The 72,089-nt window shown below is 39.8% G+C and overlaps 2 protein-coding genes across 2 annotated transcripts; one reads left to right on the top strand and one right to left on the bottom strand.

The window, feature by feature from the left end:
* Positions 1-11,206: 11,206 nt before the first annotated feature.
* LOC106929060 (protein kinase (cAMP-dependent, catalytic) inhibitor beta) lies at positions 11,207-42,417 on the bottom strand. The gene is made up of 3 exons (XM_015005727.2): positions 42,193-42,417; positions 14,385-14,536; positions 11,207-13,335 (listed from the first exon to the last, which is right to left on the bottom strand). The coding sequence occupies exons 2-3, from the start codon at positions 14,524-14,526 to the stop codon at positions 13,253-13,255; spliced, it is 225 nt and encodes a 74-aa protein (XP_014861213.1). The 5' UTR covers positions 14,527-14,536; positions 42,193-42,417; the 3' UTR covers positions 11,207-13,252.
* Positions 42,418-44,416: 1,999 nt separating this feature from the next.
* Positions 44,417-51,878, top strand: LOC106929062 (serine incorporator 1-like). Its single transcript, XM_015005729.2, has 10 exons — positions 44,417-44,555; positions 46,019-46,180; positions 46,296-46,468; positions 47,553-47,632; positions 47,714-47,851; positions 47,936-48,105; positions 49,558-49,648; positions 49,737-49,896; positions 50,201-50,419; positions 50,491-51,878. Exons 1-10 carry the CDS (start codon positions 44,517-44,519, stop codon positions 50,627-50,629), a joined length of 1,371 nt encoding a protein of 456 aa, XP_014861215.2. The 5' UTR covers positions 44,417-44,516; the 3' UTR covers positions 50,630-51,878.
* Positions 51,879-72,089: the final 20,211 nt, after the last annotated feature.

Here is a 72,089-nt window from a genome sequence, read left to right on the forward strand (position 1 = left end):
TATCAAATTTGGGATTTGATCAAGAATCTCTTCTTTCAAATTTAACAAGTTTTATTTAATGAGAATCATTTTTCTGGCTTTAGGGACACTGAGATTTCAAGTATTGTGAAAGATGTGTAAACGTTTCTGTACGATGGGGACACATGGCGGGAATGTGATCAACAGGTGCTGTGCTTCACCTATGATGTTTCTAATGCAGCAGGAGCTGATCCACTGGAACACACAGCACAGGAGCAGCATTCTGCTCTCAGAGGCGCTGTAGCATGTTGGTCGCTGACCCATTTTTCAGCACACACAAACAGAGAGCGGACCACTGCTCCCCCCGCCCCTTCTGCCTCTCCCATCAGCAAAGCTGGTAGGATGGAGCAGAGAGCTGATAGAGAGGGAGCATGATCTGATTGTCATGACGATAAGAAGCATGACGGGGATCCTCAGGAGTTAGCATGTGGAGTGCTAGGCTAATCTCCAGCTAGCCTAGTTGCAGCAGATACACAGATCCCACTTGCAGCACATTATTAGGATGCTAGCTGTAGCAGGGTGCCGAACCTTCCAGCTAATCCGCCCAGTAATGCATTGGAAAAGGACGTCGTCTGTCTCATGTTAACCAGATGCTGCTCTTGTGTTTTAGTTGTGATAACTTTATGTAACGGTGGGTTACATCATCACCAGCTCAGCTGCTTCTCTCTCTCTCTTTCTGGGAGGCTGCAGGCCGTCTGGAAGAGATTCCAGCATCCCTGCCCCCACCTTCCCTGGATGTGTGTAGAGTCTGCATACGTGTCTGAGAAATGGCTGCAACACGTGCAAAATTGACCGCAGCACTCACTGGAAAATAAGGGTGCAGTTAATGTTTCCAATTCTTTGTATTTTTTTTAATATGGCACTGATATAGATAATTAGAAGTTGCTAATATTAGTCAGAAAAAAATATATAAACAAAAAAAAAGAAAATAAACCAAAATAAAGAAAAGCTTAATCGAATTTCTGTTTTGTTTTGTTTGTTTTTTTTATTTTTGAGGTAGAGTACAATACAAAAAAATACAATAAAAATAGTATTTCAAGATGGAATCTGAAACCTTAAAATCGACTTTACCACGGTAGTATCGTTCTGATGCTGATATCAACCTGGTACTGACATTATCAATATTTTTCGACTGATCAGTCCACTTCCACTGTCTCCAAAAAGAGTCAGTGAGTAAAGGTGTGTGAAAATCTGTATTTTGGTATTGATCTGATACCAAGTAAATAGAGTGCCAGTATTGCCGCTCCTGATACTTTTCATTATATAGATTTGATACGTCATCACACTTCTGACCAAGATGTCAGTTTGTGATTTTTCCTTTGAATTAATAAAAATAAATGTGAATGTGAAAAATGTGTGGAGTCTCTTCCTAAATAAAGTGCAAAAAAACAAATTTGAGAGCAAATCGAAACAAAACATAAACAAACATAAAAACAATAAAATTTCAAGAGAATCTGAACTAAAGCACACTAGTATTCAATATTGATACTGACTTGGTATCGTTATCGATAATTTGGATTGATCCGTCCACCTCTACTATTCACTGGAGGGTCAAATTTGTACCATTCCTAAACTGCAGTTGGGAGCCACATAAAGTTATTCTGCAACTGTTCACACTTTGCACACCCCTGCTGTAGATGTCAGCTTCTGCAGTGGTGCAATGATGGTTACCACTGGAACTTCTCACCTGGAAACTATTCGTGTGAAATTATGTATATTTCTATACCACTACACATTTTGAGGTATACGTGATGCTTGAAGTACTTAAATAGACAATAAATAGAGGGAGGTCTCAAATATTTGTGGATTTTAGCCATTTTAGCCAGTTGTTGTCCCTAACCCCTGCAAATACCAGAGTCTGCTGTATTTGAGTGTTTGAAGGCATTCACACTTATGATAAATATTTCATTTTAGTGTTGCATTGATGTTTCCACTAATACACCGCAGGCCTCCTCACACAAAGTCTACAGTGTTTTCTGAAGGGTTTAAAGATTATGTTTCCAGCCACAGAGCGACGTTTTGGCCTCAAGGTTTGGGGTTAGAGTGGCTCTCAATCATCTTTCTGTTTGCTTTGGCTGTGTCACTTATTTGTTGATGATCAAAGAGTTTAGGGGCCCAATTATTTTGAGCATCAATTTTTGTTTGCTTGTTTAAAGGGGTCAAATCACTCAGTTTGTTTTCTGGCATAAAATTCATTATTTTTGGTGTCTGAAAAATGAGCCATTCCAGTATCTGTCGATTGTGTAATGTCACAAATCAGCAGGCACTGCCCTGTTACCTAGCAACCTCAGCAAAGGCCAACCCATCACCTAGCAACCCATGCTCAACCCGAAAGAGAAGTGTTTTGTTGTTGACTTACCATCCAGAAACCGCTTATCACATTCTGGTTGGCTGTCCAGTAGGTTCCACTTCTGCTTTTCTAAGATGTACGGCTGCATAACTGTGCATCTGTTTACAGCCATTTCAAGTACAAGTGTAAATGTTGAATGGGCGGCATGGCCAGCAGCAGCTTGTTTAGATTTAAAGTGACAGCTCATTCTGAAAGGAGCTCAAAATAGCCAGAATCGAGCAGACTAGAATCTCAGCACCTATTAATTATTTTTGCACAAAAACAATGTAATGAGCATGTTTTGTAACCCATAGACCTATCCTAACCTCTTCAAGGAAGCAGAATAAGTCACCTTTAAAAAAGTACAGAGATAAATAACACAGACTTTGCAAACTTGGAGGTGGGAAAGGTGCAAAAAATAATCAGATCTCTTTAGGTCAAGAGATCTGATTATGGTGGATCAGAAACATAAGCCGACATTCCTGCCTTTAAGAAATGCTTCCTCCATTGTTTGGGCATGTGTGGTCTCAACCATGTTAGAAGGAAGGTAAAGATGGATAGGATACCGAGATGCCACTGCCTACAAAATGATAGAGATAAACCAGCAATGGAGCTGGTTGTTGTTGAATCAGGGCTTGTTACCATCACTGGAGTCCTGAGGGAGTCTGATGTCAGTCCCAAGGCAGACAGAAGAAGTGCAACAAACAAAGGGATGAGAGGGAGTGGCTGGTGATAATGGAAATCTAAATAAAGGGAATAGAACAAAGATTTGCAGATTACCTCCAGATGGCCTCTGAAAAATGAACGCATCTCATTAGGCTGAGAAGTAGATGTGTGTAAAACCACTGCTATGGACGTTTGTTGGTGTGTAATATTCATAATCCTAAACTAGGAGATTAGTGTTGGAATCATTTTATCATATCAACATCCAGTCAAACAAGCCAGATGTCTGCCTGCAAAGCTCAGTGCAGTTTATTTATCGGTGTAATCTCATGCTGGCCAGCTCTGATGATATTTATTTAGTCTGTGATATTTATTTCTGAAATACTGTTCGCTTCTTTTTTTATCTGACTGAGAAGTGAAATTTGAGATTCGTGTGAGAGACTCAAGAAATAAGATGGTTTCATAATTTAATTAAACAAGGCCTCACATTAACAAAGTGAATTTACAGAAGATGTATCTCATGTTTTCCCTTATTTACAAATATGAGGTGAACTTGCATTACTTGCCTTTAGATTGAAACTCATTTTCTTTCTGAAACTCCACCTTCAGGAAATCATCATAAAATAGCTGCTCCTCTATTAACTCTTTATCGGTGCTTTTACCAGCATTGCTCTGAGAAGTAGCTCCTATAATGAGCTCAGCGGATGAGAGGTTCCATCAGGTGTTTGCTAATTGCTGCTGGCGAGTCTGAGGGAGTTGAGGTGAGAGGGGTGCTCTGTGGCATCTCTTAGGAACAGCAGCTTAGAGGAGGAGCTGTGCCTGGAAGGCGGAGCTAGGTCCACCCAGGTGTTTTGGACAGCTGAATGGAGATTAAAGGATTTCTCAAACATGCAAACATGAAAGAATCAAAGCAACACCACAGGTATGTTTTTGATGAGGGAATAACATAATAACATGATGTAAAACTTTAAAAAGTCAATTTTACATAATATTGCCCCTTTAAAATATATAATTATATTTTTATCTTGGGTTATCTTTGTCTGATGTCACTTTTTAATGGTCTGAAACATTTAAGTGCCAAATGAAAATAAAATCATCAAAGGAGACTGCCACTCAGCAGGAGTTGGGACTGTTCCTTTTTCAAATCTTGCCTTCAAACATGTTTTTACATCATAGTCTCATAGTCTCTCAGCTGTATTTTTTTTACTCTTGCTTGAGTATTTTCTTACACAGTTACTTTTAGCTTGAAGTAATGTAGAAATTGTAGGGGTACACATAAAGGACCATGGCTGACAATGAACTCACTGACCTTTAAGCAGTAAAAGATTTATGAGATGCAGCAGGGCCTGGTGCTATGCTACAATGCTACAGTGCAGTTTGATGTTGACAAAAACCAATTAAGAAGGTCTCAGTCTATTCTGGTGAAATGACTGGAGAGGAGAAGGCACTGGGGCTTTACTAAAGAGTAAACATGGCAGACAGTATAGATGGTAGAGATTAGTGAAGTCATAGAGTGTATGACCCTAAGTGAGAGGGGTCAGGTCCACGGAGTGATGCCAAGCAGAGTCGTCTGACAGAGAGCTTAGAGGGTGAGGAGTCCTACCGTTCTGGTGGGTATTTGTGTGGCCTTGTATTTGATACACTGTAAGGATCATTTTCTGAATAACTGCTACATTGTGAGGACCCTTTGCTCCTTATGGGACCAAATAGGGTTAGGGTCAGGGTTAGGCTGTAGAAATAATGAAAAATGAATGGAAGTCAATGCAAAGTTCTTGTGAAGATAGAAAGACACACTGTGTGTGTGCGTGTGTGTATGTATGTGCATGTACTTGTATATGTTACACATAGAGGACCGTTTCACAACATCTACCAACAAACAGAGTCCATTTGTAGTTAGTGGGGACCTTCTCCTGGTCCTCACCTTATTTGCAGTTCTACTGGTCAACTAGTTAGATTTAGAGTTATGGTGTGAATAAAGTTTTAGTTAAGGTTAGGAATAGACTAATAATGGTTAGGGTTAGGGGAAATGTCTGGGTTAGGCATAAATGCAGTTACTATAATTAATGGAAGTCTATTCAAAGTCCTCAGTTGGATGAAAGTGCAAGAATATGTGTGTATGTGTGGTCTTCATTTTTGATAAAGTGCACGGTTCACTTTCCTAACCAACTACTCCTTAATGGTCCCAAAGCCCGGGCCCTATAAGAAGTGTAATTTTTTGGGTTAGGGGTTCAATTTTGGACTAAGGTGTGAATAGAGTTTAGGTTAGATTTAGAGTTAGTGTGGAGTGGTAATGGGTTAAGGTCTAAGGTAAAAGGCAGGGTTAGGCTGTAAAAATGATGAAAAATGATGAAAAATGAATGAAGGCAATGCAATTCTTTTGAAGATTGAACAACACACTGTGTGTATGCCCGTGCGTTTGGGATACAAGGCTTACTCTGCCAGTCTCCACCCCATTGAGGCTCGGATGATGTCATATGTTTGGTTGTGGGAGCATGTGTGCATTGGCAGCCTTGTGATCCAGGCCCGGACAAAGAATGAAATCAGGAGAAAGGAAGGGAATGCACTAAAGAGAGAGAAACGAGGAGGAAAAACCTGACAACATTAGTTCCAGTCCACTTACTGCTTATAGTCTCAGTCTCCTTCCTCCTCTGAAGACAGGAGATTAGAATGATGCTTTGGTTCCACTTACTTAACTCTACTCAAGAGGGGTCACTGATCACCAGTCTGCTCATAGATTACCACACAGCCAGCAGTAATCTGCACTGGGTTGTTTCCATAGCCTTGCCACAGTCTGCATATTTTCTATACCTAAGAGGTTTTGGGTCCTCCAGCATCAGCTTTAGCCTGACTTTCATCATTCCCATATAAACCATTAAGCTATCAGCTATAATAATCAGGTTATTGTCTGCATGAGAGTATGGAGTTAAAAAGGTTTTTTGAGCTGAAATTGGACCCATCCAATCCTTGTGGTCCTGTAGTTCTGATCATGATGAAACAGTCAGAACAAGGATAGCTGAGAGTATCTTATGACAGTCATTGGTAAATAGATAGCATGGAATGATCAATTAAGTTATAGGGCAGGATTTAATTGGTTGCATCAACCAATTAAATCAAAATTAATTGATTTAACTTTGATTTAAAGTTAATTGATTTTGATATCATGGTGTCATTATAAATACCAAGGTATCCTGTTCACTTAAATTTTTGCCAAATTTTACATCCATATATATTATTTCACAAAATAAAAAAATCACTTTTTTCAGTTTCTAAATTAAAGTAAAATATAAGTAAATCAATCAAACTTCTCACTTATGTCAGAATTCAATTTATTACATAAGTGAGAAGTTTAAATTTTTAAAAAATGTAAACACTTCTTGTTTCGTTCTTTCGCAAGTTAGACATTCTCCTATCTATTCTCAATGACGCATTTTAGAGGTTGGCGCATCGATCTAAGATATCGATATTATCGGTACCAAGTCTGTATCAGTATTGGATCGATACTAGCGTGGGAAGATTGAAACTTTTTGAGATCTTTCAGACTACTTCCTGCAGTCAGGAAGTAGACTATGTAAGTGATCAGACCTGGATGTGGCCACTGGTGGTTCATTAGTTAATTCGCAATCTAACTAGGGGAGCAATTATATTTTGGATATTACCTTCTTCATGTTTTTAACTGAGACGATGATGTATTGGTACCCTTGATTGGGAATGCAACCCCTAGCCAGGGGGATATTATTATCTACACCTTGTTTACACTTGGTTCTCCTCTTGCTGTGACTTTAAGGGATGATGTAGAGAAAATACAGAAAAACAATTCCATTTGTCTAATTGGCTGCTTGCTGCCATGTGGCCAAACACTTCCCAGACTCCATCTGTGACTGGAGGATGAAGATGTTTCTGTAAAGCCGCTAGCAGCTGAACCCAACTTAAAAGCAGCCATGTCTATGTTGTATCAAACCACTCACACTGTTCCTGACATACCCTGTTTGTGTTCAGATCCGCTCTGTTCAAGAACATGAATGCAGGATTATAAAGGAGGCCACCATTCTGTCCTATCTTGGTGCATTTTTCCAATCCTAACCCAATTTACAGGATGCAGAGCGATGCTCGCAATCTGCTTCATACTGAACCAAGAAGTTCTGCCAACTGGAAGCAGGCCTTATGAGTCAGGTGTGAAGCTGTTTTTGTGTTCTCTCTGCTTTGTTTTTAAATACAGTTTTTGTTGGGATCTCCAGTTTTTCCTTCCCAGGATCTGCTAAGTATTGCTCTTGTTGTTTGGGTTCAGTTAGATTCACCGTGATTCAAAGTGAAGAATCATCCAACAAGCTGGGCCAGATTAGCCAGATGCTTCCTCCCTTCCATAGAACTCCCATTAGGTGGGTTCCAACAGCTGTTGTGCAGAGATTCTCCTCTCAGCAGAGATGGCAGTGAGGACAGCTGGCTAACTTTTAGCATTCCTTCTCTAAAACTTGCCTGGCCATTGGCTTCCTACATAATTCTGCTCAAAGCTCATCTCCCTTAGATGCTCCGTCAAAGATTTCTCCATTTGACCTGGATCTTCTCTGGTAGTTAGAATATCTATCAGGCCAATGAGTGAACAGAAGAATGATGACGTTGATTTTCTGTGCCATTTTAAAATTATACTCTGCCTGTATTTTAACAATGACAGCGGAGGAAGTGAATGAAGCCGTATTGTCCATGTTGGCCATGCTTCCTAATATTGAATTAGCATTATCAGACACATTCAGCTCAGCACTTCCTTCTTCGCAGTGGTACTGTTATATCCAATCGTTAGTGTTAGTTAGTAAAGTTTAAAACTTCACCAGACTATGTTTCCAGGAAGCAATCATTTCTCAATAAATGCGAGTCCAGACACTCTCTACAAAGCAAAGCCTATAACAAGGGGGTGGTTTTTACCAGTCTAGGTTAAAGCCTTCTATTTCAATATTTGGGTTTTTGGTAAATTGGAAAAGTTGGAAATGAATTTTTAATCCAGTGATATTCCGAACATTTATTCCCAGCCATGAATATTTTTTATTTTTCCTTTGTTTAGAGTGGAGCTTATAGTGATTTGTTGAATGTGACATCAAACACGTTTCAATACAAATCTTTTTGTCCTCCTTCTCGCCAGCCACTTGGTCCAGCTCCTCTGGGTAACCCCAAGCCATTCCCAGGCCAGCAGAAAGACATAGTCCCTCCGTAGTACCTCCTCCCAAAGGGATGTGTCTGGAACACCTCACCAGATTCCCAAGCCACCTCAACTGGCTCCTTTCAGCATGGAAAAGCAGTGGCTCTACTCCGAGTCTGAGCTTCTCACCTTATCTCTAAGGGAGAGCTCAGATACCCTGGTGATGAAACTCGTTTTGGCTGCTAGTATCTGAGATCTCATTCTTTTGGTCGTGACTCAAAGCTCATGACCATAGTTGAGGCTAGGAAAGTAAATCAACGGGTAAATCAAGAGCTTTGTCTTTTAACTCAGCTCTCTTTTCACTTTCAGACACATCATTGCTCATCACTGCAGACGCAGCACCAACCCGACTATTGATCTGTCGCTCCATTTTTCCCATTTTGATGAATGACAAAGAAACAGAATGTTGCCTCGATAAGAAGTGTCGTCATACCATGCTCCACCCTCCCTCCTATTTTCTCCCTCTCATGTCTGGCATCTATTTTTTTCTGCTGCTTGGTTTTCTCATGTTAGATTCGGCACGTTGGCTTCCACGTGAAATCCTCCGTTGGCTGGGCCGCCTGCCTGTGTCCTGTGTCTGCATGGCCTCAGTGCCTGTCTCATCTTCGTCTTTCTTTCTGTCTTTGCAACTCTTTGTCTCCTCCACAGAACCATCATCGGTCTTCAGCTCACTTGAACGGAGACAGAGATATGTGAGAAGCTCTAAGGCTGTTCCTGCTCTTCATTCATTTAGCTTCGATTGATGAGGCAGGGTTTGGCTCTAATCTGCTAGTGAGAGGAGCCACAGGCAATTAGAGATTTCCTTGAGGAAAGCCAACAGCTGACCACTGATGTTGTGTTCTTCAATTATGTAGCAAGAGACGGCTGTCTGCTCTGCTGCATTATTGAGAACTTTCTGCAAAGTCATGTATGAATAGCAAAAGCCTAAATGTTTACAGCTATTTTTAGGTTCTGGTTGGAAGATCAAGCCTGACATGTTGTCATCTCCTTATCATCTCTCATGGTGAAAAGCTGCAGGGTGGAAGCTCTGCGAACTACGAGCTAGCATGAAATGCAAATAAAGCACTCTTTTTTTTTTTTTTGGAGGCAAAAGTCCTTAAACCGATTCCTTGTGACAGTGTGATTACATGTAATGAAACAAGGTCCGAGCTTCTCACAAGGCCAGGTTGCCCTGGCAACAAGTTACGTCGTAGCAGGAGGGTGTAGGGAGCCACCTCAGAGCTACAGGGAGGAGGATGTCTGAGACTGCAGACAAAGGAAGATATTTAAGCAAGAACAAAAACTGGAAGCCAGAGTTATTAAAATCATGCTGCCATGTGCAGGAGGAACATTTGTTACATATTTAATGAGCAGTAGAGCATCAGCGTCTAAAACATCTGAGTCCTGTGTCTCTGACTGCAAAGAAGCACAAGGGTTCTGGATGCACCGAAACACACACAAACACACGCAAACACACAAACACAGACCTCCTCCACAGGTTGAGGCTGACCTATGAAAAATAACCAGTCTGGGTGTGTCCGACTCAGCCTCCTCACTGGCTAGAAGGACGTAAAGGACTTGAGCATAATTGTCAACCTGACACCTTCAAACTGCTGTCTGAAGATGAGCTTTTACAGCAAATCCATTCAAAACTGCTTTTAAAAAAAATATATATATATATATATTATTTATTCATTTTTTGCCCAAATTAGAGCCGAAATAGAATTTCCGTCATTTTGTTTGCTCCACAGATAGAAGAAATCCTCCCATCTTTGTGGAGGCATCAGGCTGAAGGATGATGCGGGTGATGCCGCCATCTGCTGCACGGCAGCAGGAACTGCAGCATTATGTAAAGGACAGGTGAAGAGCGGTGCAGTCGTCAAGCCATCCTGGAAATGCTATCCTGTTTTTATGACACCTAACATAAGAAAGTCTGGATTACTTTCCACCTCCTCATCCTAATCTACAGTAAAACTCTCTGCCCGGTGGATCTTTTCAGGTGTGGGCAGCCTGCAGTCATGTTCCACAGCAGCAGGAGGCGCTGCTGCCGCTGTGGAACATTTCAAAACTGTCAACATCCTCTGAAACCGGATAAGCAAATTAAGAAAATGAGTGACCCCAAGCACCTACGTTTACAACATTCTACAAACAAAATGTAGCAAATTAACATTGTTTGATAACTAAAGGCACAATTCTTGTCATTACGGATTGTTCCAAAATAAACTTTGAAAGTGCAGCAATCTGAATTCCATTTTCCTATTGGTAGTTAAAGTATCTACAAGTCTACTTACAAAACCTAGAAGTCTGAGAGAGATCTGGAGGACTTTCCCTGATCTATATAAAATTTCCCTAACTGGAGCATTAGATTGAAGCAGTTGTAATTATGTTCAAACTTGACATTAACATCCTGAGGCCTTATTTAGTTTTATCTTTGACAAGTTTCTCTGTATCCTATATCCATTTAATGTATTGTTTTTATTTTGGATATTTTAAATATCTTCCAGTTCAGTGTTATCTCTTTACAAAATTAAAGTTTGTCTTTGAGAGGAAAAACTTGCATTATAATTCCATTAATCAATGAAATTATTATTTAAAACACGTTGTTGAAATGGGCCATGCAAATACATTTAACTCAATTATTAATATTGTAAATGGCCTCAAAACAACAATATTCTCATTTATCAATTACTGGGAGAATTCAGTGTCGAGTAAACTTTATCATGACAGATCTATATTCAAGACATATTACTGTAAAACACGGCCCTTGCTGCCCACATGAGCCTTTACAATGTCATGACTGTCATGAGACAACAAGAGTCAGAGGCTTATTCAAATTCGTTGAAAGACTGACTGCTACTGGAGTTCCTACCTGCCCACATCACCATCCACAACGACTCTCTGAAGACACTTGGATGACAGGAGTTAATTCCCCTTTGGGATAAATATAGAATTTTGAAATCTGGATCAGTAAAAGCAAAGAAAGAAAAAAAAAATCCCACCAGAGAAATGATATTACACACACAAAGGAATACATAAATCCTGTGGGTTTATTATGGCAATTTTCACCACCAGATAGAATCAACATTATGGATTCAGTCCAGCTAAGTCAGACATATGCACCACTAAACAACATACACGTCTGGTTCCTTGAGACGGTTCCAGTGAAAACCATCTCAGTGAAACTCAGCATCTGAATGGGAGCGCAGGGCTTACCTTGTTGCATTAGTGAGATAACGTCCACTCAGACACACACACCCCAATAGACACAATTACACAATAGAGTTTCTTTGTGGGTATGGTCTGGTAAGCACACACGCAGTGACGTATGACGTTTTTACACTACAGTACGGTTTATATACAGTAGCCTAGCTGCTAGCTGACGAGGCGGGACTCCGTGTCTGTTTGTGGCGCTCAGTCCCGCGGCCAATTCACAGCTCGCGCTCATTGTGTTGATAACGAACAGACTTTCCTCTGGTTGGAGAGGCAGACGGCCAGCGCTCTCCCTGCGGGGAAAACACATTGTTTGCAGCGGGCATATGCCGGAGTTGGGATGAAGAAACAGCTAACACAGAATAGGTCCACACGTCCCACAGTAGTAAACATGGACCGCCAATTAAATCTGAGGAAATATCAGTAGCCCAAAGTCATTAGATAACAGTACTTTACAGCGAAGTTGCCACTAGGCACAAACTTTTATACATTTGTAAAATTCAGCAGCCTTCGTCAGAATTCTGAAGAAATTTGAAATAACTATTATATTAGCAGTGCTATAAAAGAGTTTGGGGCATCAGTGGCAGTAGAACACCATTCTCTAGAGGAATGTCTCAAGATGTGGAACCACGGTGGATTTTCCCCCCCAAAGCACTCACACCTCATTGCATGGTCAGCTTGTTTCTGACTTGAAACAGTCTAACAGGTAGAAACTGTACAATTGCAGCCCAGCTTCAGGTCTGAATACATACAGCAGATTATCCCTATTTAGGGTGCATTCACACCAGAAATGTTCAGTCCTCTTTAATCCAACTCCAGTTCGGTTGGGGATGAGTGAATGTGTAACCAAACTAAAAAGTGAACTCTGGTCTGCCTATAAAACCCTTGGTCTGGGTTCGGTTGAAGCGAATTCTGGTGCAAGCACCAAGCGGATCAGAGACTGGAAGTGGACTACAGCGCAGGGAATTTTGGGTAAATACAACTAAAAGAAACGCATGAGTGTAGCTCTAACAGGAGAAACGGTTTGTGGTCTTTTACAAAGACAGAAGAGAAATTCCACAACTGCTAGAATCTGATGCCATTCCATTTATGTTTACATTTCCTGAAGAAGGAAGCTGCACTCAGAGGGTTTTGTGTCATTTCCTTCAGTTGCTCTTGGTGCAGCGCCCCCGCAGGCGAGGAAAGGAACAAGTGTTTCAAAGTATTTGGTTGGCTTTACACAGTGCTGTGTGAAAGAGAAGTACAACAGCTACAAATGAAACAAATGTTGCAGTCGAACTGAGTCTACAGGACTATTAGGTGTGAAAATACCCTAAACGTTACAGCATATCTGTGTGAAACAACCAAAACAGTTCCTTATTTCACTCTGGTTAGTTACCATCAGGTTGTACTCAAATGGGTGAAAAAGGTTCAAATCTGTCAAACTCCAAATCCTGTGAAAACTGGAAAAACACACAGCATGACAAAAACCAAAATCAGTAAATCAGGAGAAATTACAGCAACGAGTTCCTTAGTTTTAAATAAATCATACAAAAATAGTCCTGTACAGTGTGCAATCTTTTACTGTCCCTTTGATTCTCCAGGTTGTGTTCTCAGCGGTTTGTACGAGTCACCTTTGAACAGATAAACACCAGCCGAGTGTCATCTGAACCTTTTCAGATAGTGCGAAGTGTTAACCAGCACAAAGCTCCAGGTGTCGGTCCTCTCGGGAGTCCCTCTGTCTCCCTCCCCCCCTGTGGTTCTGCTGCTGCGCAACACAGGCAAACTCTCCGCGGATCGTTGCTCGTTCTTCCACAGGTCGCTCCTTGCTTCACTCCGCTCAGCTGACCTCTGCATCGTCCTCAGGGAAGTTAATGAACAAGCGTCTACGATCCGTTTTTCTCCTCCGAGCCCTCCGGTGGCGCGGGGGTCTCCTCTGCCGTGGGTGACTGAGCTCCTCCCGGGCCATCTGCGAACACAGTGAAAACTGGACTTTACCACCAAAAACACAGATACCTTACCAAAGTTTATGGTAGCTAGACAGCTGGTAGCTCTCAGGAAATCAATTTAACGGACATAATTCTCTGACTTTATTGAACTGATCAGGGTCACTAGGAACTTCTAATTAGATAGTTTCTGTTTTCCTGGGGTATAAATATGACACGAACCATTTCCCACTATGTTTAGTAACTCGCCCCTGTCCTGGAGAAGCGTCCAGGTTTATTTTGTCACCACACACAGAGAGAAGGGAGACTCAAAAACAACAGCAAAGATTGGTGTCTTGGGGTCTTTAAATCTCCATAGCAACCACCAGACACTTTCTACACACCATGCTGGAGTGCTGCCTGCTTTAGCCAGATGAGAATTAGAGATTTTCTCTAATAAGCACTCCTGGTGGCTTAAAACAGAAGATGAGTAGAAAAGGACCTCACGGACACTGTCAGGTATGGTGGTGCAGTTGTGATGCTGTGGGCCTGCTTCTCTTCCAAAGGTCTAAAGAGGCTTTTTAAGAGTACATGACATCATAGGCATTTTTATGTGGTCGTCTATTTTAATATATCAGTCGTATCACCAATAAGAAGGTATAGGTATATAAAGGTATACAGGACCTGTGCCAGTCATTAGGGTCTGCTAAGCTCAAATGCCTTGTGGTGCCGTTCCTAATAAACAATAGTTCAATGTGTTTCTCTTAATTTTGGGAAATTAAGGCTCACAAAGACAACAGATTTTAAGTGGGATGAAAATGAGGAGATAAAGTACAATGAGTGACACTCAGTGTTAGGGAGTGTGACTCTGAACTCTTTAAAATGCTGTTATAATCAGACTATTTTCCCCCAAAAGACGAGAAAAATATCTGACTTTGTGGAGGGAACTGACTCATATAATCATAGGTTTTGTTTTCCTGATTAGGATTCATTAGGAGGAGATTATTAAAACCAAACATTTTCAAAATCTGCAGAACATTTTAGAGTTTAATTGAAGAAAATAAACCAGGAAAGCAAAAGAAAGTTTTTAAACCTTCGAGAGAGAGTTCGGCCAGTTTCAGAGGCAGGTCGCCGGGGTTCACTCCTGCTGGAGATCCGAGGATGTCCGGAAGAGCATTTCTCCTCCCAGAGCGCCCTGAGGAGGCAAAGTCCAGTACAGGCTCCACCTCCGTCATCACAGGCTCACTGTATGAGAAAAAGAAACACACACTGCAATGTTACACCACAGAGCAGATTCTCATTTGGAAAGCAAGCAGCACTGATATGTTACAAAGTAAAAGCTAAATTACTAATAAATTACACTTTCTAAATGTAAAGACCAAGAACAGCCTTCAGATGAAACGATTATGAACTGTCTGCACATAAGAAATAATTAAAGTTTTTATTCTCGTTTTGCATTTCTGTTGCTCTTATTCTAAGCTTTCCACCTTCTGTAGAAACAAAAGGTGTAGACTAATAAAGTATGTTACAAACTGTGGCTACTACAGTGGCAATTATGTAATATCAAATTAATTGCCTAATACAAAGGTGAACTTTGTTTAGTCTTCTCTTGCATCTTAACAGAACAGACAGAAACCAAACTGTTTATAAATTTATGTCTAGGTAGAAGAACGTGTATTTCACATATCAAAACATCCACAATTTTCTCAGTTTTAAATTAAGATATATTTTATAGAAATGGGATAAAAAATTAACAGTGTTACAACCATTTTTGCAACAGAATGCATAGTAATAGCACCTGCAAGTGCACCTCACTACAGCATCTGATAGGCATTGCCCAGTCCCATAATATGTATCGATGTAAATTAAACAACAGTATCCACACATCTGGCAGATTTATGTTTCAAAAAATCTTTCCACTGAAACATAAAGTTTACTGAAACGAGTTTTTCTGACTCGTTCGTATTATTTTGAAGTAGGCCAGACACAGTCCCAATGTGAATGTGGTGAATTTGTGGAGGGAGTTAGAGATCAGGGTGATGGCAAGCTGGTGTTCCAGTCTCAAAGATAAATCCTCATATAATGGAAACACACATAAGGTGGTTCTGTCAATATAATATCAAAAAAGAATTTCCAGTTGATTGTTGAGAATGTTATAAATAATTTTGGACAAAACATTTTGAATAAAATGTAAATAAATTCAGATCGAAAAAAAGAACTTGTGTTGCATATTTTATCATATTTTGATACACATCTATCAAAGACAAATGTCTTGTGTCAACAAAAATCCAAAATCTGTCAGAGGTCTGAAGAATTTTGGGTTCAACTCTTTTATAGCACAAATGGCATTGTTAGCTTTGCTTAACCAATGAGTATCAGCAGCCAGAACAGTACTTCTCTATTAACAGCATAAGAACCAGCTGTGTTTAATAATTATAACATTCACTTCAGCCTGAGCTATAACAGGCTGACAGGGAGGGAAAGATTAAATAAGTCTGTCCATCACGTTCCTATAGCTATGCAATGTAAAAACAAAAAAACCTAAGGATTAATATGACTGTAAAAAGTTTATTTAAAGTACATTTTACATGATCTAGCTAGCAGAGCTCATTTCTTTCATGTCAGAGACTCTGACATGGCCCATATTCATGAGATTCAAACAGACGTATTCATGTAGAAATTTGCCCGAAAATAAATAAAATCCTAGTCTATGAGAGGTTTTAGGAATCTAGTGAAAAAGGGTTTCTCATTGAAGAGGCGGAGGATGTGTCTGTCTGGTCTCTTGGCAACCAGCAGTTGAGGAGTCGGCTCTGGGCTGCTCTGGTGACAGGCAGAATTACATCCCCTGTCTCAAACAGGCTCACACTGGAGCCCAGAGGAGCACACACAAACACAAGAATCTGCTGTTGCTAAGGCAACAATTCGGAAAAAAGGACCATTGGCAGGTAAACACATGACTCAAATCCGTTTTCTGCTATCACACTTTTCACTTCTCCCATCACTGTCTTTTGTTGCGTCGTTTGTGTTTAAATAACTACATCATTCTGTGGGAAAAACAAATTTTACTTTTAAAATAAATGAACACTATGTGAGTTTATGTATATTGACAGCCTTGAGCTCACACATTGTCACACAAGCAATCTTGAAGTCCACGAAAAACAAAAATGGTCACAGGCTGCTAGCCTAAAGCAGAGCCGAACGACTTCCTCCAGAATTTCTGTTTGCTTACGTTAAAAACTCACAAAGAACTTCCACTATAAATAAACTAATGTAAAACAATATTTAAGTGGTGAAATGTATAATAACCCGGCTGTGTTAAATTTTTGGGTGTTTGAGTTTTCTCTTACAGCCCAAAAACATGCAAACTGCCTTGTGAAAATTGTTTTTAAAGTTTTTCACAATTTGTCACGTTACCTCCACAACTGTGGCTGTCTTTGTCCAATGTTAATAGAAAACATGTCTTGTAAAATTTTGATAATTTCACTGGAGTCCAGAAGCACATGGCATTCTGGGAGGTGTAGGCAGAGGAAAGCCTCAACCCCTTATGACCAGCTAAGTTAGTTAAATTAGTTGGTGGCCTCAACTAATTCACTCGCTCTTTGGTTAGCTAGCATGTATAACGTAGAGCAACAGCTTGTTGTGTAACTTGCTCAGCAGCAGTTTCATGTTCCACAACCAGTCACATCTCTGTGCAGAGCTGACAGGTGTGCAGTTGCTGCCCTAGTGGAGAAGAAACAGTGCCAGGGTCCCAACTAGCTCAATAAACTGGCTAGCATCAATTAGGATTGTGGGAAATGAAGGAATTTGTCACAAGAAATGAAGGCATTGGTATGTCCACTGACTATTCAAAGCCAATAGAATACACACAGCAGTGTTGTGGTACTCGAAGTTGGTCTTGGTCTTAAGACCGGTCTTAAGACCATTTTTTGATGGTCTCGGTCTCGTCTCGGACTCGACCGCATTTGGTCTCGGTCTTGTCTCGGTCTCGGGGTCTGAGGACTCGGCATTTTATTTCAAGACCAGTCAAGACCGCAACTGTGAAAATATCACTAAACGTACAGCATACTGTCCAGTTTATTTGTTAACATCTTTGTTTTCAGTGGATGCAAAACGCACCGATTAAAATCCAAGCAACTAAGTGTTTCTGTTACTCCCCCTCTTCCTCCCCTCCCCACCTTTCACTCGCTCGCGGCGCTCCAGGACACGCGCAGTGGTTTCCTCTCAGCGGCAGAAAATGTTTGTCTAATCGTCAGTAATATAATAGCGCTGCATAAATAGTAAGAAATCCGATGGCCACATCTAACTCAGCAGCGCTTCGCTTTCACAGACGGTGGGGACAACGTCTAACTTTTTTCGTCACTTAGAAAAGTAGCTCAAAGAAGGTAAGCTCCGTTAACGTGATGTTATCAAAGCTAGCTGTACAGAGACACATAAGCATTGTGATGAAACATGTTATCACTCACTGCCTGAATGTGGTGGAGGTGTTGACTGACTTGTCGCGTATATGGGACAACGCTATGTCCAATATAGTGAGGTGACATTCAGAAACAGTCAATTCTTCTCCACGGCTCTTTACTTATAGATAGGACTGGAGTGTCACTCACTGAGAGCCGTTCTATCAGATAGCCATACGCTGTCATGATAGCGTACATGCATTAAGAATTAAGAAGTCCGACCGTCAGAGGAGTTGTCAGTTCACCATACGCAGCAAGTTATGATGAACATAAGTCATTAAATTGTTTTCAATGATAACTATATAGATATACATTTGTTGTCATGGTTTCAAAGTGTATTTAAAGCAGGGTCTGGCTGCAGCTGGAGTCAGCTACAACATACGCCCGTGTAAAACTCACTTAACCGCTAAGTCAGGATGCCATACAACTGTTAATAACAAAGTGTATGACGATCTACGTCATGATTCTATGTTGTTGATTAAATTAAATCTTATGGTAATGACGTGTCTGACAGATGTAGCCGGTGTTCTATCACATAGCCATACGCTGTCAGAATAGCATACATGCAGTGAGTACCATGCCAGCGCATGCGCATTAAGTCCGACCGTCAGTGTAGTTGTCAGTATACGCAACAAGTTATGACGAAAATAAGTAATTAAATTGTTTATAATATGACATAATGTGATAACTAGATGGATATACATGCGTTGTCGTAGTTTCAAAGTGTGTTTAAAGCAGGTCTGGCTGCAGCTGGATGCCATACAACTGTTAATAACCAAGTGTATGATGATCTACGTCATGATTCTATGTTGCTGATTAAATAAAATCATATGGTAATGACAGCGTATGCATATCTGAGCTAAGTGTACGACTATCTGACAACGTATGCTGATCTGACAGAACACCGTGATCTGACCTGACAGAACACCCCTTCTTTGTTCTTGTAATGCTCTGTGTACACTGCATCATTATTTTATTGTATTATGTACGTTAAAATTTAAATTAACAAATAACTAAAACACAAGAACGAAAGAGCACGCAGAGCATGCACAATGCTCTTTGATTGTTTTTGTTCAAAGTGGCAGCTGTAATGTCTGCCATGGTGTCAGACTACCTGGCTTCATGTACTGGGATAGAGAGTGAAAACAGTCACAATGAGCGCCTTCTGTTTGGTTACTTCTTGCTTGTTGCTCCTTGGTCAGTGTTCATGGTTGAGCGTTATTTACCGTCAGGGCATTGCCTCAATTGCTATGTTTAATGGTGCAGACAGTGGTGGTTTCTTATATGAGCAATATGGGCAAATGCCCAGGGCGTTATGTTTTTAGGGATGGCACGAGACCATCACACTTTTTAGCACATAAATGGAATATTTAATATTGGTAAAATGTATTAAGTATTTAATATCTAGGTGTTTTATGGTAATATGGATCTTTCAGATTATTTTGAGAAGCAATTTCGATCATATTTTACATTTTATTGTGTCATGTAGCGCGGGCCGCTGGTCTTGGTCTTGACTCGGTCTCGACTCCCCTCGGTCTTGGTCTTGACTCGGTCTCGGACCCCAAAAGTCTTGGTCTTGTCTCGGTCTCGATACACTCTGGTCTTGGTCTTGTCTTGGTCTTGGGTTAGGTGGTCTTGAACACAACACTGACACACAGTATGCCCGAGTTTATTTGTAATCTTAACTTTTAGCTCCAAAATAAATGCACGTTTGTCTCTTTCCTCATTTACTGAAATGCTGATTTATAAATTAGCTCCATTTCAATGGAAACCCAATTAATATGTGGGCCATGACAATCTCGATTACTCAACAACATGAGTTAACAGAAACATACAGAGGCCATGCCTCCTCCTTGATTACCACTCCATTCAGGTCTGGAATGAAGTGCTCTCCAGTCTCTGACTACTCATCTATTTTAGGTCCATCAGTAGTAGAGTGCTGTGGGTGTCCAGGGAATTAATGTTATTTCAAATTTCCCTATCAACTCAAGTGCTGAATCTGCTCTTTCTGCTGCATAAAAGGGTGTGAAATTGAGTTGGGTCCGTTTCTCCAGCTTTGGTGAGGCTGGCTCATCAAACTGATTACCTACTGGTGAAAAACACCAGTAGGACTCTTAAAGGTGATGTTGGCTGGTATCAAGCATTATTAAGCATCAAGTCCATGCAAAAAAAAAGCTGATACAGTGGACCCCACGTATCAGTGATTTAGATTTTGCAGATTTTTCTGTAGAGCTCAACTCCAAATTATTTGCAGATATTTTATTGAAATATTCTTCAGAAAATGCAGATTGGGAATGGTATTTGACATTCTATTGGCTATTGTTTGTAAAACAGTCATTCCAGGAGCACCATTCATTTTCCTTGGTGTTGATTGGCTGTACTCCCTAAGATTGAAGGTAAGGACGACTGCACCCGGTAGCTTCTGTGACAGTTTCCACTGTCTTTATTAATGCATAAGAAGGCATATTTGGTGTTTGAATTACTAAGGCTGTTAAAAGTGACTTAGAAGGAGTCCAAAACATTTATGAACTATAGCTGTTCACTGGCAGCTCTCGTTCCTCCCCCTTGCAATTCCTTGGGTCTGCTGTGCTGCCCAATATCTGCAATATGACAGACTTTCTTGGTACAGTTCAACTTTAAGACTGTAAAAATGCAGCTATGGCAGACGGGTCAATTGTTTATCCTGCTGTAAACTGTTGCCATAGAAACTGAACAACAGTACCATCTTAGCAGCCTCAGGCCTGTTATATTTAGCAGCATACGCCTTGGGAAAACCACTGCCGGTCTTGCTCTAATGAGAACATCTGGTAACTTTCATTAAGCTGGAGGATTAAGCATTAAACAGGCACTGACCTATCATGTGAACAGGTTTATTTTAGATTGTAATCCAACAACAGGTTAGAGGGGATTATCTTGTCAAATAAATTGACCCATATACTACAAAGTCCTTCCTATCCCAGTGACACGACCAGACTGCAGGTATGTTACGCAACAATATAGTGCACTGAAAGCTTCCTATTGCTGGAGTTTAAGTGTTTCTTACAAAAGATAAACTGTTTTAATGTGAACAGATATTCTGTAACATTTGCATTACTTAATTGTATAGAAATAGACAAAAGTAGCAATAGTCATGATTACAATCAAGATTTAGACCCGACCACCATCCCCGGGGGCTTCACTTTATTGGAAATGTGGTAATCTGGCAATGAAAGCCACAATACTGAGAGGCCTTTGGTTGTGTTAGTGGCCGCTACTCAAGATTCCTATAGTAGCGGCCATTTTAAAATAGCCACTACAGTTTACATTTCAAAATTACATTGTAGAAACTTAATCTTCTATATCATTCAACCATTTTCATAATATGCTGGATAGATTAGTACCAGACTTTTACCTGGTTGGGTTTTATTACCTGTATGTTACATAAATCATAAAAAAAACACAATGCTGAATGAAGTTGGATAAGCTATGGTGGCAAAAGGCCTTTTCTCTTTAATGGCAGTTGGATAAACTTTTAAATTTAAAAATCTACCAATGAAAATTTTGAACCAGATCATCAACTTTGTTCAAACTCCTTAAGCTTTAACTTCATGCTTAGATAAAAATTTCCTTAGTTGGTGATCAACCCTAACCCAAAACAAAGACAAAAAAAATCACATGAATAGAACTTTACCCTGAAAAAGGGGGGAAAACTCTAAAAAAGTTTATGTTTTCAAACTTTTTTATCCATACTTTGAATATTATATTATCACCTTCCATACACATCCAGACTTTATAAGGACTGTGCAGGAACCCTGAATGTGACTCAGGTTTAGATGGAGAATTTTTATCCAAACAAAAGGTTTGAGGTTGAAGGTTCCAGCAGTGTAACTGGGATTGAGGCCAACCACAATGATTAGTAAAACAGAGCAAATCTTTTGCATACTCTCCCAAACCCATTCAATGTTAGAAGTACTGCTTCAAAAACCAGCGATACCGAATGAGCCTAGTGCTCTCAACTTGCAGCAGACGCTTTGCTGTATCTCTCAAGACCCAGATCAGGCAAACTTTTCTCTGTTTACACTTTTACTGACAGAGAATCAAAGATTTTAACTTCACCCACAGGACACCGAAAAGAAAACAGCAACTTCAAAAAGAAAGATGCTTAGAGCTGTATATCTTCTGCATTCAGCACCCAACCCTAACATCTTGTCACGTTTGCTGTCTGGAGATCTGAGGAACAGCAAACTTCATCCAGATTTCCAGCATGAGCACATCTCCCCTAACAAAGAGGACGGAACGGGACTGATAAAACAGAATACAATACAATAAAGACATCTTACTTCACTGATGTTGTCTTAGATGAAGGAGGTTTAGGATATTTTTTGTCCTCTTATTCACAAATACTATATTAGTTAACCTGAAAAGATGTAAGAAGGAAATAAAAGGTCTAATCTTTATGCCTGTTGTTGGGGTGCAGTCTAAGAATTTGTCTGCACTCCCAGTTGGATGAATATCAGTAACTGTGAGGCCAGTTCAATCAAAATCACATACAATTGTACATAGAATGAAACAATTATAAGCTGTGTGAACATTTTTCTATTAATCTATTGAGTCTGAGTTTTCCATGAGAAAATGACAGTGTTTGTGTGAAAGGCTGACCACTAACAATATATATTTTTCCATCAATCTAGCATTTTATATAATTTTTTTTCTGCAAACAGCCACAAAGACTCAAAACGCATTAAAGTACAAAATGGTCTATGTTTAGACCCAATTTCAGACGTTAATATTTTTAATTATGAAAACAACTCTATCATGTCCTTAAAATTGTTGAAAAATACAATCGCACCAGCTGAATTATTTTCAAGTAATATACATTTCAATATATAATGTCAGGGCTGTGAGACTCTTGCATGACCGGTGTCAGAAGTTGGTCCACATTGTAAGTCGGGCTTGTTTAAAGTGAGAGTTAGACTCCACTCCAATGTTGCCCTTAGTCACCGATTGTGTCCATAACCTTTATGGACATAAATTCTAGGCACAGCCAAAGTGTTGAGGGGATCCATTTTGGTGGCCTCAGGATTGTGTCTCTACTCTTTGCTGATAATGTGGTTCTGTTGGCTTCATCAGATTGTGATCTACAACTTTCACTGGAGCGGTTCACAGCTCAGTGTGAACTGATGAGGATCAGTGTCTTCAAATCCAAGGACATCATCTTGAGCTGGAAAAGGGTAGAGCACCTTCTCCAGGTCAGGGAAGACGATCTACCTCAAGTGCAGGAATTTAAGTATCTCGAGTTCTTGTTCATGAATGAAGGCAACATGGAGCGGTAGATCAATAGGTAGATTGGAGCAGTGTCTGCAGTGAAGCAAGAGCTGTACTGTTCTGTCGCGGTGGAGAGAGAGTAGAGTCAAAACACGAAGCTCTTGATTTAACAGTGGATCTACGTTTCTACCCTCAGCTGTGGTCATTAGCTTTGAGTAATCCATGAAGAACAAGATCATGGATGAGTTTACTCTAGAGCCCTACATATTATATAATACTGATGACATGTTATTATATCACACTCCAAGTTACTGCTCTCAATGATGAGACTGTATATGTGTCTAATCCCAAGTTACTGTGGTCAGTATTTGATTGGGGCATTACTAGTTATCACTGGTTGATAAAGAAAAAAAACAGATTTGTATCTGGGTTGATCAATCATCTGTGATCAGTACCAAAACCAAAAGCAGAAGCTAACACATGTGGGTGCTTCTTAACGGGCTTTGGTGGATTTAACTAGCTGTGAATCAGATGCATGCAGCAGGACCCTGGAAAATGTCATCTCCATTATACAATCAGTCATCATGTCAGAATAAATTACATGTTTTCTTCAGTTTCATCTCCTCGAGTGATTGCAGAAGAAACAGTGCTGTGTTTAAGAATAAACCAAGACAAAGGGCTGCAAAATCCATGTTCCAAATCAGTTAGCATAGCAGTAATTTGTTTTTTTACAGCCACTAAATTAATTATGACTATATTGGAATTTATTCAGGATTTTGAAAATATTACCATTGTACATGAGTTTAACAGACTCGTAAATTATGCTAATGAACATCCTATATTACAATAGTTATTCACATCCAGCTTTCTTAGGGCTAAAAACCCCCATCATCTAACATGTTGTATTGTTATCATCTTCAGCTTACAGTCTGACTCTTTTGAACGGCTCTTTACCCTGAACAATAGGACTGGACTCTCAGTTAGTGAGTCGTTTGTTTTTATGACTTTGCTTGCTTATGATGCTCTGCACACACGTCAACAGCTATTGTTTCTTTGATTCAATTTAACATTAAATCTATATAATCAGCGAATAAATACATTACATAAAAGGGTTTATATTTTATGACAGTCAAACCAGCTCCTCTGGGGTTTTCCTCTTTTATGCACAATTTCCTCTTGAGCTTTTGTACTCATTTTTTCCTTTCATGCCTCCAAGATCGTTTTTATTTTTAAGCATTTATAAGAATGTGCCCATCCCCTTTTTTTACTTCTGATACCAATACCTGGAGATTAGTATTGTCCAATACCGATCCAATACAGAAAAGCAGCTGAAATGATTTAAAACAGATCTTTTTTTTAAAACAGACATAAATGTACAGAATCACAAATTTACCTGATAACTCTGCAGCAGCACATTTAAATACACCAGTAGCTTCACAAGCTTGGTCAAACATGTAAAAACAACACAACGTTAATTTGTTCAGTCAGTGCAATCAGGAGTAAAACAGTCAATATAAAACAAATAAAAAAGCATGACGTTACTCAGAGCACAAAGCGTAGAATTAGTTTGAGTAGATCTGCCCTTATGGCTCGAGAACATTGTCACCCATATGCAGACTAGAATTCAATCTCAGGACCAATATAGATATTAATATTGGATTGGTACATGTCTAGTTATGGGGCACGGTTGCAAATCATGAAAGTGTTCCCAAATACTCAGACAGATTGCCTCTATTCTGTGGACTGCAAACTGTCTGAGGATGGCTGAGATTGTGGAGCGTACTGATTGCCAATATTTCTCTTGACAAAGTCCTTCATTTCCCACAATCCAAATGGATATTAGCTAGTTTGAGGAGCTCGTTAGGCACCCAGCCCTGTTTCTTCTAAACCAGGGCAGCCACTGCTCACCTGTTAGTTTTGGACAGAGCAGCGTGTTCTTGTGACTAATTGTGCTGATTCGGTGTTGCATGCAAAACAGTTCGCATCGATTGCTGTTTCCTGCACCACGTAAAGATTTACCTTTCTTTGGACTTGTCTGGTGGATGTCCATTTTGGGTGTGCATTGAGCCCCCTTCGAGAACCTGCAGACGTCCGTGGAGTGAAGGACACCCCAATATGTTGGGGGCTGCATGGAACTGCTATTCTTGTTCCACAACAACTTGTTGCTAGGTAACCAAAGAGTGAGTGAGTCAGTTGATGCCACCAACATTTTTTAGCTGGGCTGAGAGAGGCTGATATTGATCAGCGATAGATATCGCGATAGATATCATTGTTGTTTTATAACCCAGCCATAGTTACTACATTAATTTTCACAGCTGTGCCAAATATGTGGTGCATACTACATCTCTCAATGGCAAAAGCTATGGAACACAGAATTCCATGTTTTAAAGCTCTGCTGCAAAAAGGTAGGGGTACAACTCCTTTCAGGGATCTTTATATCCCCAAAAAACACAAGGCAGATAATATTGTGACAGGATAATAAGAATGTTTGTTGACAAGTCTAAACAGTAAACATATTAATAAAAATAATTTAAAAACTTTTAAATGATAGTATAAGTGATGTACAGTGTGGTGAGTAATGTTAATTTTCAGCATGAACATAACAGGAAGTGCTTTTATTGTGATAGGCTGAAAGTGAATTTGTACTGAAACAGCTATCTTAGCAGTGGGAGGATGTCAGAAGTATAGCTTACACTGAAATGACCTGGTATAATACAGTTGAAAAGACATCTGCATGATCACGATCATCAGCATTATAATATTGTTATAAATCATTACCAATAATTGTTCTAATTTACTGGTCTAGTAATTCAAGCTTTCACAGGAAAATATGCAGCTATCAGACTGCAGTCTGCGCCTCTCAGACCAGCTTGCTTTCACTCCACATTACAGGAGATGAAGTTTTTATTTAAGACTCAAGTCAAGTCTCCAGTCTTAAGAGCAGAATTATTTTATTTTTTTAATCTGTTACTTAACTCATTCTAGAAACTAAACATGGGTACATAATGGTGTGATGTAATAATAAGGCATATTGTTTGAACTTTTATTTTTTAAATTCAAGATGATATCTTGTACATCAATATCAATCTCAAACTATCACAACAAGAAACAGTTTCTGCGTTTCTGTTTGTGAGGTGAAGCTTTGAATGTGGAGCTCAAAGCAATGTCCAGCCATGAAATGGTTCAGATCCCAGCATACAAATATGGTTATAAATGAATAACAGACTAAAATTATCATCATTATTAGTGTAGCTGTCATTATTTCTATTACTCCATAGCGTTTGATTATTATTGCATGAGATATAAATGGTGAATATGTGAATGGTGTAAAAGAGCAACATGAATCATAACTTGCATGGGAAGCAGAATAAAGTAATTATATGATTAGTTAGGGGCAGAACATCGTTAGTTATACTTCAGCTCACCCCTTGAATATGTGTAAAAACTTAAAATGTATTTGTGTATGTATGTGTTTTTTTATTTTCCATATTTCTGTACAATACTGTTCAAATTTTTACATATTCAAAAAGAACTAACTAACTAACTAAATAAATAAATAAGTTATCTGATTGGTTACATGTTGTGTTTTGCAACGCTTCAATCTAAAATACTTTATTTTTCAGGGAAAGTGAAATGTTGCTGTAACTCATCAATTCAAGATTCTTCAAAGAGTTACAGTAGATGATGATGGCTGTGGGCAGGAAAGATCTCCTGTAGCAGTCTGTATTGCTGCAGCTTTGAAAGAGACTCTGACTGCAGATGATAGTCTATTTTTTATTTTCAAATTAATGTTCATTTACTAAGCTGAAGGAGGGTAAGAAAAATTGATTTTATAATGTATAACCACTTTGATATTTTGACGTGCCTCAGTCTCTTCTTGAATTTGAAATCCTAACTGGTCTTTGGTTCTGCTAATTAACTGCTGCTGTGAGAAACCAGGAGCAATGTTAGCTATCAGTTCCAGGAATCAAACAGCCCAGCTCAGCCTGCCGCCCGAGGCTGACCTCTCTTCTGCTGCTCATCAATCTAACACCCACGGAGTGATAGTTCCAGACCACTGAGGCTACAGTTCCCTGCAACGCTCAAATTAGACTAGCTCAGTTTTTTGCTGCATTTAAGGAGTCGCTTAACACTACAGCACACATATTCTCCTACGAATCAAAAACTTTGTCTGGTAACAGTTACTCATTTCTGACCAAAACAGTGACTGCTGGCGATGCCTTGTCTCCGTGTTGCTGAAGACAACCATGAGGGCGGCTAACGGCCCTCCTGTAGTCGGGGCGTTAGCCGCTAAGACAGAGGGGCTGGAAGACTGGCAGCTCACTCGACAGGGAACTGCACAAGAAATGTTTACACAGGCGTGAGAAGTTTCGGATGAATAAATAATGCCCTGGATTAGGTGCTTCACTATTTTTAGTCCCTCTTAGCCAGTGATCACTCCCCATCCTTCTCCCCACTTTTTTCACTGTTATCCTAAAGCTCAACATGCTCTTGCTGCCATGGAAACGGCACCGTTGGTACAAAGACAGTTAAATAGTGGAGGAGGGGAGCCAACATTGGAAGAAGACTATTTTCTGTGGCATTTATATTGTTATTTCCTCAGCTTGCAGTGGAAGTCTTTCTTACACAGTCATTTTATGTCCGGGGAGAAAGAGGTCGGCAGGAAAACATAGGAGCAACACAGACAAACCTGATCAATTCGAGGAATTATGTCATGGTTATTTAAATCAGTTCAAAACATAACTGATGTAGGATTGATGATAAAAAGGCATGTAATGTATGCAGTGGACAAGTGAGAAATATAAGAAAAAAAGAAGACCGTAGGGTCTTGCATATGTATGGGAAGGTGAAGTTCAACTACGACATTAGTGACTAGTTAAAAAGGAAACGTAAAAATCTTTTTTTCTCTCTCTAGAGTGTGATGGAGGAACAGAGAGGCGAGTCTGATAATGAGAGGGAGAGATCACAGCCTTTTCTCCTCCTTTAATGTTTCAGAAGCCAGACTAACATCCACACCTCCTAGATTCTTTGGCTTTTGGGGGACAAATGCTTTCAGAGAGACATTTCAAGGTCTGCCGCCTCAAGATTGGTTCCAGACAACATAATCACCGCTATTATACGGCTCAACAGGAAAAGACGTTTGCAGGAGCTCAGTATTAACTAGACAAGAATGATTTGGGACAACTCAACAGTAGATACACAAGGCATCTTCTTACAATACTGTACCTCAGTTTCAAAAGCAAAAGTTGTAATTAAAACAAATTGACATCCTCTACAGAGAACGCAAGTCGGTAACAGTTACTAAGGAAGTTGGCTGTTAATAAGCTTCTCAATGGGAAGTTGAGTGGAAGAAGAAAGTGTGGTAGAAATGGGAACCCGACCATGTATTCCATGCATGTGCTGCATAGTACATACATATACTTCTGAGTAGATTGACGGTTTTGTGCTGAGAAAGTTGGGGTTTATCTCGGTATTCTGTAAGAATACAATGTGGATATCCCAGCATAAGTTTATAAAATATTTTTGTACTCAAGAATTGGAATGTAGTAACTGTTGACAAATATATTCCAACCACTGGAATATATTTGTCAACAATATATTCCAGTAGTTGGAATGTATTTCTAAAATTCTTTTAGGCAGAATATTACTGCCTAAAATTCTAATATCGTACAGCCGTAACAAAACTTTTATTTTCTTTTTATGAAAAACTGAATGTTGGATTTTTATAGTTTTGAGTCAAAATCATCCAAATAAACATGAGAGACACAATTAATTAAATAGGAAGAGAGGAAGAGCAGGGCATTCTGGGTAATTACAACCAAAACGAAAGTGTGGTCTTTTACCAAAGACAAAATAGAAATCCAACAACCGCTAAAATCTGATGCCAATCCATTTGTTTACATTTTATAAAGAAAGAAATTGCTCTTTTTGTGTTGTTTTCTTTTGTGGTTTTTGGTGCAGCGCCCCCCCTAGGGCAGGAGGTGAACAGGTTTTTCAAAGGGTTTGGTTGCTTTGACACAGTGCGGTGAGAAAGAGAACCACAGCAGCTGGAAATGGAACAAAATGTAATTTTGTTACTGCAACAGGTCATTCAGAATTCCTGTTGCAAAACAAAACAAGTTCAAACTTCTAAAAATTAAGAAAGACAAGAATAGCACGCAAAGCTGCTAATTATTAATCCTAATAAGTTTTTCCTATTATTATTAACCCAATACCCATCCATTAAAGCCTAAAAGCTAGCTGCCCCTCACTGTAATGAGTTTAATATGCGATAATAACAACAAATCATTAAATGAGAAGAGGCACACAAAGTGCCAAACGCCGTGAAATGCGAAACAGATTGAGCAGCTTTTCATAAGGGTCAAATCCAAATAACAAAGCACTCAGCGGTTCACAGTAATTAGCACACTCAACAGAAAGTTGGAAAGAACGGCAAGTGAGCAGCACTGGCAGCAGCTCCAGCAAGAGGAGGACAGAACAGGACGGGACAAGCAGCAACACACGCTGTTAGAAGATGTATGGCTCTTTTTTTATAGCATCATGTTCTAAATGAGCTCAGGTTATAAATGAGTTCACAGATACTGCTCCTGCCTGGTAAAGGTCAAATGGGAAAATTAGAGACCCGTCCTGACCCCACAGAATTCCCTGCTTCTGGGATATTGATTACTTAGTCTAATTAGAGAGAGGAAAAGCAAATATGGATGGTGGCCTTTAATACCAATCACTACCTGTTGAGTTTGATCAGTGTGTGGGCCTTTGCAGCTACGTTTCATGGAAGGAAGACAAATAAGCCTCATTTGTTTCAGGAAGCTGCACTGATTTTGCAAAACGAGCTGTCTACACTGAATCTAAAACTTCTTCATAGAACTTTGGACTTTTACTCTGCGACATGGATAAAATCTAATCCTAAAATTCTTTGAATTGTATTTAGACCGACTGCTAATGAAGACACTAATGCCAAGACAGCACTCTAAAAATGGATGTGAAACGTTGTATTGCATAATCTCTTCTTTTTAAACACATTTTTCAAGAATTTGGGAACTGAGACTACTAAGTGTTGCAGTTTTACACCAGTTGGTGTTCCTTTGTCAGCAAACATTGTGAGCAACTTATGGTCCTGTTATCTGTGACACAGACTACCCAGTGTCCTATTTCCCTAAAAGGGAATTGAAACGTAACCACAGCTTATCTTCACTTATTGATTTAACAAAAAGACATAACATATAATTAATAGGTATGTATTTTCTGTGAATATTTACAGCTACATGTAAGTTAAGCACATTTAAAAGCAACTTTAATGTAAGTGATTTGTTACTACATTTGCTGTTGTGTCTAAAAACACTTTTTACAATTTGAATTTAAGCATAAGGAAAGAAAATATATTTTGTGTGACATCAGCTCCTGTCGTGTCACTTATGACATGCTCCTGTTGCCTAGAGTGCATGCGTACTGGGATGAGGTTCCAGATTTCATCACTGCTTCTTTTCAAAAATATTTCATTCTTTGATTGCTTCAGAGCAGTGAAATTATTATTATCTGAATCAAGCATACAGACGAGTGGACATATCCCCCCTGCTAGGTGGGCAGGGGGGATATGGATTTAAAATGTTATTGTGATATTTTGTGGTACTATTGTCATAATGATTAAAAATTATAATTTAAAAAACTAGTACTTGATTTTTATGTAACTATGTGACTGCATGGCACAGGATTCATAGTGCCACAAACACAAATACTGCTCTGGAAAATCATTCCCATTTGAAACAGACACGTTCAGGACACCACTCACTTAAAGAAGTGAGAGTGATATCACCAAACTACACACTGTAACTGCATTTGATTATATTTTCAGATTTACTGATATTTGTTGAGGCTGCACAGTGGCGCAGTTGGTAGAGCTGTTGCCTTGCAGCAAGAAGGTTCCCGGCCCCGGTCTTTCTGCATGGAGTTTGCATGTTCTCCCTGTGCATGCGTGGGTTTTCTCCGGGTACTCCGGTTTCCTCCCACAGTCCAAAAACATGACTGTCAGGTTAATTGGCCTCTCCGAATTGTCCCTAGGTGTGAGTGTGAATGGTTGTGTGTCCTGTGTGTCTCTGTGTTGCCCTGCGACAGACTGGTGACCTGTCCAGGGTGTACCCTGTCTCTCGCCCGGAACGTGAGCTGGAGAGGCACCAGCACCCCTCCTGACCCCATAAAGGACAAGGGTGTAAAGAAAATGGACGGATGATATTTGTTGATGATACTATAATACTGTCAGTTTTGTTTTTTATTTAATGTCATTAATTGAAATTTATTGAGACACCAATAAATCAAAATTCCTCTCATGATGAAATTTTTTTTTGTAATAAATTATAAATGATGCAATCAATGCATAGTAATAGTAATGGTAAAATCCACTATCAAAGCAGAGCTTGCCTCAGGCAGTGCATCCTTATAAACCACTGAGACGGAGCAGCAGCACAACAAGTCACACAGGAAAATTTGTGACATTGTCATTTTTGAAGGACAATTTTTTAGCTACATTTTTTTATTTTTACATGACAAATTCAAACTGAACTGAGAACAACTCTCCCTTAAGACATTAAGCTGTGTTTTATTTTACAGTAAGATCTAAACTGTGAAATTATAAAAACAGATTTCAGCTTCACTACACAAGAAACAGAAACTTTCCCTTAAAGGTAAGAGAGAGGTGACTGCTGTGTTTATGTGTCTGACTGAGTGTCTGCATGAGGTTAAGGCTGCTTTCCATATGTATCCATGGGGACCAGTTATCGAAAATGTATAACTTCATAATTTTCTACATGCCTTCGTCCTTGTTTTAAATCTAACAGTATTAATTGAAGGATTATTATTACTGTCTAAACAGCTGGAGTCTGTTTTAGAGAGACATCAGCTCAACTTCACTCTCTGACCATTGTAGCATTAAATATAGCCGAAATAAAATCACAGATGTCTTTACATTATGCGAGTAACAACATTATGAACTGAGGTGTTAAAACATAATGGATAAATTCTGAATTCTAGATCATATGACTGAACTGTGTCTGTAAATTAAATTGGTTTTAATGGTGTGAAGTAGGTAACACTAATCTCTTTAAACTCCATATAAAACAAAAAAGGAGAAAAAAATGTTGAGTAATACATTTTTTAGATTCCTGAAGTCTTTTTTGAGCTGCTGGCAGAGTTCAGCCTTTGCCGTGTGCAGTGAATCAGCCAACGTTGCTTAACACACACTGAAAATCATAAAGGTTGACATGATCAATCTTTCTGTAAACAGTTTGTTTTATGTGATGTACCCTCGTGTTTGAGGTCGCACAAAATACAGAAGCTAAACAAATAACAGTGCTAGATGTCAGCTCAGTGGAAAAATATAAAGGAAATATATAAAAATGAACAGTACTCCATTGTTCTTCATATCTGCCAATAACCACTTAGTCTGGAGCTTTCATTTCAAAATCCCTAAAAGACCAAGAAACAAAATGATAAAAGTCAGACCTTTCTGCTCACACAGGATGCTGAGACTTCAGTAAATCTTTGCTAAATTGTAACTTATTGTTTTAGTCAATAATCAATTTAGAATTATGTTAACATGACAAATAAAAGTGAAACTGGAATGAATGATCGCAGGGTAATGACAGGTCATGTTTTTTTTTTTATAAACTGCTCTTCCTGACCACAGGTTGAGCGTTCTGACCTCAGTTAGCTTCATCTGTCAGCAGCAACACCTGTGAAGTGAATAGCTAATGCAGTGTACACGCTGATGATCCCACGTTCAGTCCAAGGTGACATCTCCTCCTCCTCTCTTCCTGAATACATCTGCTATTAAAATGCAAGATAAAAATAAAACAAAGTGTTGCAGCAATGCCTTTCAGTCCAAGCTACAATTATCAGCTTTCTTAGGTTTCTTGTAGCAGCGGCAAGATCCTGAGCATAAATCTGCTGTATCCAATGCATGGATGACAACGGCAGCATAATATGCACCTCCGTCACATCAATATTTCAGGACGCAAGTTGTTTGTTTGGACAAGCGTGGCCAAGGCCGTCCTGTACCCCAGGCGCTCTGCGAAGTAGACAATGGTGTTGACAGAGATGCTGCTGCACGTGCCGCCCCGGCACGCTGGCCGTAACAAATGGGCCTCTGGCACACACCGACCACAATCAGGGCAAATGGGGTAATGGCTGACACACAGTTGATTCTGTGAGGGGACACACACAGACACACACACGCATGCACACACTCCCAGATTTCGACAGCAGAAGAGTCAAGGTCTTGGGCTTAATTTATGAGTGTGTGATGTGGGATAAAACAAGAAATGCAAGAATGCTTCCTGAATTTGTTCCTCTCTGATGAAATGCATCTGAAGACATGAATAATAAATAAATCTCTGACATATTCTCTCTTTTATTACTGAGGTTTTTAGCAAACGGAAATGATCTTGGTGATTCCAGCTAACCAGAAACAAGAGAAGATTGGTCTGATTTAATTTCAGATAGGGAGGGGAAAACAGGTGTATGTGAACATCTGGTTTAAATTGTTAATAGTATTTTCCTTGTTGTTTATCTTTTTGATATAGCATTATCAGTTCTCCTGATCAGCTAACCCACTCAGTCGTTGGCTAGCCAGCAACAACCTGTTGAGTAACATGTGCAGTAGCAGTTTCAGGTTGCCCCCCAACATATTCAGGTGTACTTTAATACACGGAGGTCTGCATGTACTCGAGGCAGACTCAATGTGGACGTCTGCCAGATACGTCCCAAAGGTACAGTTTTACAACAACCAACGCATTCTCAGTGATACACTGACTTGCACAGGAAACTACTTGACAGGAAACAGTGTTCACATTGTCCTGGTGCAGAATAAACAAGCTAGACACCAAACTAGCTCATCAAACTTGCTAGAATCCATTAGGATTGTGGGAGATGAAAAATGTCACAAGAAATGTTGGCAATTTGTATGCTTCAATATGAAATCTCAACTGCCTGCAGATTCTGCATGGTCCACAGAGTAGACACAATATGCCTGAGTGTGTAGGAGCAGCTTCATGTTTTGCCCCATCACTGCTTCAAAGTGAAGAAAGAACAGGGTGGAGTGAAAGGAAAAAATGGGTACAACAACTAAAGAAGAAATTGTGGATAAAGGAGGAACAGTCATGTTACCAGTTTGGTATTTTTAATATTAAAAGCAAAAAACAAATCAATGATTTTCAATATAGACTGTCATGAAATACTTTTGTTTTCAGCCATATCACCCAGCTCTAGTAAGCACCACCCCACCAACCACATACCCTCAAAAAGCACTCTTCTTTTTGTAATTGTGCCATATTTACACTAACAAGGAATAAGGGTGAAATTATTTGAATTTCTAACAGATGATGTCCAACAGTTTTCAAAGAGCCGTAGCGGTTTACCTCGAATAAACCCCTTTAGCTTGATAATGCCTGCTACAATGCAGTTTGAACAGCAAATGCCCCTCTTCCAAACTCTCCACCTGCCAATCAGCAGAATGAGTCCTTTACATGGTGGAACAACAAACTATTGCCTTTGTCAACATCCTGCTCCCCCCCAAAAAAAACAACTCTCGTCACCTACTATTCCTTTCCATCTAATCAGTTTGTGGAAGCTGGCAGCAGAATTGTCGAATTTGACAAACTCCAATCTTTTCACATGGAGTGCGGTAGAGGGGTCCGGCAGCCTATTGTGTCACAAAGGAACCACACTGTCTGTCGTCAAGTTGAGCTGCTGGGAAAACGGGCATGGAAAGGTCAGGGTCAGAACAGTCTAACACAATTTCTTAGAGGAAAAAGGTGTCCTCTGTTGCTATTATTGTCCTCCCCTGCATCTCTGTGTAACACACATTCTGTCTTTCGTGCCTCTCAGAGCCAGGTGGGGAAGGGATGGACTGGCACATTTTAATGGCAGAAAGATAAAAGCAGCTGTAGCCAAATGGCAGCCAGCAAAAAAAGGTCACAATGAAAGAGCAATGGACTTTACAGAAGCAGAAGCTTTGGCCTACATTCTTATAAGTCACTCATCAATATGATCAAATAACAAAAAATGAGCATTTAAAGCTAAGATTAGACTGTTTTCTTCATCAAAATAGCAAAAGTACCATGAATTCATTTCAGGTCATTGTTGCACAATTCTAAATAAAAATGCCTTAAGTCTTCTCTGTTTCAGTTCTGACTTGTAATTAAAAGCTCACTTTTACTACCTTCAGAAGTGATTTGATGATAATAATGCATGCAATCTAAAAAAAAAAATAACATGTTAATATTACATTACAGATTAATCACATTAAATATTTTGACCTACATAGTTCAAAGCAGCTCGGTACACGGTCTTGTACTGCGGTCAAGAATGCAGCATCACAAACGGGGGTGAAAAAACGAGCAAGAGTCAGGCTGGTGAGCTCAGTGTCAAATTTTACTTTGAAAAACACAGCGATGGATGTTTGGATAAAACCAAGAAGGTATGTAGTCTATTGCAAAGATGATCCTTCCACCAAAGCACATATAATTCAGATTTTTAAATTTGAAACAAAATGACTTATTTTAAGCCTTCTTGAATATGAAAATCTGGAAAACAGGTGAGATGTTTTGCTTGAGATAATAACATATTTTCTTAAACATTGTTTTAAATGTTTAATTTTTTACATTTCAAGCTTACAAAATTAAGCATTGTAATTAATTATCAATAATCACAGCACTGGGGTGTGATTAGTACTAAGATGTACGTCTATATCTATATGTACAGATATACGCATATTAGGGGTGTGCAGTAATACAGTAATAACGGTGTAGGGACTTTAAAACTGGTGTTATGTGCTCTATCTTCCTGGTTTTAGTGGGAACGTGAGCAGCAGCGTTCTGGATCAGCTGCAGATGGAGGAATGATTTTTTTAGTCAGACCTGTTGCAGTAATCAATATGACTATAGATAAATGCATGGATGAGTTTCTCTAGATCTTGCTGAGGTGTTAGTCCTCTAATCCTGGAGATGTTCTTCAGGTGATAAAAGGCTGACTTTGGATCTTTAGACAATGGTGAAAAAATTAACATTCCTTAATCAAATGATGACATCATTTAGCTGAGCCTGACCTGTGCAGCGCGAGGCAATGTGTGGTGATGCTTCCTATAGCTGTTTGCCAACAGCCATTACAACAAAGGAGAAGCTGGTCAGCTTCTCCACAGTCTCAACACAGGATATATAAAGCGATCAGCCACCGTGAAAAAACTTTCTGACGTCTTCCCAAAAAGTAAATAAATAACTAGAAGCTTAGAGCAAAGTTCAGGGCCACCAAGATGGAGGAAACAGCAGAACAAGCTTTTACTTTTTGTGTGGTTTTTATGTAACTTATGTATTGTGACATTGGTGTTGAGCATTTTTTTAAATGATTTCCTTGTATATTAAAACAAGATTCTTAGTTTTGATAATGTTTGTTAGTTTTGATAACATAATGTTTGAGATCTTAAGAAAACATGAGGCTGAATCACGTTTTAGCATATTGTAAAACTAATGTCCTGCTGAACCGCAGCAGTATGTTTTGTTTGTGTCTAAGTATTTTTATTTACACTCGGTAGTCAGTAGCTGATTTCAGACTGTTGTTGTTGGCCAGAATTAGTTTGCATTTATATTTATTTATCTGTTCTATATTTGTCTTTGACGCATTAAAGTCACGCTTCCAAATACTGAATTAGCATTAACAGTCGTCTCGTTCGCCTCTGCACTTCGCAGTGGAGGATGGTTGTTTACAGCCAGGCAGTTTTTGCTTTTACCAGAAGTAAGCTTCACCTGTAAGCTTCTTATAAGACGTATGGCATATTACATACGTCACAGCCAAACTTTAGTAATTGGTTAAAATTTAAAATTTAAACAGAGGCCACGCCTCCAGAATGCAATCGCTTCTCAATAGCTGAGGGTCCAGACCCTCTGAATGAAGCAGAGTGTAGGACAAGGAGATGGTTTTTACCAGGCTAGTAACTTAGTAACTCCATTATGTGTTTATGACAACACAAAGATATGAAAATATCACCATAAACAAAGTAGGGCTGTTGTAAACGAATATTTTAGTAATCGAGTAATCTATCGATTATTCTTACGATTAATCGAGTAATCGGATAAAAAAAATATAAAATGAAATATTGGTAAATCTGGCATAATACCCGTGTTACTATCAGATATCAATATCAGTCCAATTTTTCATATTTGAGCATCCCTAACAGTTGCTTTTTTGTAGTTTAGAAAACTAACCTGTAACAATAATAGCTCACTTTCTAAGTTAACCAGAAGAAAAGTTATAGAAAAATCTGAAATTATATTGAATTTAATAACAAAGAGGCAGGCTCACAAATGTGCTTATAAAAAATGTCTACAATCCAGCTTTTAGTTTATGTATTCATCTTCAGTGAGTTTAATAGATTAATTAAACTCACCTTGCCACCTAACCTGTCACGCTTTGGGTTTGAAAATACGGGAAATGCCGCCTGGAGTGGGAGGAGAGGGCGAATGAACGAACATGGGGTGGAGGGGAGGAAATAGACCAGCGGACTGACGAACCGTTAGACCGGGGGACGAACACGGGGGGAAGCAATACGGGATATTTACGACACCTGCACTGGTCACACTCAGAAACTCATCTACCAGCCATGTACGATGCGCTCCGCCACCCGTTTCTTCAGACCGGGATATGAAATTTATTGTGCGGTTCGTCGGTAAAGCTACATTTACACGGTAAGCATCAGCTACTCAGCCGCCCGCCCTGTTCAGTCTATCCGCTCACCTCAGCGCTCTTCCCGCCGTTCGCTTTCAACCAGCAGCCCCGGAGGAGAAATGCTGCCGTACTCCAGGCATTCCCCAGTCATTTTAAGGATGCTTATTGGTTCCCCAAAAACGATAAAAAGTCGGGCATTATCATCAATCAATAAAATCCCCACGGGCCAATCTTGAAGATTGGACTTTATGCCGCTGAGACTTAGCTTTTGTCAACAACTCAGAGGCGGAAGTGAGAGCTCCGCGCAATGCAAATGAAGTCCCGGCCGGAACACGGTGCGCTAACTAATAAAACATAAATTAACGAAGCTTCGAGGCAGGTAAATTTTCCTCGAGGAATTTTAGTAATCGAGGTACTCGAATCATTCGAGGAATCGTTTCAGCCCTAAAACAAAGCCATATGAAATATCCCTCATAACTACCGTATGAAAAGTGAATTAGCTATAAACAAATCTCGATGATTTCCCCACACGTCACAATGATCAATGTTCAACAGTTTGTATCAGTCTCTGACGTCAGAGACTGATACAAACTGTTGTAGTTAACCTATATCTATTGTATGTCGTGCTCAGATATGAAGAACTATTTATACACTTTATCTGGTTTTCTTTGCTCCATAATGAGAAACTGTCAGATAGCGGATGAAGATAAGCTGCTAAACCAGAACAAAAGTCTAATAGGACAGAACTACATCTACAGATAGGGCACTGACAACAGCGGTGACCTTTGGCCTTTGTATGTAGTGACAGTATGAGAGGGATTAGTGAGGTGCTGGGTGAAAAACAGCTGAGCAACCACTCTCTGGCTAGTGCTGCTGGGGAGGTTCATGCCAGGCGAGGCCATGGTTCTGTCAGTCCTCATCTGTGGTAACGCGTGGTGACATGTGGTCTGATTTCTCAGAAAGAGCAGGATGCAGAGTGAGAGGAAGCCACATGATTCACCCAGAGTGACAGCAGACAGGGGGCTGTGTGGCCGACACGGCCCCCATCTGTAAAACCAAATATTAACCTGGATCTGGATGGGACCATAAACCTGACTGACCATAAACATTTATATCCATCACTTCTTCCCTGTTTCTGTGGTTCTCTGTGTGCCAGCCAGCTTGGCTTCTATTTGCATCATCATTTACAACAGCTTGTTTGTTCATTCACAGATATGGAAAAGTATTTGGAGCAGGTTTTTTTCTTTTTTTTTTTTTGCTTTTATGTTGTCTTCAATCTTTAATCATTTAGGAAAGCACCTGGAGATGGTCTATTTCTTTAAAAATATATATTGTATTCTTAATATTTATGCTTAATCATAAAAAGAGCTATATAATCAAAAATGCAGAGGATCCCAGCATCCACAGAGGTGAGAAACCAAAGAAGTGCTCAAACAGTTACACTGCAAGAAATCCTTTAAAAACCAAGATTAAATATAAAAAACAAGATGTTTTTCCCATGAGTGAGAAGAGTCAGAAAATGGAAACAGTATTTTATGTGAATATTCAAGAATTACTGACTTAAACCAATCTCCTATAGCATGCTAAAAAGTTCTATGTATGTTTGTTTTGTCTTATTTCAAGTGTATTAAGGGTGCCTTCACACCAGCCCTGTATAATCCACTTTAATTGAACCCTAGTTCATCTATCTAAAAAGTCTGGTTCATTTGGGGAGGAGTGAATGCACAATTTAATTCTGATTCTGGGTAAATACAACCAAAACAACCGCGCTAGTCCAGCGCTGGAGAGAGAAATGGTTCTTGGTCTTTTACCAAAGATAAAAAGAACAATCCTACAACCACTAAAATCTGATGCCACTCCATTTTTGTTTCTATTTGGTGAGGAGGGAAGTTGCGCTCAGTGTCTTCCTCATAGGTTTTCATGTCTTTTTCTTCAATGGTTCTTGGTGTAGCGCCACCACAGGCAAGGAGGTTTGTTTGTTTGTTTGAGTAGTGCAGTGTGAAAGAGAACAAATGTTGCAATTTTGGTCCCCAATTGAACCGAGTCTACCTGAGGTGGGAAAAACACCCTGGTTCACTTTACTTACTTACATAGACATTACATTTTTTCATATTAGTGTATTTATTTATGCTTGAACAATAAACAAGTCTCCAAACACTAGGTGACATTAGTATTCAAGCTAGTCAATTAGCTGCCTGTTCAAACCAATAGAAGTAGTGTACAAGGTCAGGTACACTGGTGGATAGAGCTAACGGAGGAAGAGATGGAAAAGTTTGAAAAGAAACGTGGTGAAAAGTGTTTTTTTTTTTATTTTATCAAAATAACAAAGTGAGCTACAACAACTTAAAATTGACATTTTTTGTTAAGACCTTTTGCCACCTGTTTACGTGACTCAAAGATAATTCCTGATTCAACAAGGGAGGTGATTACTTATTCGTCATACTTGCTTGGATTAGCATTTTCCCCTTAATAAATTAAATCATAATTGAACACTTCATTTTACATTTACTCTGAATATCTTTGATATAAAAAAATAGTTTGGCAAAGAAAGCAAAAACTGGAGAAATTTTCAAGGCTGATCAAGGTAAAGCTTTGACCTGCTGCTATAAGTTGCAACCAACTACAATTTAGACGTACAAGAATACATGAAAGGAGACCAACACTAAAGAGCAGACAGAAGCAGATCTGCTGAATCTGCAGGTTTATTCCTGAAGTAGAAAAACATTTTCAGGAAGCTTAAAGTCTCGGAACACTTGCAACTCACTGTCTGTCCTTTGACGTATTGTTGGCGTCATGTGTTCCTGCATGTGAATTTTGAACTTTAAATGGGTGTGTCTAATTTTACATCCATAAATCAGAATTTTGACCACTGACAGAATAACACTGCTTATGTTCCAACCTCATGATATCTCAGTATTGGGTCAAGGACAAATCCAGATGCTCTTTGCCCAAAGCAATCACTGACAGCAAGCTTAGCTTGAAGAAGACACTGGGACCAGAGCAGACCATCGTCTTATTGTCAGACAATTAAAAAAAATTAATCTACATTGCATAACTCAGGATTTAATGTTGAGTACAAACTGTCCTTACTGGTATACAAATATTTCTTTTTGAAACATTGAGAGATATTATCTCAAGCACTCCATACCAAAATAATGCAAGAATATCAGTAATAGCCCCTAATATTTCATAACATATAAAGAAGAAAGCCCTGGGGGAACACTGAAGGGAGATGAGAATTTATCCTAAAACAGATGTTGTGAGAAACTTGTTAGCATAACTTCAACAAAACTTCCATTTTAGTATATATTTAGTTATGGCCTTTTGCTGTTGTGTTGTAGCTTTTGCATTTTGTTGACCCTTCTGGGCTACCATAAGAACTGTGATGATTCTAAGATCCAGTTTAATTTCTCTTATGAAACTGAATTTCATAAGAGATGTGAAATCTCTTATGATTTCATAAGAAATCATAAACTTCCGTGGAAGTTTAAATGGCAGAATTTAAACTTCAGCCATTTTTGATAGTGGAAGTTTGAATTTAGCAAGTATTAATCAGCAGGCAATTAAGACTGAATTAAGACTATAAATAAAGACTGGTGTTTATTTTGTTTTGTTTTACTTTTGACATTCACCCTTAAACAGAAAGAATCAATTAAACCCTCATAGCACAAAATTAAAGCAACTGCCCTGGAGCTAAAATGAATATGAAGAGACCAACCCCGAGTTCATTTCTCTACACCTCACATTGCACAACTCATGATCTGCTAAGCAGCTCAGACGAGGAGACAAGACAAAGGCAGACAGCCTGACTGGGTGTAAAATTCGGAGGGGAATATTTTTAGCTCCACATTCACCAAAGCAGAAAGATTCAGGCTTGTTTGAGGCTCTTTGCAGGGAGCAGGCATGCTGAGCCAGGGATGTGGACATGAAGAAAAACGAGGTTATGACCTGATATGAAAGCGGTCAGTTTGACTCAACATGGTGCAAGTTGTAAATGACCTCCCAGATGCAACACTTTTACATGAAATATATATAAAAATACAAAAATGAATACGGGCATTTTTTTTCTTTTTCAGTGTGTGATGAAGGTCACAGTCAGCATACATTTAAATAAACTAAAGCAGATAATCCTACTGCCCCAGGGCTCACTGCTGGGCGCCGGGTGGCATTTTAATGGGAGCAGCTGATGCACACAGTAGCAGCTCATATGAAGGTGACAGGTTAGCCGCTAGAGTTCACATTTCAATACACACCTACAACTAATAACTGCGGACATGTTGACCAAATAAGAAGTTCTTGTAAAAGCTTCTCTTATTGGTTAGTTTTAAATGAAGACGATACTTTCTGTGAAGGTACGTCGCTTTACTGACTCCTCGGTAAAGCGGCTCTGTCATTTAATGCAGCAGCAGCTGGGTCTCTGGCTGAGACCAGTTTGTCCTACCTGTGGAGCAGAACAGGTGACCGCGTATACGTGCGCGAGACAGAAACACTCACCAATGAAGTGCGCTTCGCAGAAGGAAAAACAAAGCAGTCCGAAGTTGGAATTAACCGACTGCCACCATCTTCAGCATGCAAGATAGAGAGAAGGGGCGATGAGAAAGTGCGCCGTGTCAGCGAGTCCGTCCGGTACGGCACATCACCGCGGCTCAAAGCCTTCTCCGATGGGCCTGCGCGCGCTAGAGGAGGCGGCGGAGACTGCCCGACTGACGCTCGAGCGCTCAGCCGCGCGCTTAGCAACGTAGAAGAGCTTGAAGATGAGCGCGCTCAACGCGCGGACACGAGGAGGAGGAGTCTTCAAAATAAAAGCAAATTGAAAAAATGAATTGTTCTAATGGATGACAGGATCATCATAAAGTTTTTTCAGTGACTCAAATAAAAAGAAACTCGTTTAATATACAAATTCTATGCAAACAGAATTCTATATTACATAGCTATTTATTTCTGTTCATTTTAATTATCATGTTGTAGCTAAGTGGAAACAAATTTTATTTTTCCTTAAAAACTAAAATATAAAATTTCAGCAAATCAGTAGTTTTAGTCTGAATAGCATGATCATGTTCTTAACAGTATGTACTAAATATTTGGTCGGGGTTCCTATGACGGGTTTTAGGTTCCCTTAGAATACTGTGGGGGTTTAGATCAGGCCAGATTGTGGACCCTTGATTGGTTGCATAGTTCTCGGTGTGAGAACAGCCATGGTCGGAACGGACGAGGGGTACGCGTCATTTACCCTCTGTCCCCTGCACTTTTTTCAACCGTTACAACTGCTTGATTCAATGATATGTGGTAACAAGTTTTTCCGAGCCGTGTTTAAATGCACCATGAGTGTGCACGTGCAATACTAGGAATTTTGTGCTGTTGATTAAATATCAAGTAATTACAGAGCTAGTGTCGCTGATACAAATACCGATATTATTGTCATTATCATTGGATAATTTGGTGATTCCACTTCACTTCACTTATAATGATCATGATGAAATGCAGATAAATGATTTCAGGCAAACCACACATGTTTTAGCTAAAACAATGGGGACAACTAGAGCAGAATAGAAATAACATAATCCCTTTATTATAATACATAGTTGTTTAGGATATCTCAGTCTGTACCTGTAATCTGCATAACCTAAACAGGAATCCTATTGTTTCTTTCATAGTTAATTCCAAAGGGTTATTATATTCAGCCAAATTCATATTTCAAATTTGAGGAATGTATCTTTAACTGTATTGAATTTATTCTAATTTAATCTGGCCACTGGCCCCTTCTCTAGAGGACCACAAGACAATTCAAAGTAACAGTTGTGTGCTTAAATGTAATTTTTTTAATCAATTCAATCAAAGCACTTTTTATCTGTATAGTGCAAAATTATATAACTATGAAATTCAATATTATTTAATTTACACACCAAATGCAAAGAGAGTTAATATTTTTGACAGTTTGTTAATGTGTTTAGCAATCTATTCTGCTACAGGTAGTCCTTTGGGGACATACTATCCTGACATGACCCAAAATGAAAATGAGTTTGACACCCCGGCCCTAGAGACAGACAAGCCATAAATTTTCCAAATTCCAGCTTATTCACCAAACCAGGTTCATCTACATGCTTCTTTCAGGACGATGAAAGCTTCTTCAGCTTAAAAATAATAATTATAATCTTTTTAAGGTGTTCACGCCACCTACTGTCAGACCATGGTTGCTACTGTCCCTCAAGATGTCGCTGTACATATCTTCTGTGGCTTGATGTTAAACGAATCCACAATGTATTAAACGTAAAGCCAACAGTGGCCTGACCTTTAAAGGCCTCTAAAGTGACTTGGTTCTTACTTCAAGTGTACAAAATCAGCAGGCAGCAGATTTCACGCCGTTTATTGTCCTAAAAAGTATGCCTATTTAGGACATTTTTATTAATATAATTTACATTGTTTTGAAATATGGGCACAAACCAATACTAATCGCGCTTTAACTGTTTGAGAAGGAAAATTGTTGACAAGCTCCGTGAATAAGAGCAGAGCGGGACTAATGAGGTCACGAGTGGGTTTCTGATAGAAGCAACGCCCAGAACAACCAACTCTTGAACTGAGATTTGTATGAATTTAACCGAACACTACCGGGAAATGAACGAGTAACAAAATAAAACCAAGTGATCCGTAAAAATAGAGTTTCAGCGCAGTCAGATGGTTCTCACGCCTTTATTTTGAAAGAAACCGACACATTTATGTCTCCTATTTTACAACAACTTGACGTCGCCGTTTTTCTTTGAGTTTCTTCCTGAACTTTTTGAGCTGACACAGTTGTAGACCGAACGGAGAAATAAGCCATAATGGGAGCTTGTTTGGCTGTTGGTTCTTTGGCTAGCTGCGTGAGTACCAACTCTGCTTCCATTGTAGAATATAAGGAATTGTTCTCTGGTTATTACTGATCAATTAGCAAAGTTTTTTACGTTGTTCGACCAGACACGTCTGTCTGGATAGCAACACGGCTTCACGTGAAACTACGCCACAAAAAAAAAAAAATAAATAAATAAAAAATATATATATATGTAGCGTACGACAAAAAATTTTTTTAGCACAATTACTCTAAACAGTTGGCTACGTAGTTCAACCTGTGTTTGAATTTTTGTCTTCAAGCTGTATGGTTTGTCAGCTCTCGTTACGTTTAATAAAGCAAAATTATGTTAAAGTATAATTTTTAAATATTTGACTCGTAGTTCAGTTTTCGAGCAGTAGCCCTCTGTGGTGGACCTTATAACTTTATTGACTGTCAACAGAACACACAGACTCCTTTCAGAAACAGCGAGTTAAACGGTTGCAGCGTCATTTCCGTGTTTTGTTTGGTACATGACGTCACTGTTTCTGTTTATGCCAAACAGGACTGGACGAAATTTCTATCAATGCTTAAGTTTCTTCTGTGACTCAACATTGTGGTCAAATGTAAAAAACCCTTCCTTTGTCTTTAAATGTGTTCTACCCAGAACTCTTCATGTGGCAGAGTTTTAGTGTCACCTGGCTCAAGTTCTGTAGAAACCCCCCCCTCATTTTAAGCACCTTTTGCTATCCAAATATTAATCCGTAAATTGAAAAATAAAAATAGTGTATTGATGCTGAGTCCAGCAGAAAGGGCTGAGCTTTTCACATGTTGACGTTAGAAGTATTCCTTTAGCTACAGATGCATCTTTTTCTATAAATGATCAAGCTTTCACTTACATTATTGAACTTTTTGGGAACAGGTTTTTCAAAGTGTTTGGTTGGTTTGACACTGATGGTTTGACACAATGCAGTGTGAAGGAGAACAGCAGCTGCTGAAAATGGAAAAAAAAAAATGTTGCAACTCTTATCCCCAATCGACCTATTCTACCGGACTATCAGGTGTGAAAACAGCCTTATGTACCTTGTTCTGGAGTTGTCAGCTGCTGTGATCACTCCTAAGGATCCCTTTAAGATCACAAGATATAAAGGGCATTGCAATCAAAATCTATTATTATTTTAAAATCTACCAGTGTGAGGTGATGCATGCTGATGGTGTACAGAGGATGGATGATCTCAGTTAATGCGTTTGTCTTGGTGTATTTCTCATGACTCGTGCTGGACCTCCCTTGTGATCCAGTTTGCAGTGCTCTGCCGAGGAGGATTGATTGTATTTGTCCTAACCTGATTAAAACCTGTGAAGTAGCTGTTTGGTTCTTGTCTCCTGTGGGTTCCAGGAGCAAACATTTTTGCTCCCCACATGCCTGACCAACACATGCATCCCATCTAAAACACTCTTCTACCTCCTGTAACTGTAGCTGTCCACAGTCCTAATATCCCCACTCCATCCCTCCTCCAGGCGTCCTGCTTGTGTGGCTCGGCCTCCTGCCTCTTGTCGTCATGCTGCCCTTCCACTTACAACTCCACCATCACCCGGCTGGCCTTCTCCCTCCTGCTGCTGCTGGGAACTCTAGTGTCCGGCATTATGATTCTTCCGAGCATGGAGGAACATTTGAAAAAGGTACTTGACAGGAAATAAAATCTGATTGGACAACAGGGATGTGTTACAGTAGATGAAGACAAGCAGCGTTGTTAACCCGGTCCTGTGTTTTTGTGGGCGTGCTGTGACACCCCAGATTCCAGGTTTCTGTAGTGGCTCTATCATCTCCGGTGTGAACTGTGACATCTTCGTGGGCTACAAGTCTGTGTACCGCATGTGCTTCGCCATGGCCTGCTTCTTCTTCCTGTTCTCCATCATCATGATCCGAGTGCGCAGTAGCAAGGATCCCCGAGCGAGCATCCAAAACGGGTTGGTACAGTACCAAGGCGCCACACTGACCTCTGGTGGCCAAATGTGTGCATTGCAAATTTTTTGTAAACTGGCTTTTTCCCCACATCCTCACCTTTCTAAAAATAATGGTCTAATTCATTTTTTACCAAAAGTGTTCTTTTTTCCAATATCATCATCTGAGAAAAAAAAAGTGTAGATTTTTTTTTCTTTCTTTTTTTTATTTTCTTTTTTGCCCAAATCTCTTTTGGCAAAAAAATTAGTTAGGCCATTGTTTTAGAAAGCTGATGACATTTTGTTTTGTTGCAACCTCAAACTGACATTGGTGTATATGTGATGGATGAACCATTATTTTTTGTGCCTACATATTCTGAAAGCATCATCTAAATCTTGTTTTGTGCTTCTCCACAACTTGACCCTTGACCTGTGTGCTGTCTTCAGGAAACTGTTTGTTCTCTGATATTTTCTTCCAAACCTCTGAACCTGAGACGAAATTGCACACAGCAGATATTTGATTAGTGACATGGGAAGGCTTTGTTCCATCAGATTTTTTTAAAGGTGTCAGTAAAAGTTGCTGAGTACAAATGTTTGCTGAACTTCAAACCAGTTCTCAATAACTTCATAAAGTTGAAGACAAAATTAAAAATGTATGTGCTGCAGAAAAAAACAGATGTAAAGAGTTGGAGCAAATGAAATGTGAGAATCAAGACTGTAATCAAGTCTGTCGCAATAATCAATTATTTGTGTAATAAATTGAAATGAGCTTCCATTCTGATGATTAACAGGCTGATTTTATTGATCCAGACATCATAAACCATTTTATTCATGGTTTATGTGTGGTTTTTATTTCGGGTGTATTTATTGTTTTTGGTTGTTGTGTTTTTTATTTTGTATATTTAAAATGGAGGGTTCTCCACACTGATAAAGTGTTCTCAAACACTTCACCAGTGTTTGAGAAGGTTAACTTAACATTTTTTATCATATAGTAGTCTCAAAATGGCAATTTTCTCGTTTGTCGCAATCATTTTTGATTGCGCTCAGCATATTTTATCCTGCAGAATGTGTCATTGTGGCAGGCCTAACGGTTGCCTTTGGTCCTTTCTAGGTTCTGGTTCTTCAAGTTTCTGGCCTTGGTCGGTCTGGCCGTGGGAGCGTTCTACATCCCCGATGGCACCTTTAACACCGGTATGTCGCCTGTTGTACACAGCAAACAAGCTTCTGCGTGAGGTCAGAAGTGTCACTTAGCTGCCTCCTCTGTGTTGTCAGTGTGGTACTACTTTGGCGTGGTGGGCTCCTTCATCTTCATCATCATCCAGCTCATCCTGCTGGTCGACTTTGCTCATTCCTGGAACCAGTCGTGGCTGGAGAAGGCCGAGAACGGAAACACAAAGTGCTGGTTTGCAGGTAGAAAGCTCTCCCGAGTCGACGTGTCGTAGGGCCGGCCAGCGGAGCCGCTCTCTGACTTTGTGACTGTCGTTTCCTCTCCAGCTCTGCTGTCATTCACCCTCGTCTATTACGCCCTGGCCTTTACCGCCGTCGTCCTCTTCTACGTATTTTACACCCAACCTGCCGACTGCACTGAGCACAAGGTCTTCATCAGCCTCAACCTCCTCTTCTGCATCGCTGTGTCCATCGTGGCCATTCTGCCCAAAGTTCAGGTAACGTTGCACTTCAAAAACACTGAATCTGATCGAGTATTTTTTTGTCTGGTTTCTAGCACAAGTTTCTTGGTACACTTGAAATGAGACAAAACTTACTTATGGGTAACTTTTGCGCAAAATGTAGAAGCTTGTTTTAAGCCAGTCATTTCTTAATATTGAATAAAAACAAGTACTCATTCCACTGGATAGACGGGGTTTTAGCACAGTTAGAATTTAAAGTACTAGTAACATTCTAATGTATCTTCTTGAAAGAGCACCCCTTTTTTGTAGAGCATTCTCTCCATGCCAGTGGATTTTTTTTTGTTTGCTTTTTTATGTTCTGTTATTCACAAAACAAACATTACAGAGTAGCAAACAGAGGTATTAATCTATAGCGTATATTAAGCAAAAAGCGCAACAAAGATAATATCCCAAAAAAAAGAACAACAAAGGCGTGTGAAAGAAGAAAAAAAATAAAATAGAGACTTGAGACACAGAACATAACCAAGTGGTGACACAACAAAAATTGAATTGTTTAATAAATGTGGGTTAGGATAATTCTTTATTTTTTTATTTTTTCCTTTTATATTGGGTGTTGTGACTTCTGTCAGAGTATCAAAACTGTGAAGCATGTTGTCTTAAACCAGGGGTCCCCAAGCTATGGCCTGCGGGCCGGATCCGGCCCGCCTCCTCATTTGGTCCGGCCCCCTGAACAATACCAGAGAGCATTCAGTGCTTTTTTTTTCATATATATGTGGATTTTTCTTCAACCACCAGGGGGGCTCTTGAGCAGATATGAAACTTAGTTTCCCTCAATGGAATATATACTAGTCAGTACCAGTCACCGTTTCGCTCACGGTTTTTTTCCATTTGCATTCTGGGTAAAAATCTATCTACAAACGCGAATATGTCGTCGGCAGTAATCCAGCCCCCCCCCCCACCCCCGTCAACAAAAGTTTTCTAAGGTTTCTTTCTCGAAAAACTAAGACCGGCCCCCGACCAGAAAAGGGAACAGTTATGTGGCCCTCGCAGGAAAAAGTTTGGGGACCCCTGTCTTAAACTGTTGTAAAGACTCAGATGAAAGGAAACATCTGCTGGACCAAATGGCAACTCAAGTATCACGCATTGTTTCTATGTAGAGCGTATTGGACTGGCGATCCAGTATATGTGGACGCAAGTATTAGGTGTCTTTTCTGTGGATTTAAGAAGTCATAGGATGTGGAACTGTTAGGTGGCGCTAATACATTTTTATGGATGTAAGTCCACAGAAAAAGAATAAGGAAATACAGAAAACAGGCGATTGGCCAGAGCTGCAGTAACGTGTCAGCGACTGGGGAAAATTGCAAAATATTTGAATGATGACTGAATTTGTGTTAGTAGTTGTGATCGCAACTTTTTAGGGAGACTGATTGGAGCGTCTCCAGTGGGCTTGGCTCTGTTAAAGCGCCTCTCTGCTCCGTTTGCTCAAAGGAGGCTCAGCCCACCTCAGGCCTGCTCCAGGCTTCCATCATCTCCCTCTACACCATGTACCTCACCTGGTCAGCCATGACCAACAACCCCAGTAAGTCCAGGCAGATGTCATCCTGCTTTGTTTCACATGAAGAGGAAAAACAGTCGGTAATCATATATACATATTCTCCTCACCTCAGACAAGCAATGTAACCCCAGCCTGTTGAGTTTGGTCCAGTCCAAGCCGACTGTGTCACCTGTGGGCCCCTCTCCAACATCTCCTCCAGGCAACGTGCAGTGGTGGGATGCACAGAGCATTGTGGGACTCCTCATCTTCTTGTTCTGCACACTCTATGCCAGGTACTCTATTGTTATTGCCTTTGTTTCTTGTAATTTTGGTGTTTATGGTTTACAGATAATGAAAACTCTAAATTTAGTGTCTTAGAAAACTGGAATACTGTGAAAAAGGTAATTTATAAAAATTGCCGTCATACCCTAACTGACTAATTAACTCCAAACGCCTGCAAGGGTTCTGTGAGCCTTTAAGCACTCTCCACTCTCGTTCTGGGTGAGTCGGCTGCAGAGTCTCAGACGGTTCCAGGGCTCCTCGCCCCGCTCTGCAGTATGCTACTGTTGGACCGGCTGAACTTCTGTCTCCCCGCAGCATCCGCTCCTCCAACAACTCCCAGGTGAACAAGCTGATGCAGACGGAGGAGGGCCAGGGTCTGACTGCCGCCGACCAGGAAGTCTCAGCCGGGGAGGACGGAGTCCACCGGGCCGTGGACAACGAAGAGGAAGGAGTGACCTACAGCTACTCCTTCTTCCACTTCAGCCTCTTCCTGGCCTCTCTCTACATCATGATGACCCTCACCAACTGGTACCAGTAAGTACCCCATCCCCCACCCAGACTCCTTAACTCCCTGCTGCTGAGCTAATTGTCCTGTGAATCCCCAGACCCGGCACCGACAACAAGACCATGCAGACGGCCATGCCGGCCGTGTGGGTGAAGATCAGCTCCAGCTGGATCGGGTTGGCTCTCTACCTGTGGACCCTGGTGGCTCCTGTGGTGCTTCCTGACCGAGACTTCAGCTAGAAGTCTCGGCGCGCTGCACATACCGCTGTTTCCTCCTAGCTCTCCAGTCCGACGCTAATATACTGACGTTACTGTGTGTGTGTGTAGTTATGGGATGTCAAATGGAGAAGTTTGAGCTTTAATCACATTCCAGTTTTCCGCTCAGGTCCTTCCCTGTTAGAGATAGTTACTGAGAGCATTACATGCTGAAGAAATCAGGACAGATTCCTCTGGTTCACTGGGGTCCAGACTTTTTTTTGCCCTGGGGGCCAAAACTGGCATTCCACAAAATTTGTAAAATTAAAAATGCAAAAATGCGTTGGTGATTTTCAGCTTTACCTACTCAACAAAACATTTGTATCAAGTCTGTGTATTATTATAAATATTAAACGTAAACTGTTGCCTTATTAAAAGAAAAACCATTTTCAAATTTTGAGTCAGCTGTTTTCTATTATGTTTTTCAAATTTTTTACCACTCTTGACTTGTAGTCAGGGGCCAAATACAATCATTTAATGGGCCACAAATGGGCCCCCGGGCCACACTTTGGACACCCTTGCTCTAATTAGTGTGTTTTGATAAAAAATAATGTTTCTAAACACGTCTGCTGAGTTTTTTTGTCCCAAGTCACAACAGAAGTACCTTATTGTTGGTTTCTGCCTTTGTAATGTTCAATTACTATGTTACAGCAGAGTGAAGATCATATGCTGTCCTCCAGGTGGCGTTGTTGCCCTTTTGATTTAATGTGCTGGCTTAGATTTCCTCATCTTTCTGTTTTTAACCCTGGTTCCTCACAAAGCCACCCTGTCAGGCTAGTTGGGATTCCTAGAAGTCCTGCTGCACTTTCTTCATTGATCACATGATTCTCCTGGTGAAACACCGATAAACAACGTCCAATCACAAGATTAGCTTTAGCTGCTTCCTCAAGCATATTTCCTCCAGGTTTAGTCATGCTGCTTGTGAATATCTTTCTAAGGCTCTGCAGATTTGCACTGATGCTCCAATGTCTTCTGTCATCCAGAGGGACAATCTTTGACTTCCTCTGCCTGTTCTTCATTCTCGTGTTTAGATTTCTGAATTAAAAGAACAAATTTAATCTCTGCACACTAGGTGCTTTTTTTTAATTAAATCTGCCAAAGATATTTTTAATAAAAATATTCATTCATGTATTAGCACAAATGAATATCAGGGTGTATTATTCCCACTGGTTAAATCTGAGTCTGGTTAACTGTCTTTCTTTTTATAACTTTTATTAAACTATTTTCAAACAAACGCCTCAGCTGTCCCCTTGGTTTCAATCTTCATTGTTTGAATCAAACTGGCTCGTTTTATTTTCAGCAGCTGTAAATTAAATGAATTTACAGAGCCTAAGTACTCAATCCCTTGGACGTTTTATTCTCTATTAATTTTTACAAATCAATCATGATCAACAAAAAATTCACAAAACTGATTTCTACAAATTAATTACAAATGCAAATATATAGTTGTGTACATATTTACTCTCTCTAAAGAGGATGTGTAACGTAAACATGTTTTTTATTTTCATATTTGTTAAAACTGAAGATATTGACTGTAGAACATGAGACATAATTTGTGAAAAAAATCCAGATCTTCCACCTCCTCCATGTGGTCCTACTGCTATCTGCAGAAATCCACCATGTCCAGTCAGAAACCACCAATCAGAACTAGGAGGAGGGTCTTAGTGCTGTCAATCAAGCTTGTGCACACGCTTGTGCTAATGGCAGATAAGCAACTTGCCTTTACAGGAAAACTGCTTATCTGCTGTAATTGGTTTTCATGCTAACTAGTCTTAGCATTGGTTATGGTGTCTAGACTGCCCAAGGCAGCTGGATCTACTATGCAGATGCTTCCCGCAATTGGTGAGTGGAATAACAGCCAAAGGTGCATCTACTAAATACTGACTGCAATGGGGTGAATATTAATGCAATCACATATAAAATGTTAATATGAGAGGCCTGTACTTGTACAGTGCTTCATCTTCTCCAGCCCATCGCCCTTTTTTCGTACACTGTGACAACATTTTGTTCTCTTCCCACCTAGCCCAGTGACAACAAGTTTAAAAATGAGCCCCACACAGCAGTCTAATGAATACCACTGGGGCCAGCTATTTTAAAGAAGTGCATCCCCCACTTGGCTGCTTCAGCGTGTATTTTCTCCACCTGGGTTGCCTGGTGCTCGGAGTCCTCCAGGATGCCGGGCGGGCGCGGTCGACAGATGATCCTCTTGGGAAAGAGATGAACATATGAAATCACAAAAAGGCAGAAGAGAGTCTCCCCCAGTGGAGCCTGATTCTATAACTGGCTTATGCAACTGATCAGAGCCTCATCTGGCTTATGTAACAACATGAGGTTTGCCTGCTGCTCACAGCTGGGCTGGGGGGCTTCCAGGCTTATTGGACTCCACAGCAAAGTGGGACAGTGTAGGGGGGGAGAGAAGAAAAATGTATAAATGTTGCAATAATTCCCAGTGCATCCTATAGTGCATGATAGTCCATGCACTATAGAGGAGACACGGACTTCAGGAGGAGACACGGTGGAGTCTTCAGGTATAGAACAGGTAAACACTGAGCTAAGCTCCCAGGAGGACGAAGTAGACCACTGGCACGTCTACCACAGGTACACAAGCACATATATGGTGGAATAAAGAGTGGATAGACAGTGTTGGGAATCAAAATTGGCCTATGCAGTTACTAATAATTTATTGTTAATGTAATTATTATTAAAGTTTCTCTACTTGAATCTGGGCTCCAATTCTCTGGAATCATAAGTCAAACTTGTCAGTCCCTCGTGAAGGAATGAATTCTAAACCACCGGAGAGGAGAAATCACTTCAAACAGATCTGAGGATTACAGCGAATGGAAACTGGAAACCACTCACCTGCAATTTAAAGATAAACATATCAAGGAAAATCGCATTGTTATGTAAAGTGAATGATGAAGGATTGTTATTATGCAATTCACTGATCGTTCCCTATTTGACCTGTTGTGTAGAAGTTTGGGAAAATGCCTGTAAATCATACAAATGATGTTCTTATTTTGCAAAAAAAAAAATAAATAAATAAATAAAATAAGAGCTGTTGGAATTTTATACGGAAAACACTACAAAGCCCCAACAAATCCATTGTTCTTCAACTTCAAAATAATGAAGTTACATGACTTATTATATTCTGCATGTTGTGTTTAATATATCTAGCTGTATAACTGAAATACAGCATTCAATTTGTTTAGTTCTGATTTTGGATTTTTATTTATTTATTTAATCTCTGATCCTTTCAATTTATAAATGCTATCTCTTTTAATAAATAATTTTTGTAAACATGCAATGGTTAGGACTTTACCAAACCAGAAGTCCCTTAAAGTCCCAAAGAGGTCAGCCCCAAAGCCACTCAGTTGGGGGCTGGGGACTACCCCAACATCTGCCTGATGCCTCTCTGTGGGGTAGGAGGAAGTCCAGTCAATCTCCAGGAGTTGTGTTCATGAACCCATGCTCTATGTAGAAGTGAATTCTAGTGGGGATACGAGGGGTGCTCATGGCCATCTCCAGCAGCCAATGGGCGAGAGACAGGGTACACCCTGGGCAGGTCGCCAGTCCATCGCAGTCCAACCATATCTGGAATGAATTAATCTCACACATCAGAACTTGGTCCTTATCCACCCCAGAAGTAATGCTTGATGTTCCCAAAGTTAGGTTGTTCCCCTACGAAATGACACAGCAGGGCCAGACCCTGGTATTCAGCATACATGATGCCAAAACCCAACGTTCCTCACTGTAGGTGGTAGACCCACAGAAGGGGCTTCTTGTACCTTCCTGGCCAACAGTGGCTCAGGAGGTAGAGGTTTGTCATGTAAATGGTGAACTACCAGTTCAAACACTCGCTTTGTCCATCTCACTCACTTTGGTGTTGTGTCCTTGGGTAAAACACTTTATCCACTTTGCCTCTGTGGTCAGAGGGCCCTGTGGTGCAGATTGAGTGACAGCCCTATATTCCTGTCAGTCTGCTATTTAAGACTCTGTGAAGGGGAGGGGTTAGCCCAGATGAGACCCAGGAGCCAAGGGTCTACAACCATGTGACTCCACTACCCAAGCAGGGGTCCAGGGCTGTCCCCTGTCTGTCTGATCCGAGGGAGGTTTGCCTCGTTATGTGGTCTGCCATGTCTTTATCATTACATGGTAGGGTGCCAAGATTCGTCTACAAGTTAAAATGCTGCCAAGGATGGCACACTTTTTTACACAGGACCAGATTGGTTTGAATACTATATATTTTTTAAAGTCTTTGGACAGACCATCAGTTGCCAGAGGTGTCAAAGACATGCTGTAAGTTCAGGGGAGATCAGGCATTATGAAACAATTTGCTAGTACAAATTATAAATCTGCATATAGGCTCCAACTCTTCTCCTTGGATTTTCAACCATGTATAAGTTGTTCCTTTTCTGATTTTGTTCATGTCTATGTCATATTTATTTGTTGACACTACTTGTATTTTGATTCTACGTTTTAGAATTTTATTTCTTTTAGATTCATAAAAAAAAACTTTCTTAAAAAGTAAGGGATTTTTTAGAAAGCGTTTTGCTCAGTATCTGCTGTTTTCAAAGTGCTTTTTAAATAAAGTTGGTATGATTGAAAAATGAAATCATTTGGAAAGTACACTTTGTATTTACTCAAGTTACCTTTGTCTGATTTTAAAATGTCCCATCATTACTGAATTAATTGGCAATAAAATAAAATAAATAAAAAACAACAACAACAACAAAAAGACAAAAAAGAATATAAGCACCGGAAAGTTTGATATTTAACAGTTTCTTTGGCAAAATTGTTGCATCAACTTTCAAAGACGGTACCCCTGTCCTGGTGATACATTACCTGCAGTAGTAGTGAAGCAAGGAAGAATCAACAGTGTTTTACACTATAAAAAGTAAAATTACCGTAAAACACAAAGGTGTATTTTTTTATTTTTTTTATTTTTTGGCTTTGAAGACTTTGAATATTTAACAAAAGTAGACATTTACTTAGTTTTTAAGTTCTTAAACGTTAATAAGATTTGCCTTCGGGGTTTTACTTTGAAATTCCTTTGAACCACGTCCGGCCTTGTCCCAGTTCACATCGCGCGGCTTGACGGATCCTGAGAAGCCGTGGAAGCGCCGCAGAGAAGTGAACTTCAGCATCCAGCAGGTAAGCCACATTAGGCTGTACACTGAGGGGTCAGCCGGCCATGGCTTCAAACGCTCCATCTACTGCGTAGCCTACAGAACTGAAATATTATATACGCTATATTTTGACAACTGAACATGGTTTCCATCATCTTGTTTCAAACGGGAAGGGAAATAAAAGGCAGCTGAACAGTTGTTGCAGGAGGAGGCTGACAGGAAAGGTTGGGGGATTCTCTGTTTCCTTTGCTTCTAACCGCGTTGTTTTAACCCAAACTGGACCGTTCACCCTCAAAAAACTGATTTCATTCATTGTCTGCTGAGGCTGAGGAGAAGGAGGCGGCGGCGAGCTGCGGCAAGTCGAGCACAGACAGGCCGGAAGTTGGAGCTGTTTGGCTTCAAAACAAACGCTTTGGTGTTTTTCATTTTATTTTAGTTACATTGAGTGAATACGGCACGCGCAGCATTGAGTCTTGGCTTTACACATTCTTTTGCTTAAAAAGCTGCTGGGAAGGTGACGGAAACACGAACACGGTAGCAGGCTTTCTTCAGTCATGGAGTCTTATTTTGAAAGTTAATTTTCTTTGGTTTGTAAATTCTTCTGACTTGATGGTGAAATGGCTCGGCGCAGTTCAGGCGGTGGTAATATGCTCATTTAATTTAGATCATAATTAAATACGCTGCTGGTCTGTTGAAAACGCGTATTTGAAGGATTTTGAAAACAATAAGAGTACCTGTAGTCATTAAAAAAAAAAAGAATTCTAAAAAATGAGGTTGTAGGACAGGTGTGTCATCGGTCACGGCTGCGGTTATTGGCCGCTGGTAGTCCGCCTTACGCGGCGTTGCTGTTGGCGACAGGAGCTCTCTGCGCATCGTCTGGAGCAAACAAGCCTCCATTCAAGAAAAAAAAAATCTGCAAAGTTCCTATTTAATAAAACGGCTCCAAGTGCGCATGCCCGAGGAGAGCATGCTCGGAGATGCTTTCATACCCTATTTTTATACATTTGTTTTTCTACTCTTTAATATCACTGGTGTGTTTGGAGGTGACATCCCTAACGGTTCGCAGACTAACATGTCTGAGATTTGCTGGAGAAAAATAAAATCGAACCCAGCGCTTTCATTGTGCCTTCCTACTGCTGCTGCCCCGGTTCAGCACATCAGGCTTACAAGGAATCCAGCATGACATCATGCATGAGAAACAGTCCCGCTCTGGGATCAAATCGCCGATAATATTACATAATCACTGCTCAGCTTAAAATGCTGCACTGATTTGGATGTTAGTGCGAGGAGCAAGTGGATAAGCCTTCACTGGGTCTGATTATTTTGGCAACATTATATGGGATTCCATTAGTGCCAGGAATATGTCTATTTAAGATGTTTATGTAGCAGCCTTATGTAATGCATCATGTTTATGTGCATTTGAACGACTGACATCCATGTATAAGTAAGTTGCATATGATATGTTAAGTGACATGTTGTGCATACCTTTCATATCTATACAACTGAATTTTTTTGTTGTTAAAAACAAGTCTGATTAATTCAAAATGCCAAACACCATGGGATATTTATTTATGTAACAATAGTGTATAAGAAATATTCCAGGCAATATGGTGAACACTGGGAAGAAATAAAAACAGAGAAAATATTGCCTTTACCTTCCAGAAAAATCTAGTTGTCACAAACTCTATTGAGGTACTTAATATAATTACAAAAACAAATTTGATTATTTTTATTCAACTAAGAATATTGGAAAAGAAAAAAAAAGTTTCATAAATATGTATTTGGTCTGGGACTTTTAATGTCTTAAGTTTCATTAATTAGAGAAATCTTAACGGAATTAATCGTTTCTTTTTTGTTTTTTTACATACAAACGTCCTGAACCAGAATCTCTGTTGCAAGTTTCTGGTGCACCCGTAAATCAAATGGACAGGACCGCAAACAAAGCGATGAATGACAAAGCTGTTTCTCTTAGCCTACTGGGGTCTAATTTTTTTCTTCAAAAACAATGCTAAAAGGAGTTAGCCTATCAGCAAATCTCTTCAAACCAAAAATGGCATCTCAGTGCTAAACATGTAGCAGCAGCACAGATTGCTAAACATGTAGCAGCAGCACAGATGTCCCCATCACTGTCGGCTTCCATAGTTCACATTTCTAAAGTTGGATTTTTTCAAGGGAGGTACATGACTGATCAGGGTTCCTGAAACACTTGAAAACTGAGTGGCTATGAAAGTATTATTGCACCTGTCTACATTTGCATATCTCTTTTTTTACATATGCACTTAGGCTCTACACACATCTTACATAAACACTTAAATAGATTTTTGGCACTAATGAAATCCTATAACCTTGAAGGCATTTTTTGTATTCTAGGGGATATAAAATGTAGTGGTACAAGGGTGGTGCAAGAAAATAATTTAGTGGACAGGTAAATCCTTGTGCTGCTGGATTAGAGGGCAGCTGAGGACACCTGGGTTCTAAAACTGATGGAGAGAAAAAAGAACATTTTTAATCATAAGCAGATATAGTGGAAGTAGGGAGGGGAGGAGGGGAAACCCCACAGTAAGAGGTCAGTGATGTCAGTGTCAGTCTTAAAGTGGTACACACTACAGATGGTCCAGATGTAAACACAGAGGAGCCATGCATGCACCGCTCAAACTCACAGGTGATAATTGAAATAAAACGTCTTTTTTTATCCCATTAAAATATTTATGACTGTTTTATCATGTACAAATATATTTTAAGTTATTATTATTGGAATTAGTAGTAGTATTAATGTACGTTTGTGCGCACATGTTTTTGTAATTTGAAATCTTAAAAATAAGGGGAAAACTCTGCCACATGGGTCAGTGTTGATAATTATTGATTAGAATTTTGCTCGGCAGATGTCGGCTTTGTGGCCTACATGTGGACATTCTAGGATTGAAGAACGTCCCACCATGTTGGGGACAACATTAAACCACTACTGCACCTGTTACACAACAAGTTGTTGCTAGGTAACCAATGAGCGAGTGAGTCGATGTCACCAACTTAGCTTAGTTGGCCATGAGAGGTTGAGTAGCTAAGTAAGCCAGGTCACTGGTCGATAATTTCACTTGCTAACATTCAGTGAAATGATCAAACTTCTACCAGACACATTTTCTATTGATATTGATCAGGTGTCGGTCATGATAGCTATTGTTATTGTTTTATCGCCTAGCCCAATAAGCGCGTATCCTCTGCTGTTCCCGATTCATCAGTGTTAAGAGTTCCTCTCATCAAGCTTGATGTTTTAGTGAAGTATAATGACCGTATTGTTACGCTCAATCAGATGTCAGAGTGTTTCTTGATATAGGACATGAGTCGGGACTGAAAAACCCTCAGTCTGAGCACCGGTCTCACCCAGCTTCACACACACACGCAGTGGTGGGATGGTAAACATTTCTGCTGCCTGCAGAGACTCTGAGTGTGTCTTGAAACCTGCTGAATTATGAAATGCTACAGTCTGAGTTTTTCCAATGGCTCTGTCAAAGGTCCCTCTGTTGAGCTGAGCGCAGCAGAGCTGGAGAGGACAACATTGATATTCAGGGGCGGCGGTCTTATGGAGTAACCATCGGGAGTCTCGTCCAGGCCTGGCACGATAACAAATTTTGCTGGGCGATAAATTGTCCCAAAAATGATTGCAATAAACCATATTGTTGGTATTCTGAGACCATTTTCAACTAATAAAATAATAGAAGTATGTTTGCTAAAGACAAAAAATGATAATATTATTTTTGAAGAACATTTAACACTGGAACTGGAAAACATTTCAAACATGCAATACGAACAAAACAATGGGAAACCGATGTTTGTCCTCTTTTTATATATATCACTATCGGTCCGATAAACAAAACTGGGCCAATATTAACAATCGATATTTATTTCCATAATGTTGCCGTTTTTTTCTGGAGGCCATTATTTGCTGTTTGTTTGGTCATGTGACAGTGATAGTGAAGCAGCAAAGGATTGTGGGGAGTTTGAAGCAGAGTGGTGAAGTCATTTATTTCAGCAAATTGAAAAGGTTGTAAGATATATACATAATATTGGTATATATCAGTTATTGGCCATCACATCAATAATTTATAATAACAATGTTGAGCCAAATTTTTATGCTGGTGCATCACTAGTAAATGTAATTTCTTGGTTTTTTATTTTTAATAGATGAGCAAAACACTCAAAACAACAATTTCTACATTGTCACAATATAGTATTTGTGTTGAATTTTGGTTATTGAGATGAGTTTATTTCAATTTGGAAAAAAAGTTGAAACTTAAAAAAGTAAATGCTGTGAATATTTTCTGGATCTCCTGTACATGTGGATAAACACCAGTGTACTTTTCAAGTGATTATTGTGCAGAATATGATTTCATATTGCCATACTCCAAGTTGCCCTGTGTGCTTTTAAAAGCGTTACCTTCACCAGATCAATGCGTGACGCTCCTTTAGTTTCTGCTTCCTGACTGGAAAATCTTTATTTCCAAGAGCAGAAGTCACAGGTTGGGAGTGAGATCATGATGTTGCTTCTGTTCCATACAGCTGGAGAAGAGTCCGCTTTCTCTGGCATTTCACTAAAATGACTTTAAACCAAAGGAAATATTGTAGCAGGTTTGGAACTGCACCGTTTTAGAACCCCGGTGTACTCTGATGCCTCAGCTGCAGGTGAACACATCAAATCTACATCCAGGAACAATGAAAAAGACGCTCGGTGCTGCGGCAGAGACTGCTGAGCTAGCGTTTGGCTTATGAGAGAATAATAAATCTGCTTGTGATATACTCTGGGGTTAAACAAATCCCTTGTCGTGGATCACACATTTATCATTTAGGAACGCAGAATTAAAGACGTAGCTTAAGCAACGAGCACCGAGGTGTGTGAGGATCTCCAGGGCAAACACAGCTGTGTGTGTGTGTGTGTGTGTGTGTGTGTGCGTGCGTGCGTGCGTGCGTGCGTGTGTGTGTGTGTATAGCTGGAGGGTGGAGGTGACCCCGGTCTTCCCCCGGCTGCTGACACACCAGCTCACCAGTGTGCAAACAGATTCCCTCCTCGCCGGCAGCCAGCCCTACACAACAAACCCACTTCCTCCATTGTTAGCGAAAGGACACACTCTCTTTTACGTCCGAGTGTGTTGGCTGCACATTTCTTCGCCGGTGATTTTTGGAAGCTCAGTGGAAAGAAAGTTTGCACCTGTGCACTGTGTGCCCTCTGATGCTGTCTCCAGGGACGGCGTGTGTGTGGAGGGAGGCATGGGAGTGAGAGCATGTGTCGCTCCCCTGACTGAGCAGCAGTCCTCTGCTAGGAGGAGGAGGAGGAAGAGGATGCCATCAGTGACCCTGGAGGCGAGCGTATGGACTCAGCTTGGGTTGCTCCGCTAGGTGGAAGGGCCTCTGCTTTGCAGGGCCCCTGCAGAGAGAGCAGCCTGTCAGGCAGAAGGTCCATCAGCTGCAGCGCTCATTCACAAATCACCTCGTGAACTCACGAAGAGAAGCCACGACACGAAGCCGCATTCATGCCTGGAGTCAGCCGGCCGCTCTGCAAACATCACAGCTTTCATTTAGGAACGCAGCTAGCGATTATTTTACTAATCAATTATTCTGACAATCAAAACATTATTCTGATGATTAATCAATCTAATCAAATTTTAAAAAATGGGATATCATGCTGATTGTTTTTTTTATTTATTTAGCCACTTAGGTCTTTTCATACAATCTTAGAAATACATTAAAATATACAAATAATGTTTTTTTAAAAATTAGAAAATCATAATTTTATTGCCTTAAATGCGGTAAACGCTTGATCATTTGTAACAAAGGAGGCATCTGCAGCTAAAAAACATTTCTAACAGCAACATATGAGAAGCTCAGGCCTTTCTGTTGGATCAATACAGTGAAGGGCTGATTTGCTGATTATCTTATGGATTAACTGATTAATAATCGGATAACAAAATCTGTTTAATATGATTTTTTTAAAACAGATTTTCAACCAGGTAATGCTAATAATATGCCACATGAGGAGCTCTTGGTAGAACATATTTAGAGACAAAAAGTCTTTTTTTATTTCTTTATATTTTGTCTAGTTTTGGCTTAATTACCTCTTTCAGCAAATGGCCTTTTCTGAGTCTGTATGCTTCGGTTAACGATTAACTGATTACTAAATTAGTTGACAATTTAAAAAAAAATTGATTTGTCATGATTAATCCCAGTCATTGTTTACTGTCCTCTGGGCCAGTTTCACGCACATCCTTTCACACAGTAACATTTGAACTGCTACAGATTCCCAAGTGCGTTGGATTTTATGAACTCTAATAAAAAAGCAAAAGTTTGGAAAAGAAGGTGTTGGACTGGTCCAGAGGAAGTCCAGACCACATGGGGGTTTTAGAAAGACGTGCAGCATTGGATTTCTGCAAAAAACCCCATTGTTTGATCCAGGCGAGTCGAGCCAGATAAAAACTGACTTTGGACTCCCCGGCTTCACAGGCAGGCAGAACAGGACAGAACTGGAGCTGCTTTTTTTGTTGCTATCATCTTGAGTTTGTTGGGTGTCATCTCCATGTTTACCCCGCCGTCCTTAAAGCTTGGGACGATTCCAGAGCACAGGAAGCAGACTGCAGGATTTAGTGTTATGTAACAGCAGTTGTGGGTTTGTGTGGACCGGCCCCTCTGTGGGTCTGTGGTCAGTGATCTCTGTGTGATAGAGACTGCGGCGCTGGTAGCCTGATTTCCCACGGAGCTGCTGCTGACTCAGCTGCAGCAGCTCCTACAGGTGAACCACGGTATCTCTGCCAGCCTTATCCCAATTACTGCTCTGCATCATAAGTGGATGTCAAAACATTCACTCTGTGTAGAGTTGCAGCAGTGATATGTGTTTGTGTGTGTGGATGTATGGATTCCTGAATAACCAGGCTTCTCTGGCAGGCTGCTGCGTCGCTGTCTGTTGATTCTCTGTTGGTGAAATAGGAGAACATATGGCTCTCTCTCTCTCTCTCTCTCTCTCTCTCTCTTTCTCTCTTTCGCTCTCTCCCTGTTTGCATTACATCACCTTGAAATTTAAGTAAGCTGGTTTGCCTTTTCAGGCAAGTTCAAGAAATACAAAAAACTTTTGTGTTTATGTGAGTTTGTTTAGATAGAAAAAAAAGTAGTAATAGATTTCTGGCCAAAAACAGAAAAAAGAATTCTGAAGTCTTGAGATTGTCAGAAATTTTCTTGAAAAATTGTGGAAATATCTCGAGATTTAAAAAACAAAAATAAATACTTTTGGGATTTTTCTTTTGAAAATTTTCATGTTTTTTTTTTTTCAAGAATATTTCTGAGATTTCTTTGGCGGAAATTTACTCCTCCTAACCCTAACGCTCCTTTGTTGTAAATGTATTTGTACAGGGTATAAACTCGGTGTGTATTCTCTAAGTAAATCTGCTTCTTAATGAAGTGGGGGCAAAGAAAGGTCAACTTTTTCTTTCTTCTGAAAAAAATACCAGCAGCTTGTGATGCATTTTTTTTGTAATCTGCAATCTGCTTAAGCCAAGCACCCAGCACAGCTAGATGCATGAGGCCCAACTGTATTAGTATTGATCTATATGAGTTATATCACATCATGCAGACCTACTGCCGGCTGTGAGCAGCCCGGCTTTGCATGTGGTTTTTATCAGCTATTCACTAGTTTTCCATTAGCTCTCTAATTTAGCCTCTCTGACTCTCTTTTAATGCAGGAGCAGTTTTTCTCACTGGCTGTGGGAACAACATATTTATTATCTGCAAGGTTTAGTAGACAAGAATTTGTCATTTTATGATTTATTCCTTTGACCTGAAAACAATGCAAACAGGACACTTTCAAACATACAGAACTTTTCAGGATTTTGAAACCAGATTGAAGACTTGAAACCAGGAAGGTCAAGGTCAGATTTCAAAAATCAAATCAGAGGTCTTCAAAGTTTCTGAGAAAACACAACTCCTGGTTTCTGTTGTTGGCCTACAGGCATGAGGTCACACAATTTGATGAACTAGGACAGTGGGCCTTAAACAGAATTTTTCACATAATAAATGTTTCAAACTGGTCTTTGCTTAATTTGCACTTAGTCCAGTAGGATACGCCCATATTATAAGTCCAAGAGTTATTGATGTTCCACTGCACTTGAGATATGCCAGACCAAATGCCAAAAACGATGTGAAATAGCCGTACAGTAGAACGTTTACAACGATTAGAAATAACTTCAGAAAATTTGTGTCAAGAGCCGGCATTAAAGGACTGAACAGGATTCATCACTTCCTCTGTTGCCATTGCCAAATTGCAGGCAAACTACAATTTTAAGAAAGAGCCAAAAATCAACATCACCCTTAACAACTTCTGCTCATGTTCGCAGATTGGCCTGCTAGAAATTCTACAGGAGAAATCCAGCTCAATGGGAGAAATCCCATATAGATCACTGAAGGGAGATGAAAACTGAAGTCTACGAAGGCAACAGCTAGGCTAATGTTGTACAGAGCTCAAGGACAAATTAAAAGTATGACATTTTTTAATGGAGAAATCGGTAAAAAACCCAGGTCACAAATGAAATTTGTAAAGATTCTGAGATTATTACAACTTGCTAACAGTTAGCCGCACTGAAGTTGGGATGTGATTCAGAGCTCCTGGACTGTTGTAAACTGAAATTATTTCTTTTTTTAGTTTATTTAGAATCATCTGGGTTTGATCCTCTAAGAAGTCCAACATACCTGGAATGATCAAATCTTATCTGTGTAGTTCTACACTGAACAAAGTTCCTTTAAAACACAAAAGTGGCATTTTTAGTGTTTCTTTGCATCAAATTAGAAAAACACAAAAGCTTCTCTACAGAGTGGTCACGTCTGGTCTGAAATGTTCCACATTGATTATATGTTCTTTACAACATAATTGATGCTTTGTCGAACATTTTCACTGTTTGTGAAAAGGTTTGTTTTGTTAAATATGGCGCTGAAATCTCATTTTCTTGTGAACCTAGCTTTGTGTGTCAGTTAGCTGGATGCTAAAGGCTGATTGTTACACTAAAAAATCAAACAGTAACAATAAAAAGAAGATTTTAGGGAAACAAGGAAACAGTGAAATGATGTTTTACTGTAGAGCCTCAACTTCATGGCATGGCCCTTTTCTACCAGCGTCTCCCTCTCTCAAACTATGCACAATAAATCGATACAAGACTGTGTACAGGAGGAAGGCTGCTCGAATTACACTGTTGCCAACAGAGTGTTCTCTCTAGCAACTTTTTTCTTTTTTTTTTACCCCAACAAAGCACTAAGCAAACTGACAAGCAACTTTTTTTAACAAGCCACATCCACTGTTTGCTGCTATTCAGTGGGGGCTAATTAGCATGATGGGACAGCTGATTGAAGAACGGTATGTTCAGTGAAGAACTGATTGATGACTTCAGTCTGACAGAGACGTCTGTTCCTTTAAACTTTATTGGTGGCCGTAAGTTTGCTGCTAAAGTGTCCATAATTCATTTTGTCGCATTACTTCTTCAAACTGCAATGTAGTTTATTGAGATTTTATGTGTCAATGAACATAATGTAGGGCATAATTGTGAAGTGGAATGAAATTTATGTACAGCTTGCAAAGTTTTCCTAAAAGAAACTTAATAGCATTTCTAGCAGCTCTGTAAATGTCTTCACGGTTTGTTAAATCTAATTTTGTGTGTGCTTTCCATCATGTTACAATGTTATTTATGCATCAAAATCATACTTGTAGTGATGTCTTGATTCTTTCACGCATGTTTCAGAAATCTCTTATTCTCCATGGAAACCATTCAGAACTCCTGGGTGGTCCTAGCCCCGCCTTTCAGACGCAGCTCCTCCTCCGAGCTAGAATAATGGATCGATGCATTCCAAATTAAAGTCACTTTTAACCCAGAAGAAGGTTGACATAATCCATAGATCTTTTAATAATTAAAGCATGCAGTGTGTCTGGTCAGAACAGTATCCACACTCACATTGACTGCAGCACTTTTTCAAAATCTGTGACTGATCAACAATTGCCTAAGTTTATATTCTAGGACTTAAATGCTGAAAAATACCCAAACTTTCTTTTAAATCCCTCAAACAGACATTAATGAGATTAATGTTAAGATGTTTTCTGACCTACTGATTCTTAGTTCTCAGAAAAATGGTCTGTGGAGTGAGAGGAAGCCAAGGGTTCAGCATCACAGATTGTCTTCATGGAGGTAATTGCAGGGTTTCCCTGGTAACCCCGGGGGGCCACCAGGCTTTACCTTCCCGCCCACCAGGCTAAGCTTTGTTTGCTGATTTCATGTTTTCCTTTTCTTTTTTTTCTTTTTAATTTGCCTTTTTTTTAAATTTTATAGTTTGTGTTCAGGTATTGTAAATAATGTCTTAACACCTAGTGATATTTTCAAACTTTTAGCCATTTTTTAAAACTAAGTAAACCCGGTGTCCATCACCGGGCCTCGCAGGTTTTCTGGGGGAAACCCTGAACTGTATGCTCAGTTTTAGTCAGAGGTTAAACAGATATCCACTCTCTCAAAAAGCACAAATACTGACATAGACAGTCTGAATTAGACATGGAGTCAAACATAGCAATCTGCTGGTCATTTTTTCTATAATAAGGATTTTTTCTTTTTTCTAACCGTGAACAAAGCCCTCATTCTTTATCCTTCTTTATAGTTTACCCCAACTGTAAATAGTTTCACACTTCTTTACATGAACATGTTACTGATTCTACGTGAATATTAAGATAACGTAATTATCTGTAACACACAGGAGGTCAATAGCCCAGTGAGCTGGTACAGCACATGGCCAGCTCTGCTGCTCTGTAATTTAAGACCACAAAGTATTGACAGTTTTATCTGCGTGTTGCCGTCCAAAGAACTGCAGCAGCAGTATCTGGCCCAGGATGCAGCAGCTGAGGAGCTGCATTAAAGTTACAGCTGTGGTGGAGCACAGAATGATTTAAACTGTTAACTGTGCATGTGAGCTGCTTCCTTTAGTAAATAAGAAAACGTCAAAACCAATAAATCACAAATTTAAAAAGCATCAGAGAAAATAATGGAAACTTTACAACTTTGCAGTATGTAACTTTTAAAAAATATATGTATATATATATATTACATATTTTTTTAATGCTATCACATGCTAACCAGCATCAGCATTGATGGCAGGCTCTGCTAGCTGCAGCGTAGCAGAGAGCAAGGAGAGGAGGGGTAGGGTGTGAGCAGCATCACATGAGATTGTGATTGACATTACTGAGACTCTGGACTTGTTGAGGATGGAGGATTCGGGAAGAGGAGGAATCAAAGAAATGTTCTGTGAGGTTCCAAACTGCAGTTCGCACTAATTGACAACATTTTTAAAACAGTGAATGCTCTAAAAAATGTTTGTAATGTAATTTAATTGAGTTATATTGTGATTGTTTTATGCAAAATTTATTTCAACACTTTTAAAGCCTGAGTAAAAACAAAGCCATAAAAGTCTCTTTTGTAAAATGAGTTTCATTGAAAGTGATTAATCACAATTGATGTTTTAACAGCTTTGCTATTAATTAAGTTAATTTTAATTAATCAATTAACATATAACATTACCCAATCTTTAAATGTTCCACAGCTCTTTGTATTGTTTTGTGCTGTAATGCAGAAGGGAAGCTGAATAAACACCAAACGTCACATTAAAATCATGGATCGTTTTGACAACACCTGCTACGTTTTGGATTCATATTTCTCACTTAATTAGTGCCAAAATCAGTCACTCATGGGTGCATTCACTAGCAAGTGTAAATAGCTAGCGGAAGACAACATGGCTTCTATGAAGGGCCACCTTATAGAAGTACAAACATAGAATTGAGTTAGAGAATCTAAACCATAGCTGCGTTCTGTTAAACATCTGTCAACACAGAACACATTTGCAAAGGTTTCTGTAGTCTAGGCAACTATTTATCTCTGAGGACTGTTTAAATGGAGGCAGCGCAGCCTGCTCTGCTTTGGTCACGCTGCTGTTTTCTGTGGCCATCAAGGCAGGTTAGGGTTGAGACGCGCATCTGTTCTGTTATGGCTTGTGGCTGTGCCATGAAGGGTGGGGGTCTTTGGTCAATCTGTGGCTTGGTGTCTGCAGAAAGGCAACAGGACCTTGTGGTTGTGGTTCTACTGCTCGATTTATTGGTTGGGTACACCTTCGCACACACAAACTGTAGTAAAAGGCACACTCCTGCTTTGTAGATCCAGACAGTTTTATTTATTGCTGGGAAGTCTTGACCAGAAAAAGACTTTCTTCATCCTTGGTTTTTATGTTGAGCTCAATCTAAACAGTTTGAACAACAACATTTCACTTCAGGCATGCCGTGGCTGATTCTAAATAGTGAGTACTAATGCATTTCAGAGGTTATAAAGCAGCTCAGACCAACCTGGACTGGAGCAAACGGTGTCAGAGGAACAGTTTGTTGTTAGTGGCGTTTAATGGCCTTTTAAATGGATAGAATTGTTTTTTTACAGGCACACTTTTGTTATTTTTTAGCATAATTAAGTAACTATGTTAACCTGAGTTGTTGTACAAATGCTGTCTATTTTTAACATGTTCATTTTGATTAAGTAACTCCACAGATTTTAATGGGTTAAATATTTTTATTTGAATTTCTTTTTTACTATGCAAAGTCCCAATCTGGAACTTTTGTATTGTGTTTCTGGAGCGCCTATAAATCTGACGCACAAGCGACATCTGCTAACAACAACGATAGACAAAGCCGCTCCTCTCAGCCAAAAAGAAATTAATTTTCGCTTCAAAAATTGATCTGATTGAACGTTGGCAAAGACTATTATTGTGGTCAAGTTGTGCTAAAAGGAGTTAGCTTATGAGCAAAGCTACAGCCTAAAAGCTGCTCAATGCTAAACATGTTGCAGCAGCATGCTAACGCTAATGTCAGTGCCCACAATCCACATTTCTGAAGCATTTTTTTCCCATGAATAAGGTTCTTGAAACCCTTAAAATTTAAATGGGTATGATAGCACTTAGCACCAATCTGAAGGTTGAATAACATAAATAACAGATTAGAAACAATAAATATTGTTCTTGTTTAGCTTGTATATCTGTTGACTCAAATTATCAGCAAAAGGCTTTTTAATTAAAATTATTCCTTATTTTGTCTATGTGGCTTTCGATTAAAATCCTCTTGAGATTAATTCATTACAAACCATGCAATTAACTCGGTTAAAAATTTCAATGAAGTCCCACAACCAGTATGTGTCAAACATAACTTAAAAGAAATTTGACTTTGCAGTTTGATGCCTTGAAATTGGCCTCTGTCATTTTAAGAAACTCCTACTCTTTCCAACACTCATGCTTCAGTATGTCATCACTACAGTACTCCTCCATTATGCCGTTCACAGCCGTTCTTGAGAGTATAGTTTGTATGATAAGCTGAGCACTTACAGTTCCACCTGGTGTTTGCTAACTGTTGCTGCCGCTAGTCTGGAGGAGCTGCGTGGTGGAGGCATGGGGTGCTTTCTGAGACGGAAGCTTGGTTAGAGTCCGCAGCTCTGAGGAGGAGACTTGTGGAAGTAGGCGGCCTGTTTGTGGTTCAGGATTTGTGGATTAACCTGTTGGCAGATTTTTTTCATGAAACAACTCCAAATTAAAAATGTGTGGAATTGTTTCTACTACATATGTAAAATATCGGAAACAAAATGCAGCTTGGGAAGCTGAAATACCTCAGGGCAATGCTATTGGTTGGCATTTGCTTGCTTTCCCCATGGATGTGTGTGTTCTCTCCAGGTATTCCAGCTTCCTCCCACAGTCCAAAAACATGACTGTTGCCTTATTCAGTCTCACTAAATTGTGCTTTGTTTTGAGTATGTGGACATATGTCCAGGATGGACCTGTCTCTTGCACGTTGGCCACCATCCTACAAAGCTAAGAAAAAAAAGTGTTGTAGAAATGTGTGATGTAGCAGGATGTTCACACTGTGATACTCCAAGCAGATAAGCCTCAGCTCCACAGTCTGAACATCATCCATGGAAAAGTCTAACACTGTCAGCTCTGTTGCATCCAAGAAGGCAGACATGTAGATTCAAAACCAATATTGGTTTTTGTGTCACACACAAATAATATAAGAATAAACAAACCAAAATGTTGAAGGTCGCAATCACTTATTTTCAGCAGATCCTAACCTCAGTAAACATTTGTCAAAAACGGCGTGGCAAGTGTTTAGTATATCTTGTCGTAAACTTAAAAATAACAAAAATGTCTTTTTGCAGCGGGACTTAAATCCTGAGGATTTAAGCTAATGTTCCATTTCCTGCAAACAACCAGGATCATTCAAGGCGTTCACTGAACCTCAACTGCCTGCAATGCTTCATGGGAACCACAAGGCGGTGGAAATACTCTTGTTGAAAAAGAGACCTAAAAGCACACAAAGAAACCATTATTTAAATAAGTCAGTTCATTAAAACTGGATAAAAATACAGAAATAATTTAGTAAATATATAATCAATTAAATGTATTGATTTTATTTTAAAAACTAGATACAATTATTTAATCATTTGATACATTATTTTATGTTCCTATGGGCAGGACTGGGATGTTTTTATGGAGACCCTGATGGACGGATGTCAGGTGTATTGAAACAGAGACTCATCTAAAATATGAGGGACAGGGGCCCTGAGGACCAGGGTTGGGGGCCACTAACTTGAACCACAGTTGATATCATCACTGGTGACATCAGAGATGGTTTCAGAGAAAATTACATAGTTTGACATCATATTGGCAAAGTTACACAGTGACTGTTAAGAAATTTTCAATTTCTATCCAGTTTATTTCCTTAGCGCCAATTCACAACAAGTGTCATATTGAAACACTTTACAAAAAATGATTTAAATTCAATCATTTCTATTAATTCTAGTTACCAAACAATTTGGTAGGTCAACTTTGAAAATCTTTGATAAATAGTTTTGGCACTAGGATGAGGTGTTTATTTTGGAAAACTGGAATGAAAACACATTTTTCACATCACATGAGTCACACGATCAACAACAGGATGTTGCCACTGGATCAAACCATGAAGACAGGAAGTAGTTGAAGGATGATGGCAGCGTGATTTTTAATGACTTATTGCATAAACAGTTATTAACGTGTGATTTTAATTGTGTTTCTTATTTAGTGGAAACACCACAATTCTGACATTGTTTTTTTTTTTTTTTTTTTTTTAGCCATTAGCATGACACCGACGTAGTTTTGGGCACATTTATAATAGCAATGCAGCTACTGACTTGCAGCATTAACTCCTCCATGATGAGCACATTGTGACAGTTGACAACGGTTTGCATTGTGTTGTTGGTTTTACAGTGATCCCTCATACCGTGGAGTAGAGAGGAGGAAAATCTCCCCTTTAAAGGGGCCTCCAGCAGAACCAGAACCTGGCTCAGTTCGAACGGCCATCTGCCGCGACCGGGTAATATCAGAAGACAGAGAAGAGACACAAAAAGAAACAGATGAAATGATGTAGGATTAGTTTTGATCTTTGTGAATGTAAAAAATTTTACAGCAGGAACGTTTTGTTCCAAATGACTGAATATAAAGATTTCACTTAGAACCCAGAGCTTTGGCCGTAAACCTGACCATCTCTCCAATCTGATTCACAAGAACTTGTTGCCTGCTAAAGGAAGGACGCATCTGGCCTTCCTCCATTTCCCTCTTTAACAGCCAGATTAGCTCACTCCTTGCCTTTATGTGATCCTTAGCTGGTGCCCTCTCGATGCCCTGCATGTGTGCATGAACATTAAGTCACTTAGAGAAGCATATTGAAGCGATGATGTCAGGTTTGCCTGAACTCTTCTCAGCCAGATCTTGGCAGGAACACTGTGGACATTCTCCATTCTTCGATCCTTACATGTCCTCATCCTTTCCAGGGTTTTCGGACAGCAAAGCTCATCACACCCGTCAATGTAATGACGACCTGAATGGGAACAGTGCGTTTCTTAAGTCTCTTCCTCGACTTGCATCAAACGGCAACCCACTCGCCCTGCATCCCTGCCAGCTGTGCAGACCAAGATGCCTGCCAAAAGAAACACGAGCTTACGTCAACTTCCAAATACGGAGCTGCTGCTTAACTTTGACCCCAACGAGAGGGAGACGAGGCAGGGGTGTGTGTGGTGTACATAATGTCCCCTCCTCCTCATTCATACGCGTAACATACTCGGCTACCTGTTTGTCAGTGCAGCACACGTAGAGTGGAGACTCGCGTACCTCTCGTCACCGTCACTCTCATTCATCCTTTTCCTGCCTCTCCTTCCTCCTCTCTGCTTCCCGTCATTCACAAGCCGAGGACATCCCCACCTGCA

The sequence above is a fragment of the Poecilia mexicana genome, unplaced genomic scaffold, assembly GCF_051168715.1.
Source record: "Poecilia mexicana isolate PSO_F unplaced genomic scaffold, ASM5116871v1 scaffold_11, whole genome shotgun sequence".
Lineage (NCBI taxonomy): Eukaryota > Metazoa > Chordata > Actinopteri > Cyprinodontiformes > Poeciliidae > Poecilia > Poecilia mexicana.

Coding starts and splice junctions, on each gene's coding strand:
- LOC106929060 (XM_015005727.2), bottom strand. CDS start 14,526: ATGACGGAGGTGGAGCCTGTACTGGACTTTGCCTCCTCAGGGCGCTCT. Junction 13,336..14,384: donor GGCCGAACTCTCTCTCGAAG/GTTTAAAAACTT, acceptor CTGTGTTCGCAG/ATGGCCCGGGAGGAGCTCAG.
- LOC106929062 (XM_015005729.2), top strand. CDS start 44,517: ATGGGAGCTTGTTTGGCTGTTGGTTCTTTGGCTAGCTGC. Junction 44,556..46,018: donor TTGGTTCTTTGGCTAGCTGC/GTGAGTACCAAC, acceptor TCCCTCCTCCAG/GCGTCCTGCTTGTGTGGCTC. Junction 48,106..49,557: donor CCATTCTGCCCAAAGTTCAG/GTAACGTTGCAC, acceptor GTTTGCTCAAAG/GAGGCTCAGCCCACCTCAGG.